The 58,682-nt window shown below is 41.6% G+C and overlaps 1 protein-coding gene across 5 annotated transcripts; it reads left to right on the top strand.

Annotated features, from left to right (window-relative positions):
* Positions 1–6,360: 6,360 nt before the first annotated feature.
* On the top strand, positions 6,361–47,335 carry LOC124268199 (cationic amino acid transporter 3-like). 5 transcript variants are annotated; one of them, XM_046703227.1, is made up of 7 exons: positions 6,361–6,429; positions 26,989–27,319; positions 28,304–28,534; positions 29,039–29,248; positions 30,513–30,868; positions 32,444–32,568; positions 33,534–33,641. In XM_046703227.1, exons 2-6 carry the CDS (start codon positions 27,049–27,051, stop codon positions 32,552–32,554), a joined length of 1,179 nt encoding a protein of 392 aa, XP_046559183.1. In that variant the 5' UTR covers positions 6,361–6,429; positions 26,989–27,048; the 3' UTR covers positions 32,555–32,568; positions 33,534–33,641. The 5 variants fall into 5 exon arrangements, 4 of the variants coding, with proteins under 4 accessions (XP_046559183.1, XP_046559184.1, XP_046559182.1 ...); XM_046703228.1 differs by lacking the exon at positions 6,361–6,429 and adding an exon at positions 12,354–12,439; XM_046703226.1 differs by lacking the exon at positions 6,361–6,429 and adding an exon at positions 18,525–18,769.
* The last annotated feature ends 11,347 nt before the right edge of the window (positions 47,336–58,682 follow it).

Here is a 58,682-nt window from a genome sequence, read left to right on the forward strand (position 1 = left end):
CAAACGACCATATTGTCGTTAATCTTGTTAGTAGGTAATCAATTTCATCTTTGCAAATAGAATTAAGGCTGATTCTGCCATAAAATCAAATCATCTGCAAGATATCGGCAGTATTGTAGCCAGTTAATCTTTTCAGCAAGGTAAATAGTTGTTGTGAATATACACCATCACCACAGCAGGGGTGGAAATAACCCATTGCCCGACGTCCGAGTCCAGTGTTTTTTGCTGTCGGGCAAGCAATTTTGTATATCACGCTGTACCGGTGTCCAGTTGACTCTCCAATGTTAATAATGTTGTTTATTTTAAAAAATCAACAAGAAAACGGCCGGTATAGTGGAAAAATGATCAGGGCAAGTGATTTTACATGTGCCACTGTACCGGAGTACACTAGCAATTTTAAAGTTATTTCCACCCCTGCACAGTATCCTGATTCCACTTTGCTTCTTCATCACTTGAAATAACAATAGGTAAAATAAGTTCATTTTAACGCTCAGTATTAGTAATTATGGATTATGTTTCCCTTCACAATCACTCCCTCGGATATTCCGTTATATTCCTCTGTGTTTGCAGTGTGCCTGACGCCCTACTCTGACGCCTGCTGTTGTCACCACGGCAGCCACCACAGCCACCACAGCAGGCACGGCATCCCCATCCCCATCCCCTACCCCATGGGCGGCCACAGCGGCGGCAGCCACTCCGCCAACATCCCCTCATCATCACAACACCTGGAAAATAGAAACGTGTAAGTCAATCTGCAGTTCCGTTATATACTGACAGAATCAAGATACGTGAACACATGGCTTGCTGTCTTTTCAGGAATATGCAAGTAGTTTTTTAACGTTTCTTTTTCATTCGTGACTCAATCGTGTTATTCTTGGAGGTTACGGAAAGGGGCGAGTGGTGACGAATGGTTTTCATCTTTGTATGTGTCTTTAGGTTATAAGCATCTTTGAGGTTAGACCGCCTCCGTGGTGTAGTGGTTAGAGCGTCCGCCCGGAGAGCGGAAGGTCGCGGGTTCGATCCCCGACCGCGTCATACCAAAAGACGTTCAAATATGGTACTTGTTTGTCCCTGTCTGGCGCTCGGCATTAATGGGTACGACAAGGACTGGTCGGCTCGGAGTCAGTATAATGGGTCTGAGTGGGGTATTCATGCTTCACTGCGGCGTGGTATCTCAGTGGGCTAGCACTATAAAACCAGCTTCTGTCTGGGCTAGTACAAGCAGCCGCACATACACATACACACGCATGCACGTCGTCATATGCGCGAAATATTCTCAAGCACGACGTTAAACCCAATTTCACCTCACCTCACCTTTAGAAATGATTCAAGATTCTTCTTCTTCAAGATACATTGCACTCGTTTTGATATGCTACACACACGATTTTATTTCATATTTCACTGGATATCCCCTTGAAGCATGATTGACTGTGATCTTCAATTAATACTTCTTATAACAAAGGTATTGCATTCATCTGGCCTGCTTTCGACAAAAATATCAAGTAAATGCCATATTTTTGTTCCACTGTCGTTCAATATCATTCAAATATACAACCTCTATGCCGTGTGGACCCGTGAAGATCCGTGTTAGAATTGATCTTCAGTAACCCATGTTTGTCGTAAGAGGCGACTAACGGGATCGGTGGTCAGGCTCGCTGACTTGGTTGACACATGTCATCGGTTCCCAATTGCTAGATCGATGCTGATGATGTTGATCACTGGATTATCTGGTCCAGACTCGATTATGTACAGACCGCCACCATATAGCTGGAAAATTGCTGAGTGCGGCGTAAACTAAACTAAACTCACTCTGTTTGCTTCTCTATTCTGTGTGGGTTTGCTCATCTGACTAGTTCCAATAGAACCAGTCTTGGCGTTACGCTCATAGCGTTGGCAGGTCAGCACACCAATAGAACCAGTCTTGGCGTTACGCTCATAGCGTTGGCAGGTCAGCATACCAATAGAACCAGTCTTGGGTGAACTGGGATCCCACAATAAAAATGTTGATCTTGGGAAATAAAGACAAATGCCACATATCTCTTTCATGTTTGTGGTGTTTTTACAGGTGACGTGGCCAACCACGAGAGACGTGAGAATACAGGTTCGAGTCCTTTTCTTCCACCTCCAGAGACAACGACTACGATTATCACCTGTTAACCAGCCTATTTCCTTCTTCATAAAGATTTGCTACTAATGGAGTCCACTGTATGAATTCAACTGTATCATTAACACGTGAATCAGTGTCAAATAATATTCACGAATAGCTGAACGTATCATGCCCTACAATGCATCTTTATGAATAAATTCTTCATGCAAATCACCTTTTCTCAGTTTTGTGTGTGGGTGCAGGCACACGAGCGCGCGCATGTGTACACTCCCGAGGGATTTGATGCACCAACGTTTTATGGTGGGTATATACGAGCCAATCAAAATTGGTTATTCGATGGTGATGCAGCGATAAAAATGAATATCTTCAGTCCACTAGTCCTTATAATGATAACCATGAAGATCCGTGTTAGAATATTGATCTTCAGTAACCCATGCTTGTCGTAAGAGGCGACTAACGGGATCGGGTGGTCAGGCTCGCTGACTGGGTTGACACATGTCATCGTATCCCAATCACAATGTATTTGCTCATGCTGTTGATCACTGGATTTATCACTTGGTTGACAAATTGTCATCGTATCCTATTGCGTTGATGGATGCTCATGCTGTTGATCACTGGATTGTCTGGTCCTGACTCGATCATTTACAGACCGCCGCCATATAGCTGAATATTGCTGAGTGCGGCGTAAAACTAAACACACTCACTCACCTAATAATGATAACATATATCAAAAGTCGTAAAAATAGTACATTCCTACTTGTCCTTATGATACCATATCTACTGGACAGTTTGGGAAGGTCGACGGCACAAGTGCCATTTTCTATCACTGGTGATATATTTGATAGGGGTTTAAAAGATGTATTTTTGACCTGAAGATGCAGTGATTCGGAGACTGGTTACCCCTTTAAATGTAGTCATGACTTTGTGATGTCCTGATCATATCAAGTGTACCCTTCTTTTTGCCCCAGAGTTTTAGTTAGGGTGAGCATGGCGAGTCTCGCGACTTTTCAGGTGAATGTGATTGTAATACACCTTGGTTGAAACCTACATTGTAACATACCCGTGGCTGAAATCCTGATATTTAGCGGTTGAAAACCCATCAGCTATAATCTATAACTACACCAAAGCTGCGAACATTTTGGAGGCTCTTGAAATGCGCAATCAAAGAATTTAAGATCATCAGCTCTATGGAGATGAGAGACTAACAAGGGTTATCTCCCTTAGACCATAAAGCAAACGCAAGTGGCCCAAGCGAGACGCATGCTTGTCTCTCTTGCATGACCCAAGAGAATATAAATTACAATAAAAAGATCACCCCATTCGTTGTATTCCCCTTGTCAGCCCTAAAGGGTATTGTATATATTTATGTGGCACGTAGCCATTCCTGGCAAGGAACCCGTGAAGGTCCGGGTTAGAATATTGATCTTCACTAACCCATGCTTGTCGTCAGAGGCGACTAACGGGATCGGGTGGTCAGACTCTCTGACTAGGTTGACATATGTCATCGGTTCCCAATTGCGCAGATCGATGCTCATGCTGTTGATCACTGGATTGTCTGGTCCAGACTCGATTATTTACAGACCGCCGCCATATAGCTGGAAAATTGCTGAGTGTGGCGTAAAAACTAAACTCACTCACTCCTGGCAAGGAGATTCGCAGCAACATAATATGAATGTCGCTGTAAGATGCGTCTGAATGAATCGGGAGTCGGTGGCGCGGAGGTCCGAGGTTGCATGTCATAAATCCCGATCATCGCACGGATTGATGCTCATGGTGTCACTCACTGGATTGTGTGTTCCAGGCTTGGTTGTGTACATGTTGCTATCATACAGATATATTGCTTGAACATTCGTCTTCAACAAACTAGAAAAAACTACTTAACCTTCATTCCAGAGACTATATTTTAATGTATAGATTGGTTGGCTGCTTGGTGTTAAACGAGGCACAATGAGGCGGTCTGTAAATAGTCGAGTCTGGACCAGACAATCTAGTGATCAACAGCATGAGCCTTGGTGTGCGCAGTTGGGATGACACGTGTTAACCAAATCAGCGAGTCTGACCACCCGATCCCGTTAGTCGCCTCTTACGACAAGCATGGGTTACTGAAGAACATTTAAAGAAGCATGAGCAGAAAGGTGTGTTCTTGTGTTCACCACAATCAATGCATCTTAAACGAGAACTTGTAGTCGAATCATTTGTAGCATATTTTTCTAAGTGCACTAATTTCTCATATAAATTAAGGGGCGGTGGGGTAGCCTAGTGGTTAAAGCGTGTTCGATTCCCCACATTGGTACAATAAGTGAAGCCCATTTCTGGTGTCCCGCCGTGATATTGCTGGAATATTGATAAAAGCGGCGTAAAACCAAACTCACTCACTCATATAAATTAAACAAACGGACCAACATAACCTATAGTTAAGGGCTCTTGTCCAGTGGGAAGACCCAGGTTCGATTCCCTACATGGATACAATGTGTGAAGCCCAATTATGGTGTCCACGGCCTTGATATTGCTGGAATATTGATAAAAGCGGAGTAAAACTATACTGACTCACCTCTCCCTAAGATTTGATCGATGTCACTCGCAGCAGAACCAACGTACGCTTACTCTCAAATAATCTTTTTATCCATCTGGTCAAGAAACACAAAATGCTTTGTTTGAAATACCTTAGGTACTCTCTATACCTATGCTCGCGTGTGTCATTAATTTAAGGAGCGGTGGGGTAGTCTTTCGGTTAATTCATTCGCCCTTGACAAGACTCGGGTTGAATTCCCCACATGGGTACAATGTGTGAAGCCCATTTCTGGTGTCCCGTCTTGATACTGGTAGAATATTGCTAGGCTAAAGCTCGGCTAAAGCTCGGCTAAGATAAAGCTCAAGGCTGCGTAAGCCCGTCTCTCAATTTTCTAACATGGCGTAACATGGAGACACGTCAGGTTCGACACGAAGACAGACAAAGTCTTGACAAGTTTCTCTTGTGATGTGTCATCAGAGATATAGAGATGACAATACATGCAATTAAACACCTCAAGCAGTGTGTGTATCTGCAGTGAAGATCTCTATTTGACACTGCGGCAGACAAATGATCGCAGAACAAGTCCAAACATTACCGCCTCGTGCAAATTGCATGCAACCTCGCCTCATTATAACGCAGTTCCTTAAACCGCTGAGTGAGCTGGGTTTTCCACTGCTTTTATCTACATTCTAGTAATGAGTGAGTGAGTGAGTATGGTATAACGACGCTGTTTGCAATATTCCAGCAATATCACGGCCGTGGACACCAGAAATGGGCTTCACACATTGTACCCATGTGGGGAATCAAATCCGGGTCTTCGGCGTGACGAGCGAACGCTTTAATTACAAGGCTACCCCACCGCCCCTGAACATTCACGACGCAAGCAGCTAACAGTAAACGAAGTAATTTATTGATGCTGTGACGCGTGAAGAAACGAGGAGAATCGAACCCGGGCCTTTTAAAATAATATTAGTCATGGTCCGTAGTGTTTCTGACCAACCGATCACCATTTGAACAACACCGTGGGCTTATACGTACAATGTATTATATCATTTGGTTTTTTTGCCGCTGTTTCAAATATTATCCCAGTATATTCCACAAATGCTAAAAGCTCGACATTAAAATGCTGTTTCTTTAAGTACAACCACATTTATGAAAACTAGATTTATAAATTATAAGACGAAATATTATGGATGTCAACTTCTTCTTTAACGTATACACAACGTTTCTGGGCTTTTCCTTGCCTCGTCGTCAGGTGAATGATTCGTCAGATATATAAAGACTTTATCTGCCCTTTTCGTGTTAAATGAGTAATTTCCACAACTCAGATAACACGATAATGTCCTCTAAAGATCCGTTTCATTTCAATGAGCCACGTTTGGTTTATACTAAGTTTCATTGAGGACAGTTAGTTAGTAATTGGCTGGCATTTTCTCTCACAAGTCAAAATATTAGTTACGAAAATAACTCGTCTTGATATTTTACTTTCACTGTTTATTTCCTGTGTTTCGCTTGATCTTTGACTAAGGGCGGGACGGCCCTGGGTATGTTTTGTATTTGGATAGGTAGTCATCACCGAAACAGTTGCCTCCCTTTTCATAACCACGGCCTCACTGTGAGAAATATTTGTTATTACATTCGCCCTGATTTATACAGGCTAAAGAAAATCGCCCTGCGGTTATGTCCCTTTCAGTGAAAATGTACTTTATGTTAGTGACTTATTCAGACCTTCGCGCCGAGTCATGAATCGGAATTCATTCGGAACAGGACGCCAAAGGGAGACGTTGTATTTCGATAGAGTTCATTTGAGGTAAGACGTGTTTACAAGTCTGTACAAACTTGACAACTATCACACATTTCTTCTTAACCATAACGGTAAGGTTACATACTAGAAATATCGACTGTGAACGGTGAATGTGTATTCATATGTACCTTATACCTATCTCGGGGTAAACGTGTTTTATATGTTACAACTGACAATAGTCCCACCACGTCACGACTGACTGCCAGCCGCTGTGTACACCTATCAGCTGATCACCACTGCACACCGGGCGGCTTTTGTTGCTTTTAATCAATTTGTCGTGGGAAAAATGTATTACTGTGCAAGTTGGTGAGTTTTCTTTCAGGTCAATGTACTGAAGAACGACCTCTGTGATATTTCACCTCATAGATCACGCACTGTGTTTTGTTATGTGGGGGCATTACTTTGCAATATTGATAATAATTGGCCACCTATATAGCGCTGAACTCCACGTGGCTGGGACATGCTCGGAGCGCATACAGCATGATGGACATTAATACCCCGGATAACCCAAGCTGCCTGTGAGGCGCTGGAAGGTTATTAGTCATATGACTCATCCCACCGGGTACCCATTTTCTGCTGTGTGGACAGAGGCAATTTTGAACAAACACACTTGCCTAAGGTGTGACCACGTGTGTGTTTCGGTGTGGGGCAGGACAGAAGTCCTAGAAACTCAGGAGTCAAGCAGCCAAACACGGTTACCCATCCAATGACTCTTCGCTCTCAACGTTGCTTAGCTTCAACTAATTTGCCTCCCTTAGTTGTGGCATGATCCGATGATCGCCCTCATTATGATCCCTTGGTTATAATGACAGATTCGCTTACCTTCTAAATTAGGCCCACAGAATGTGGTATGACTGAAAAACTGGCCATATCTGGCCACGTAAACGCACTTCTCAAATTTAAGTATTGTATTTGTTTGTTGTTTAACGCCACACTCAGCAATATTCCAGATATATGGTAGCGGGTTTGTAAATAATTGAGTCTGAGATCAGACAATCCAGAGATCAACAGCATGAGCATCTATACGCAATTTGGATACGATGACATGTGGCAATCAAATCAGCGAGCCTAAGCACCCGATCCCGTTAGTCGCCTATTATGACAAGCATGGAATACTGAAGTCTAACCCGGATCTTCACGGGTCTCACTTAGTTGGTTTATTCAATAAAGGGGCCACAGGCCCATTATACAGTTACATGAGTCATATCATGAAAGTGGAAATCTGGAGCGCCATAACACTGTACAAGGTCAATGAACATACACTTAATGGGTTGTACAAGTTTTGTTAAGGCAATTGTTACGTTGTTTGAATGCAAGGAACAAAAACTTCGCTAAACGATTTAAAATACCTGAATCGTGTGATGTGCAAAGTAATACAAGTTTATCATAAGAAGGATGAGTACAATAGAACTCAGGCAAAATTGTATGTCTGAGATTATAGTAAAAAGGACATTCCAAACACATGTGATATTCTGTCTCAATTACAGGTATAACACAAAATGGACATACTCTAGAATTTCTTGTCAGACCAAATTTTCTTCCAGACTCTATCATTAACTGATGGCCTGAACAGCGAAATATACTCAGAGCCTTACGATAAGCTGGTACATCCAGAGAAGTTAAATACACGTACCTCTCTCTCAAAGAAAGTTTAATGTCACAATATAAATTCAGTTTAGGATAGGAATGAATACGTGTAAACCAAGTTTGTGTATCTATATCAATACATCTATTTCTAAAGGTTCCTATAAAAGATGAAAAGTCTAAGTCTACTTGTTTTTCCATAAATATACAAAACCATACTTGTCTAATAGCTGTTTTACTTGTAACGCCCAACAAGGTATTCCAATTTCTGCTAGTATATATTGATAAAGATAAGCATTTGATAGGATTATATTGTCATTCTGTTGAATCAACCGTACCCAAAAACTGATAATTCTTACAAATTGATTTACTTTCACTGAATAACGACCTAATTCACCACGAGCTAAAATATTTGGAACTCCTCTTGGAAGATGCAATATTTCCTTTAAGAATTTGTACATTAAGAATATCTTGAGAAGGATCGAACCCCAAATTTCCGTAGCATACATCAATATAGGTAATATCTTAACATCGAAAAGTTTTAATAGCACATCTAATGGCAAATTAGTAAACATATGGATTCCACTTTTTAAAGAAAACAAAGCTTTCAAAGCTTGCTGCGACAAAATCTTTTGGGTTACAAACCAGCTTCCAGATGATGACAAATGAATACCAAGATATTTATAAGTGGGTACAATGTCAAGAGGTGAACCATCTAAACTGAAACGTTCATATTTGCGAAGTCGCCCGGCCTTCCTGAACACAATTATCTTACTTTTGTCAGTGTTTATTTTAAGTTTCCATCTATTACAATATAAAAGTAGTTTATCTAGACGTTTCTGTAACCCGGTGACAGTCATATCGAATAGAGCGATATCATCCGCAAAAAGCAAAATAAACAACTCTATGACACCTAAGTTGACACATCGCTGACCATCTGAACCCATGAAATCGACAATATCGTTAATAAAAAAAGAAAACAGAAAGGGAGACAACTGCCAGCCTTGGCGAACACCTGATGAACACTCAAAGAATGGAGTATACCCAGCATTAAGAGAAATACAAGCTTTGACATCTTCATACATATTCTTTAGAATCCTAAATATTCTACCTTTAACGTCCCTTGTCCAAAGTTTGAACAAGAGACTATTTCGACACATCGAGTCGAATGCTGACTTTAAGTCTATAAATGCACAGTAAAAGCGGGATTTGTGTAATAAAAGATATGTTTCAATCAAGACATTTATAATATATATGTTATCACTTGTACGCAAACCCTTCCGAAATCCAGCTTGTTCAGGTGATAGGAACTGTTCTTCCGATGTCCAATCATTTAACCTTCTACACAATATTTTGGAAAAAATCTTACCAGAAACCTCTAATAGAGATATAGGTCAGTAGTTAGTAGGATCAGCTGCACTACCCTTTTTGTAAACTGGAATAATTACTCCCAAAGTCCATTCTTTCGGGTAAAAACCAGTAGACAGGATCAAATTAAATAAAGTACATAGTAAATGAAGACACTTTTGTGGTGCATTCTTAAAAAATTCAATCGGCATTCCAGAGTATCCTGGAGATTTGCCACACTGCATATCATTAATTGCATAACATATTTCCTGTAGCGTAATATCACTGTCTAGGTTATTGTATACATCAATCGTTTCATGTATCAGACGATCAGTTAATGTCTTTACAAAGTTCTCTACATAATCGTAAATATCCTTCTCATCAGGTGTTTGATATGTACTACTAAACAGTTTTAAAATGAGTGGTCCATACTGGAGTGTCAATTGTAGTGGTCAAACGTGGGCGTTGTTTCTGACAATATTCCAAAAACTTCGCATGTTCTTATTTAAGATGGCACTCGATAGTTTATGGCTAAATGCATCAAACGATTGTGTCGCTTTAATTGCACATAACTGTTTATAACACTTCCAGGCAACAACGTAATTTTGTTGATCCCTATCAGAGTTCGAAGCATGAAATGCACGGAGATAACGTCTCGCTACTGCCCGTGCATGCCAACACTCTACATCATACCAGTTATGTCCCTTAGAATAGGGCACAGTTTGACTGTCAATCAAACGTCTCTTACACGAGCTGGCACATGTTTCAAGTCCTCTTGAACCCACGGTAACCTTGTTGCACGTCTCCCCTCTCCATTGGATCCATCGTATCAGCAATATTTACTTGGTTCCAACAATCTAAATATTTTTGACGATAGTTCTCATCCCAAACATATCTCGTTTTGGGTGATAACTGAACGTTGTATTCTGTGACGTCGCTTAGGTTAATGAACTTTTTTATCGAAAATGTAACTGGAAAATGTGATGATTCAGTTTCCGAGAGAATATCAAAGTTTGTTATTAAATGGAATGTTGAATCATGGCACAAAACATAATCAACGACACTTTTCCCCTCGTTCGCTGTACATGTAATTTTTCCAACATTCTTGTCACAGTGACACCTTCCATTGTTGTAAGAGCGTGCTGCATGAGTGGAACATAGGAAGTCGGAAAAAGACTCGTAGGAATACATATAAGGAGCAATTGTTTAAAGATTCTAGCGTCTTACAGAAATATCTAACCATGACCATAATAATGACGATGGGGAGGGTCGCGATGACAATGGCAACAATAAATAAATAACAATAAACATCATCATCACATCACTACTACTTCTGCTAGTAGCATCGTCGTTAACATCATCAGCATCACCATCATCATCGTGGTCATCGCCCAACATACAATACTAGACAGTCAGGCTTCTGTTATAACTGATGTATTGAGACGACACCTGTTTCGCGTATACTCTCAAACACCTACCCTTCGTTCGGAGTAGAATAGAGAAACAGAACTACGTGGCACTGACAATGGCGCTCTCACTGAGAGTTGATGACACTTGGTCATAAGCCTTCTGTCTGTGCATCAACAGAAGGGCTCAGCCCTTGCTCATGTTACACTCTTTCGCACCCCACCCCTTTCCCCCACACCAACACACTCATCACTCACCATGTCATCTGCTCAGCACACACACACGCGCCCGCCCGCACATATATGTATAATTTCTGTGAATTGGTGCGAAACTACGCCCACCGCAGTGTGCACGTATACTTAATAGACCCTTCTACAGAGACGATTCCTGTAGATGTTTCTTATCGATCAACTGCAGCTGTCGCGATTCTTGTTGCTTCTCGGCAAACATGGATGCCACGTTATAATCGACTTGCACTGAATCTCCACCTATATACCTATATATAATATTATCCGGAGGGATTTTTCTGAAATGTTTTAGAACAATTTGTTGTGGAAATAATATGACATCTTGAGAAAAAGGAAGCAGTATTCATATATTTTTATCTGTGTGCGTGTGTGCGTGCGTGCGTGCGTGTAACAGTTTAGGGACCTTCGTGCTGCTCTTGCGAACGTCCAAATTTGTGTGATAATAATGAACAATATTTATTGTTTGATGGTGCTTTGTTAATATATATTTTATTGGACCCAGCTTGAAAAATACATATATTGTATTCAAAATAACGTACCCCAACTAACTAACCATACGAGTACCTGTGAAGATCCGGGCTAGAATTGATATATCAGTAGCCCATGTTTGTCGTAAGAGGCGACTAACGGCATCGGGATGTCAAGCTCGTTGACACATGTCATCGTATCCCAATTGCGTAGATCGATGTTAATGCTGTTGATCAGTGGATTGTCTGGTCCAGACTTCATGATTTACAGACCGCCGCCATATAGCTGTAATATTGCTGGGTGCGGCGTAAACTAAACTCAATCAATCAGTCAATAATATGGATGCCCCTAAGCAATTACTGTAACAATTTTGGCATTGATCAGCTAAAGTTATCCTGACACTCTCTATAATTGTTGATAGTGCTACAGCAACGATACGACTACTCTGCACTTCATGTCCCGTTTGCAAATATTAAATTTCAATTCGCATGGTATATTGTAATCGAGATAGCCCTAGCTATTAAATCCCATTACCAACCGTAGAGACTATGAATATACGAGACTAATTATCGCATAAACTAACAAGATGTTGCACATGTAATTTGCATAGATCATATGTCTGCAGGGCTTGGTCACGTGATATGTAAAACATAGGGCTGAAGGGTTATTTAGTAACATATTTGCGTTCAGTTTAATTGACCTGCATTAATACAAGGAATACATTGTACTGCATTAATACAAGGAATACATTGTACTGCATTAATACAAGGAATACATTGTACTGCATTAATACAAGGAATACATTGTACTGCATTAATACAAGGAATACATTGTACTGCATTAATACAAGGAATACATTGTACTGCATTAATACAAGGAATACATGGTGTGAATCAAACCTGGACCTACGGAACCAGTTCAGATTGAATCCATTCGGAAAAGGGAAAATACACAATTATGAGGTGAGTGAGTGAGTGAGTGAGTCCAGCAATATTACGGGGAGGAACGCCAGAAATGGGCTTCACACATTGTAGCTGAGTGCGGCGTAAAACTAAACTCCCTCACACATTGTACCATGTGGGGAATCAAACCCGGGTATTCGGCGGGACGAGCGAACGCTTTAAACCCCAGGCTACACCATTGCCCCCACATTACATCAAGACTAGCAGTCTGAGAAGTTCGTTATTTCACGAGTAGTGAGTGAGTGAGGGAGCGTGCGTGCGTGCGTGCGTGTGCTCTGGACCAATTCCGGTTTCATTGTCCCCGTTACAGCCGTCGGAGACCCCACTAAGTTACAATATACCGACTCCGAACCTATTAGTCCTGGTTTAATAACAAGGGTAATTACAAGTACAATCTTTAACGTCTTTTAGTATGACGCAACCAGTCACAAATCGGAGAGCAAAATGGCCGACAGCAGCCTCAGTCACCTTGCCTTATACGCTTGAGTGAGTGAGTTTAGTTTTACGCTGCTTTAGCAATATTCCAGCAATATTACGGCGGGGGACACCAGAAATGGGCTTGACACATTATACCCATGTGGGGAATCGAACCCGGGTCTTCGGCGTGACGAGCGAACGATTTAACCACTAGGCCACTCCACCGCCCACTTACGCTTGAAGGTATCTGAGCGGACAACAGCTAGTTTTAGTGATATAGCGAGGGGGCGATCTGTAACATAATATTTTGTGAGATGGGTGTCGAGATAAATATTGGGTATTAAATCCTCCGAAAACTTACATGCTTGTACACGAATGTTTGTAACGCACACGCTGGCAATGTTTTTATGAATACTGTATTTTGCAAACGCAATATCTAACACAAAGTTTGAGCACTCCCCCTTGTAAAAGTAGAGGGAATCTTTAATAATATTTTACTTCATTTCTCATTTTAAATTTTTGTACTCCATGTCCTCTTTTCTTCACAATTTATACTGACACTTTGAGCTCTCAATTCTCCTAGGTGAACAGACCGTATCAAAATGTACTTAAAACATAACTTATATAATCTCATCATCGTTTACTGCATCTAGTCTCTGAATTACTGGGCGGTGGGGTAGCCTAGTGGTTAAAGCGTTGGCTCGTCAAGCCGAAGACCCGGGTTCGAATCCCCACATGGGTACAATGTGTGAAGCCCATTTCTGGTGTCCCCCGCCGTGATCTTGCTGGAATATTGCTAAAAGCGGCGTAAAACCAAACTCAGTCAGTCAGTCTCTGAATTACTCATATTTTACTGAGCTCAGAGACTTTTTTCATTTTCAAACTGTGGTAATCTTGAGTTGCCACTTGCATGGTCTGTAAGGGGTATATTTGTTTCAGGGTATGTATAACAGACTATATCACTGTGTAAAAATATGTAACTAATTATGTTAATAACCATGAAATTGCTCTGTTATTTAGAAATACGTGTTTGAAATGAGTACGACAATGCAAAGAGATTCTTGCGTCACTTTTCACACAACGACGTTAAAAACAGCACATCCGGGTACCTGGGTCGTAACTTATGTAATACTTTTCCCCACTGACAGAACATGCCTCAGTTTAACGTTGAGACGCCTCTCAGACACAGTGTTCTGACCCCAAACTGACTGACTGTCTGACTGAGTTTGGTTTTACACCGCTTTTAGCAATATTCCAGCAATATCACGGCGGGGGACACCAGAAATGGGCTTCACAAATTGTGCCCATATGGGGAATCGAACCCGGGTCTTAGGCGTGACGAGCCAACGCTTTAACCACTAGGCTACCCCACCGCCCCTGACCCCAAACTGATGTCCCCAATCTTTACGTGCACAAGTCAAACTTGTACTTGGACTGACCAAAGCCGTTTTCTTTTCCATATAGAGCTTGCCCACTGAGATATACCCATGGTCTAAACGAATAAAGGAACACATAAAAGTACAAGTGTTCCTTTATTCATTCCCACACTTTCACCCACAGTGCAATACATACCTTGTGAAGAAACCTGGAAAAGAATAAAGGAACACTTGTACTTTCATGTGTTCCCTTATTCGTTTCCATGAGTATATAATGTCGCGGTTTAACATAGAGACTCCTCTAGACACAGTTAGTTTGTCTCACAGTCCCCGAACCGCATTATGTTCCCTTCTGCCTTGCCCTTTCTGCAATACTAAATCTCTAAATGAGCGAGAGAACGGCATAGGAATCCAGGTGCACAATGTCACGCGAACATTAAAGCGTAGTTTGTTGTTCAAAAGATTAATTGAAGGTTTCTGAAGTTTCTTAGACGTAAGCTAAGATTTGTTGACAACAATACGTGCTTTAGCATAAAAGCTTACTGGGAACTAGATGACCTAACGCAGTCAGCATGAGTGATCAGGAGAAAATTATGTCACCGGGCTTGTGACGTAACGTATTACTCCGCACATATTTGTGACGTCATAGACATTCCACGAAGATTTCCCCAGGTTCTGAATCTCCCGTCTCACCGGGACACCTTTCAATGTAAAAAGAAATGTTTGTTTCTTATAAAAGTAGATGCATTCAGGGACTAAGCGTCAGTGTATACTGACCCCGAGTTGATGTCCCCAGTCTTCACGTGTACAAGTCAAGCTTGTACTTGGGCTGACTAAAGCCGTTTTCTTTTTCATAGTTCTAACCCATAGAGATATGTATATAATGTCGCAGTTTAACACAGAGACCCCTCAAGACACAGCACAGTATACAGACACCCAGCTGACCAGTCCATGTTTTACCCGCTTTATACCGTATTCAATAGGAATTAGACAATATTCACAGAGACTGATTAGGCTATTCCTATATTCTTAGGTTACTGATTTAAAGAACTCAGCAAGTTTATTGTATTTCTACATTCGATCTTCATGCCTGTATCTAATTTGTTAAGCTGTAGTACTCAGACCATATTTGTTATCAATTTTACATGCGCCTGAAGCCATGTTATTCTGTACTGACTCAGTAATTGATTTTCGGGAAGGCAATACACGACCTCCAGATTGAATATTCGCCTGCGGGAAAATTTATTGCACTAATATATAGGAAACCTCGACATGTTTGGCTGCGGAAACCTCGACATGTGGCAATTAGAAGCTGGAATGACGAAGAGGAACAATGTTATGGACAGACAACCTCTTTATTGTAATGGATGCGCTGATATAGACTAACGCTTAGTCCCTGCGTTTGAAATATATCTTTGGCACCAACTCGAGGAAATGGCTGTATAAGCTGAAATACCAACACAGATGCGCATTTGTTGAGTTAAGTTCGATCTTCTTTAAGTGGCAATTAGAAGCTGGAATGACGAAGAGGAACAATGTTATGGACAGACAACTTCGGTAGGTTTTATTGTGAAACGGATGCGACGCCCTTGGTGTAGATGCTAACGGTACTGTTCGTTATACCCTAGCCAGGTGATATACGAGGGGCATCTGCTACCGCAGACTAACGCTTATGTCCCTGAGAATATATATATACACCCGTGCATTAATTAAGCACCACCCTATTTTGAAAATAAGATGTGATGCTATCATGCTGTTAAATAGAAATGTTAGGGTATGTTCAATGAATCCCATCAATTTTATCAACCTGTAGTTAAAGTGAGCTTTCAACCTGTAGTTAAAGAAGCTTTATCCACTGACAGTTTTACAAATACCATAACCTTTTCTATTCATTATGAATGAATATATGTTGATGAAAATGTGATGGGACTGAATATTTACCCAAAATAACTATTCCTCTCCTGCTCAAACTACACAATTAATTTAGTTTTGACTAAAAATAACAATTCTGGTATATACCAAGGTGATATACATCAAGTAAGCTTTAATTATGCATAATCAGGAAGAACCCGAATGTCAAAGATCCAGACCTTTTTCCAACAATTCAGATTGCTAATTGCCAAAAACTGTAAAGGCCACATTGATAAGATTTTGGAATAAAGTTTTTATGATTTTGAGTTATTGTAATGAATAAACACTTCTCCTTGATGGATACTGATAATTACAGCTAAAATCTGTTTGTTTTGTTTGTAAAGCAAATTTACTGCATTTTAAATTATTTTTTTTAGTTTGACTGTAACTTTTCCTAAATCTTAGTTTACAAACTTTCATCCATTCACAATAAAAAAGAATTTATAGGCCACACAACAATCAATTATTACTTTCACTTTTCAAAATAAGGTAACTTGTTTTAGGACAGAAAAACACCTGTTTCAAATATAGGCAATTATCCTAATTAAAATACATGGTCATTTCAATGATGTTTTCGTTTTTGAAATGTTAAATGCTTGCTCTATCAAATTATGAAAGTTATTTTTTGGAAAGGGTTTAGAATTTCATTTCAGACAAAATTAATTGGTGCTTATTTTATGCACAGATGTATAGTTTTGCGAGTAACAAATACACCCATTTAAATGGAAAAAGAGCCCCAGTGAGTTGGGAGATTCAAGGGAAATCTAGAATTGTTTTTCATTTAAGGCTTTGGACATTGCAGGGAGGGCTAGGCAGTAGGGGAAAATAATGTGGTTCAGGGACTGTGAGACAGACTAGCAGGAAATCATCACTCTGTCCATACAAATGGTTCCTTCTCGTTAGTATCAGTATCTTACTGATGATTACATCTCAAGTCGGGATGGAAATATGCAGTCATATTTAGGTTCGTTTTGCATTATTAGCGTTTGTAAAGTTAAGACTTCAAAATACAATCTGACGTCATCAGCACCGTATCAGTGTTCTTGGGTTCATCAACATTAAGTGAGTGAGTGAGGTTTAAGTAGTTAAACACCGATTTTAGCAATATTCCAGGGATATCAAGGCGGGGGACACCAGAAACGGGCTTCACACATTGTACCCATGTAGGGAATCGAACTCGGGTCTTCGCCGAGCGAACGTTTTAACCGGTGGGGGTAGCCTAGTAGTTAAAGCCTTCGCTCGTCACGCCGAACACCCGGTTCAATTCCCGCATAGGTACATTGTGTGAAGTCCTTTTCTGGTGTCCTCCGCCGTGATATTGCTGGAATATTGCTAAAAGCGGCGTAAAACTATACTCATTCACTCACTCACCTTAACCATGCTACCCCACCGCCACTAAATAAATGACTTAATGGATCAAGTCTTTCGACATGTCTTCCGAGACATAACTGAAATGATGGCCAAAAAGTTGTTAAATCCAGCAACCTGGCTGTTTGTGAGTAATTGAGAGAGAGAACTGAGATTTACGACGTTTTGGACATATTTTAAATCCAACATTACTTATCACGGCGGAGACACCAGACATGGGCTCCGCATATTGTACTATCTGTACAGATGTCGGAAGTTAATTCAGGCGTTATGACAAGCGAACAATTTAACCACCCTATCACCCACCATTGATACCAGCCATCAAATACGCTTAAACGTTATCTCAGAGATTATTGTTTTCGCATCATTTTTATAATAAGTCAATTTTATCAATAATTTCGATCAGCCTTATTATCGATCTCGTTGTGAATGAGACATTTGTATAAAAATCCGTTTCAAACAGGACTATATTATGAAATATTATTCCGTGCAGCATGTTAGGTTGTATTATCTGTTATATTAATATATATTTAATGATTTCAAGCACGGGGCTGTTTAAGACCCATTGCGCGAACAGTGGACCCATGCTGAACCATTGCAACATCTGCTTACAAGCTTATCACAAAGTCAATATTACATATGTACACACGTGTGTTTGCGTTTTTGTACCGGACCTCCCAACGCCGTCCATAGCGGCGCGATGTTTGATATAAACCACTAGCAACTAACGAAACTACGCGAGTTTCCAACCCTTTAAACAAATCAGGCTCATCGCTAAGAACTAAAACGCAAGGACAACTATTCGGTATATGAGCACACAAAACCCTCATATGATTTTAAAATAACATATACTTGAATGTCCGTATTAAAGGTTATATCAAATATTCCATAAGAAATTAAAATCCGAGAAACTCAAATCCACGTGACTTTTACATGTGTAATCGTATACTTTTATCTAGCGTGTTATCGACCATTCCGCCATTTTGGGTTTCCAATCAATTCCCCTTGTAATCGATTAGTTTTGGATGTAGCCACAATATGTTTCGTCCAGCTGTTTCGAGAAGCAACCAGCTGATATGTTTGATCTATATCATGGCACACCTTCGGAGACCAGAACACTTCAGTTCTTGCTAGACTTGACAATCTCACAAAAACAGCGCGTGCTCGTCCGCCACGTCGCGAGTCGGATCACGGGTAGACGACATTCGTTGTCCGCCGCTTGCGGGTGGGTTTGGAGACTACCTCTCGGCTTGTCAAGGTAAGACGATTAAATGATCGTTTAATAGATGAATATATGTCTTCTGTCATTTTGCTATTTAAATGTAGGTTAGTTACCACTTACGTCAAGTGGTATTTGAGAGACAGGCATTGGTAAAATCGCCTATGGCGTGTTTACATCCCCCGTTATAACGCGTCTGTCGGTGGACACGTTGGCATGCCACTTCGCTACAACGTATCAGTTTTACTTAAATCATATGTGTTCAACACAGAGGTTGTATCTGAATTAAAGACTGTCAGAGTGACTTGCAGTGACGAATATGTGACATGTGATTGTTCGTTTAAACAGCTTGGAACGTGAGATATTAGTGATATAAGACTATTCCCTATGTCGTATTTTGAGCCAAGCAATGCGTTGGGTAGAAAGGGATGCGTTGAATGCCCGGATATGCGTTGCGTCCTTTGGTATGCTCTGTGTGTGCTCGAGTATGCGTTTATGTGCTTGTACACGCGTTTTGCATCAGTATGTCATGTGTACCTCGTAAGCGCTGTGTATAGGTATGCTAGTTAAACATGTGGGACATTTGCTGTACAATGCCTGTTTTTCTTTTTCTCTACAAATCGATAATGTGTTTTGTGTGGAATTCACGCTGTTCAATATTTCAAACATAACATTTTATATAACTAGTCGACAAGGAGGAAAGTAAACATTCATAATTGATGGAGCTCACTGTTGTTATATTTCCCTAATAAATCAAGACTATGAAGAAATAACATATGGTCGACGAAATACAATGAAAATATCAACATGTTTTACTGTCCTTCGTCGACAGGTTTTTATATTATACATATATTCGACTTCAAAATCAAATATGTTCTCGTCACGATATGGCTGAAATATTGCCGATGTGACGTTAAATAATAACTCACTCACTCAACATGTAATTACCGAGAACATCCGTCACGTCGAAACAGTAACCAGTGGTTGGGGTGTATTTTGGGTACATACTTGTCTAGCCTTGAAGATTTGAGTCAGAATTTGTCTTCGGCAACCCATGCTTGTCGTAAGAGGCGACTAACGGGATCGGGTGGTCAGACTGGCTGACTCATCGTATCCGCTGTTGATCACTGGATTGGCTGTCCAGACTTGATTATTTAACTGGAATATTGCTGAGTGCGGCGTTAAAAAACAACCAACCCGTGAAGGTCCGGGTTAGAATGAACCTTCAGGAACCCACGCTTGTCGTAATATTGCTGAGTGCGGCGAAAAACTAAACTCACTCACTCACTAAAAAACAACCAACACTCACGCACGCAAGCACGCTTCAGCAAAAAGAAAACAGAAAAATATATAAATTCCCATATCTAAATACATTAATCTTGAAGGCGACGTCATTCATTCTCGCAACCCACTGTTGTATTTCACCCATACTTCGTTTTACACAGGCCGCTTGGTAACTCTACTGACTCCTGCATAACACAAACTTTGCTCACTCACCTGATAAATGATATTTGATGTATGATAGTTTTGTTTAGAAAAAATGTACGTAGAGCCTGAAGCCAACCTTGTTTTTTTTAACCTTGCAGGTTCAATCGGTATGAAAGCAGCAAAACATAATTTTATTGATCGCACGCATGGCAATATTACTGAACCGCGGAGCGTGAGATTAGATTATGCATATATATTTACATATTCTAATCAACTTGTTCACCGTAACGAGCATGTTAATTGAACTTCAGAAGCACTTGCGGTAGAATAGACTAACTTGAAACTTCCACGTTCATATCATGATAGTTTTTATCTACATTCCATCATTCATACGTATAACAGAAATAATGTTGTTTTTCTAATTTCTACCAACTGAAATGGCTCGCGACACGCCTACCTAGTTAGTGTATACTTCCTCATAAACCAGGCCTACCAAAGAAAACTTTCCCACTGTGCAGAAAAACGCAGAAAAGCCCACATTAATCGTGGAAATAGCAACATAAACACATTACCTCGCTACTGAAACAGTAAAAACGGCAACGAAAAACCATGAAACTGCAACATTTTTTGTATCAGTGAACTTTGACCTCTACTGCGCATGCGCATTACGATCCGGGCGTCTTTCCAAATTCTGAGCAACCGTGAATCGCCTCGCATAGAAAAAGTATTAAATATGTCGAAATAATTGCTGTCAATCGTTTCATACGAATGAAACGTAAACTAAACAAGTGTGCACACAAGTATCATGATGATAAATGCCAAATAACACAACAGAAATACTTAAAAAAGTAATGTAACATTTGTCCAAGCTGGAAAATGTCAACATGCGGTCGAGACTTCCTCTTCCATGTGCGCATGCGCAAAATCGAAGTTGCGGGCTCCTCGTTTTATGATGCAGTGTTAGCGATTTAAAGTTGCCGTTTTTACTCTTTCAGTAGCGAGGTAATGTGTTTATGTTGCTATTTCCACGATTAATGTGGGCTTTTCTGCGTTTTTCTGCACAGTGGGAAAGTTTTCTTTGGTAGGCCTGAAAATGTTAGTAGGGGTGGTGTGGTAGCCTTGTGGTTAAAGCATTTGCTTATGCCGAAAACCCGGATTCGATTCCCCCCTTTGGTACAACCTGTGAGGCCCATTCCTGGTGTCCCCCACCTTGATATTGCTGTTATATTGCTAAAAGCGGCGTAAAACCAAATTTACTCACTCACTCAAAATGTTGCTCGGCTGAAAACAGACACCGAGACACTACATGCTTAAGGTCCAGTCACGACAGCAATACCCGCATCAAACACATAACCATCGAATAAATATTTCTTGTTAGTTTAATTTGTAGCCACCATCAAATGTGGGTGTATAATGTCTCCTCCCGCAGTTTATAAGCACCATCTCCCTATCTCCCGAAAACCGTGTTCAATATATCTTCCAGCTGACTAAGCTGTCTGATGTCATTGTTCACAAATTCTGTTGCATATTTACAGGTGAGTTGACTAACGAGTCATCGTATCCCATTTGCGTTGATAGATGATCATAACGTCAATCACTAGATTATCTAGTCCAGACTCGATGTTATGCAGACCGTCGTCATATAGCTGGCATATTGTTGAATGCAGCGCAATATTCCAGCAATATTACGACGGGGACACAAGAAGTAAAACGTAGGCCTTCGGCGTGACGAGCGAACGCTTTACCCACTAGGCTACTCTACCGTCCCCATAGAGAGACCAGAGAAAGCACAAACGTCCAACAACACGTTTACGTTTAGGTTTAAATGTCAACCAGGGTCTCGTGCAAGACCATGGAAGTAATTAATCATTAAGAGCAGAACGTACACAGTTTGTTTGTCTTTTCTTCTCAAATAACACATGTATTTCGTCGAATGTGCTGCAAAGTTGTCATTATCGCGAGTGACGCCGCCACCACGTAAAATGGCAAATTTGCAGGTCACGATCAACTAATATGTATTTCTTCTGACAAGCACATGGGTTAATTATTAGAGGGCGTATGGTACCTGAATAACTTTCATAATCGCTCATCAGCAATTAAATTGCCCCAACACCTGTCTACATGGTGTTCATAGCCGTAAAGATTCACCAATCGGAGCGTGGACAAATTGTGAATATGAGGGAGAATTCGATCACCAACTGCTGTCAAATATTTCAGTTTTGTCAAAGCTCGTCGGGTTGATATGGGAGGAAACCCTAAGTTTACACAGATCGTTTGCCTTAACTGTTCCCATGAGCAGATATAGCGCTGACAGATAAATTGACCAATGATTATCATAATCATTATTGAAAACAAATGTGGGGTTAGAACCTCCTATCAGTTTGGGGCGGTGGGGTAATTTGGTGGTTAAAGCGTTCGCTCGTCACACCGAAGACTCGGGTTCGATTCCCCACATGGGTACAATGAGTGAAGCCCGTGTCTGCTGTCCCCCCGCTGTTTTATAGCTGGAATACTGCTGAAAGCAGCGTAAAACCATACTCACTCATCTCTACCAGTGGCGTCTAAAAGCAGTGGGTCGCAATAACGAGGTGCAGCATGTGCGTATGTGTGTGCTTGTCTCTGTGGGAGTGACTGACTTGGAAGTGTTTTACATAAGAAAACGCACACACCGCAATGGTGTAAATTCTATGTTGTGTGGTAATAAAACTTAATTGTCTCCTGTATGTTGTTACGCTCGCTGAAAATGATCTTAAACAAATTACCACACCTTCATGTGGCTCCCGAGACAACCCATTCGTGAAAGTAACCTGTTGTTCCTGAAATAACGAGTAAACCATTGTCCCATCGATTCCCGGATGGGACTTAACGCTAAAAGTGCTAGAATCTGTGTTTTACTGAGAAAGTGAAATCCCAAAACGTAACATGTTACACTTTCTGAAAGACATGTGTGTTCATGTGTACGTTAAGTAGTTTTATTCGCACCTTCACCTGTGGCTAATGCCTTGGAGGAATTATTGACATATTTGTTTGGCATGTCAATCTGCTAATGATCCATGACAGATTTTATGATAATTGTTCTTCATATTGTTTACCTGAAGCACACCTCTTTTAGAAGATCAGAGCGCATTGAACGATTGATCATGTTCATCTATTACACAAATGTTTCTAAAAAGATTTCCTTTAAAAGACTGTTTTAAATACATGTTTAAACCTCAGCATCTGGTCAGAACTTCAGAGTGTTGAAAATAATGAAAATCTAGTACATTCTTACGAATTCATTCTAAACACAACTTTTAACGAGTTCGTATGTGTTTGCTGATTACATAAATATAGATATAACGGTCAGCTTGGTCAAAGAGTAAGTGAGTAGTTTTACGCCGCACCCAGCAATATGAGCAATTGAGATACAATGACATGTGTCAACCAAGTCAGCAAGGCTGACCACCCGATCCCATTGGTCGCCTCTAACGACAAGCATGGGTTACTGAAGATCAATTCTAACCCGGATCTTCACGGGTCCTTGGTCAAAGAGGACATGTGATGTGACTCTGTTCGGGCTAGCGTCTCCCAGCTACTCGCGGTATAGGTCGTCCACAGATACAGGTCAACGGAGTTTGAAAACAAATCGTTATCAACGTTAACATCAACGATAGCTTTGAGGCAGGTTTTGTTTCGTATGTTCGTGAGTGTTGATATCAGCAAGAGAAGTTTTCGTGACAGTGTACGATAAGGTAGAGATTTGGACTTGAAAGACGGAAAAGAATAAGACTATATATTCACTATATTTCCACATGGTAATAACAATATAAATTGGCTAACTTTCATTTTCCCGGCGAAGGAATTTAAAGTGAGATTTACATAGACGCATGATTATCGAAAAACATTCGGTTAGGCATTTTTTTTGTGTTAAGCAAGATTCATGCTGTTATTGCATCTGGGAGGTGGGTAGGCCATGCCATTTCTTGACTCACCTGGGGTGGTGGGGTAGTACAGTGGTTAAAGTGTTCCATCACTCCAAAGACCCGGGTTCTGTTCCCAACATAGGTACAAAGGGTAAAACCCATATTTATGATCTACAGATCGTGTACTCGAATCTAAGATGAGTCCCGGGGTATGGTCGTTTCATGTTGTGATTTACCTGTGAGTGAGTGAGTGATTGACAAAGCGTCACATCTAAATCCGGCCCAACGTTGGAGCCGTCCAGGAGTATTTTTGACACTTTATCTTTGCCAGGTGTCTCGGGACTGTCATGTGAGTCTTTAGACAGAAGGTTTAAGGTGTCCTCGTCAAAAGAATACCTCGTGATTAGAACACACACTGCGACTAAAACGTAGGCAAGGAGAGTACCTGGAGATCAGAACAAATATACATACAGAAAAGTTTAACTGAGTGAGTAAGTTTAGTTTTACGCCGCAATATTCCAGCAATATCACGGCGGACTCCAGAAATGGGCTTCACACTTGGGTACCCATGTGGGGAATCGAACCTGGGTCTTCATCATGACGAGACCACGCTATGACCACTGGACTTCCCCAACGTCCCCGTTTACCTTTGATGTCACCTGTGTAAGTTTCATAAGTTTTACGCACATGAATCTATATGTGCCATGGCTGTGTGATAGGTTTACCGTGCAGCAACGGGTGATAGTGATGTCGTCAAACTCTTCATAGTAAATTCTCATAAAGTGACAGTAAACTATATCACATTTTGAGAGTTCGCAAACAATAAACCCAAGTGGCCCTCCGCCAATGGACGACACGACAGATGTAATAATGTAATGTGTTGTGCCTTCCACGCAAAGCAGCTTGAATGACATCGAACAATAAAGTTAAATAATGTGAATATTAGGTAGTGGTATTAATATTAGTAGTGGTAGTAGTACGGGTGGTACTATCAGAAGATACTATCGCAGTAAACACTGTGAAAATGTGTCTAGAACTTTACACAATGTCATCCATTCTCCCATATTTTTTACATGCTCAGTATGTGAACACGTTAAGGGTAGTTAAATAGCAAACTGTAAGAAAGATCTGTATACCCCACTCGACATTCAGTACAGGTGAAAAGGGGGCTCATTCTTTACTGATTCAACTTTTAAAGGGGCTGGGTGGTAGTGTAATATAAAACAACAACTGAATATCTGCCTTAGTAATCAGACATACTTCCATTGTCTAATTCCGTTTCCTGGATGACTGACTGACTGAGTTTGGTTTTACGCCGCTTTTAGCAATATTCCAGCAATATCACGGCGGGGGACACCAGAAATGGGCTTCACTCATTGTACCCATGTGGGGATTCGAACCCGGGTCTGCGGCGTGACGAGCCAACGCTTTAACCACTAGACTACCCCACGTTTCCTGGGTGAGAGAAACGATGTTAGTAATAAAGAAACAACACATTTGAAACCCCTTTTTTTCGAACGGATAACTGTGCCTTTTGATTTGCTGTCATTCATGCCTCCACCTGTGTTTCGGAGACCGGTGTCGTCACACATGTAATAAACCAGCATCAGGTCGGTAGGTTTATTGCTTAACGCCGCACTCAGCAACATTCCAAAAATACCTGGCGCATACAAGCCAACATCATGAGTATCGATCAAGGCAAATGGGAACCGATGACATGTGTCAACAAGACAGCAAACCTGACCACCCGATCCCGTTAGTCGCCTCTTAATTACATAAGCCGTCATTAACTTAGCTATGTTTAGTTATACTTTTTATGTTAATATTGTACCAAGATTGTTGTAAACTCTGGTGGTAATTGTGTTTTGCAAGTGCCCGTAAATCTGATTTTCACATCCAAGTTTGCTGCATATTATTCAATCAATTAATGCCTTATTTACGCTATTTAATAAAATTAGTTATTATAAAAATGCTGAGATTATACAAGAAATTTTCTTGTAAAGATTTCAAATTATTTTAAACTTCAAACATATTTGAATTGTAAGTATTCTTAGAATTGGCATCAAACAATAATGGTAAGTAATGGAAAATTAATAGAAAACTCGTTCCCCACACGTCGCCACTTGATGACATTAAACCCTGACGTGAAATGTAACTGGTACTCTCACATCGTGACTTGACATTAAACAATTATTAAATTATTAAACAGTTCTCCCAGGAATTTGCATGGGTAGTTATTTTTCGCGTAAACATCAAATATTTACTTAGCCACAATATAAAGATACATTTAGATTCTGTACACTGAGTACTTGTAAAACTTCAAAATGTCTTACATGATTTTTCTATGTTCAAGTCTATGATACTGTTATAGTTAATTATAGTTAGAAGAACATGGCGCCATAAAACTGTTCAGTTTGTTCCATGTTTGTTTATTGTGTAACGCAATATTGGCGGTGGTCTGTAAATAATCGTGATGGACATCAGTGATTGACATCATGAGCATCGATGATATGTGTCAAACAAGTCAGCGAGCCTGACCACTTGATCCCGTTTGTCGCCTTTTACGACAAGCCTGGGTTGCTGAGGATCAATTCTAACCTGGATCTTCACGGTTTTAAAACTGTTTGGAGCATACTAGACATATTGTTATTGATATCAACTTCTTCATTGTTTGTGACGATGTTCTAAACTTAGGACACGTATTTCCTCCTGAGAGAGTACGTAAGTCCCAAAACTTAAATTTTAACTCACTCACTCACTAGGACACGTATTGCCGCTTAGTCAGTCATGACGCTTGATGAAAGGACAAATAACAGTAGGATGACAACTAACAAAGACCTTGATCTCCATGAACTATGTTCGTGCTGTAAATAATTTGCTTCAAACAGAATCGAAGTATGGATATACAATTCTCCTTTTGCTTTTCAGATTTGCCCGCCATGACCTAGATTCCAACAGTACCTGCGTCAGAACCACGTTTCGCTGATCATGGCGTATGTTAAGCCTTTCCTCCGTCGGGCGACAAGACGTCGTCCTATTGTTCAGGACGGAGGCGAAATTTCAAAATGCCACGACCAAGAAGATGGCCAACAAGGAGAAGGCTTCAAGAAATGCCTAACGACCTTTGACCTGGTTTCGCTCGGCGTAGGGAGCTGCTGCGGAGCTGGGATGTATCTGACCGTGGGCCTTGTTGCCAATGGCGCGGGGATGGGGGGTGCCTTGTCTTTCGTCATCGCAGGATTCGGATCGTTGTTATCAGGTGGGTTGAGTCTACAATGTAGACAATGTAGTAACAATATACGCGCATGTTATCGTCAAACAAAGAATGCAACTTATACCATTGTCAGGAGGGCAGCTCCTGTCAACATTTGATTAATACCCACTTACGGAGGTCCACTGATAAGTTCTGAACTACACATAAGACTGGCGTCTTGATTGGGCACCCGTCTATGGTGTGTTAGCAAAACATACACAATGCTTTTGGCTTTTAAGTAAAAATCGAAACTCTTTTTTTAAAAGAATCACCCCAAAACAGCGGGTGTATACTTTCATTTGTACGTCAGTTTAGAATGAATTAAGTGGACATTGTCATCGTACTTCTACAGTCAAAGCGCGTTCCTCACGTTTGTCACATTTACACAGTCACTGACCGCTGCTTAATTCAACGGTTTACTCTACTGATGTCTTAGAATATACGACCAATGGTTGGTAGTTAAAATAGACCAGTGGTCTAGATGTAATTATTTTCCGTTTCGTCTATCCATCTGCCAGGGTATTAGGTGTTTCACTGATCTTTTAAGCCATTTGTAAATTTTTAACGTTGCTCTTAGCTTCCAGAAATGTTATTCATTGGAATGAAAATCTGACTTCTATTTATTTTCTCACTATTTTATAGTCGTTTTCGTTTATATATGCGGGATTTAGAGAGATGTCAGATCGCATATTAATTGCGACCTTAGAAAGTTAAAACAGGGTAATTTTTTATATGGTTTAATCCAGCAAAAAGCAAATTTCATTATGGTGACTGAAGTTTTGCGTCAGCGTTCAGACATGGAACTATTAACAGTTTATAGAACCGCCATAAGGGCCATTGGTATGATGACGTGAACAAATTCAAGTCAGTGCAGTTTCCGGTCACAGAGCGAACTAGTGGTACGTGACCAACCTAACGACCTAAAAACGTATGCTTTACTATCATTATTGCCACGTGGATATTATACATTTGTGTGTTTTTGTTCACAAGGACTGTGCTATGCAGAGTTAGCTGCCCTTTGTCCACGGACTTCCGGTTCTGCGTACATGTACAGCTACGTGACTGTTGGTGAGCTGGTTGCGTTCGTGATTGGCTGGGGACTCTTGGTGGAGTATGCTATAGGGACAGCAGCGAGCGCGGTGGCACTCAGCGCCGCCGTAGACACAATGAGCAACTACTCCTACGGAAAAGTGATGACAACGTACATGGGTGCATTTCTTGGTAAGTATTTAAAAATATTGTATCTCACAATTGAGTTCAATATTTGTTTTCGTTTCATGAGGTGTTAAACTGAAAAAATCCATGTTCACACTTTACATAAATTCGCTACACTCATGCACACCGGCGGTTTATGTTTTTACCTCAATAAACGCCTCATTACTTTTCAGTGCGTCAACAATAATAGCCTAAAATACTGCTAACGAAATAACCAAATTACACCCCCTCCACCCCCCACCCAAAAACATAGGAACAAAAACAAAACTAACAAACAAAATTAAAACAAAACAACAACCCCCCAAAAAAAAAAAAAATCAAAACAACAACCAAAAAAACCACAAAAAAACAAAAAAAACCTGCCAACATTACGTATGGACCACATCGTCAGCGCAATGCAACATAATTCCGTCCATCCGAATAAATAGCCTTTCTTTAGCCAATCAAATGTCTTGAAATCAATTGTAATACATTTGTATAGACTTTAACCATTCTCCAATGGTGTTTCAGGTCGACCTTACTTTGACGTGATCGCTGTACTCGTGTGTCTCACGTTAACCTTGGTGCTGACATCGGGTGTGAAGCTGTCAGCGACTTTTAACAACATCCTCAACCTCGTCAACTTCATCGTCTTTCTCATCTTCTGCGGCTGCTCCATCATCCTCATCCGACCGATGCTCATTGTGGACAATGGCTTTTTTTCCAACCGGAATATCTGGGGTGTGTAATTTTGTTTTGTTTGTTTGCTTGGTGTTTTACCCCGCACTCAGCAATATTCCGACTAAATGGCGCCGGACTTAAATAATCGAGTCTGGACCAGACAATCTAGTGATCAACATCATGAACCGATCTTTGGGAAATTGGGATAGGATGACATGTGTCAACCAAGCTAGCGAGCCTGACCACCCAATCCCCGACCGTCGCCTCTTACGACAAGCATGACTTGCGAAAGAACAGTTCTCATCGGGATATTCACGGGTCAGCGACTAAATGGATCGGATATAGACTAACGCTTAATCTCTGATCTGATAGAAACCCGGGTTGTTGGAGACCAACTGTAACCCGGATCTTCACGGGATGTACATTTTGTCTGGTGCTGAGGGTAGCGTGCGGTAGGATGGAGGATTGGAGAACCAACGACCTTATGACCAGAGTTGTGTTCCCCATGGGTGTCAGTTAGTGAGTGAGTTTAGCTTTACGCCGCACTAAGCGATATTCCAGCTATATGGGATACTCGAGTCTGGACCAGACAATCCAGTGATCAACAGCATGAGCATCGACCTACGCACTTGTGATACGATGACATGTGTCAACCAAGTCAGCGAGCCTGACCACCCGATCCCGTTAGTCGCCTTCTACGACAAGTCATAGGTTGCTGAAGATCAATTCTAACCCGGATCTTCACGGGTTCTTATTGGTGTCAGGTAGTTTGGACGCTGCAGAAAATTTCATTTATTCTGTTTGTATCGGGGGCGGTGGGGTAGCCTTGTCATTAAGGCTAAAACTAAAACTAAAACTCACCCACTCACTGTTTGTATCACGGCTTATCGCGGTGTTAGTTTTGTTGAAGGCAGCCAAAGGTGCCTACAGTCTTAGCCAAAAGCTTGAGATAAACGATCATGGTCTTGTGCTTACATACTGCAGGGGCGGTGGGTTAGCCTAGTGTTTAAAGCGTTCGCTTCACGCCAATGGCCCGGGTTCGATTCCCCACATGGGTTCAATGATTGAAGCCATTTCTGATATCCCCTTACATGGTATTGCTGGAATATTGCTAAAAGCGGCGTTAAACTAAACTCACTCACATACAGCAGATCGTGGCGGACTGAATCTGGTATTCGAACCTACGATCACCGGATCCTGTTGGGGATTAAGAATTGTGCTTCTATATTACACCATTCGTGCCACATGGAACGTCGTATACCAAGAAAGATACTCCACATTTTGTAGAACATACTTTTACGTGACACTTTTTATTCTTCTTCAGACCTTGTCCCAAATTCCTACAGCGTACTTCGCCTTTATCGGTTTCGACATCGTGGCGTCGACAGGGGAGGAGGCGATGAACCCAAGCAAATCCATCCCCCGGTCCATCTGGATCTCCGTCTTCATCAACACCATCGTATACGTAGCCGTTATAATCTTCCTCAACCTGGCCATACCTTTCTTTGCAATGACGTCAAACTCAGCCATGATAGACGTGTTCGCAACCAGGCAGTGGACGTACGTTACGTACATCATCTCCACGGGCGCGGTTTGTGCCTTGTTCGCCGCCACCTTCGGCTCCCTGTTCCCCCTTCCCAGGGTCCTCTACGCCATGGCAAAAGATGGCCTCATAAGCAGGTAAGTTGACCTAAAACATAAACTTATATATAACCCCACTCGTTACTCAACACGATTTCCAGGAGTGGTGGAGTAGCCTAGTGGGTAAAGCGTTTGCTCGTCACGCCGAAGACCCGGGTTTGATTTCCCACATGGGTACAATGTGTGAAGCCCATTTCTGGTGTCCCCCGCCGTGATATTGCTGGATTATTGCTAACAGCAGCGTAAAACCATACTCACTCACTCACTCAAAAGTAAAGTACAAGGTTAAACCTGATAAGAGTTGTGTCACCAATTTATGACGATACTTCTTTTCCCCTCCGACCTTGCTAGTATTTGACCGTCAAGTGACGTAAACAGCCACGGGGTTTGGGTTTGAGTTCAGAATTTATAAGTGTTTCTATTTGCAGTCGCCTTGTTGGAAAAGGAGATGAATGCGAGTAAATTTAGAACATATTTAGATTAAAAACCTTCTTGATAAATAACAACGTACAATGTACAATGTGTGAAGCCCATTTCTGGTGTCCCCCGCCGTGATATTGCTGGAATATTGGTAAGAGCGTTGTAAATCAAAACTCACTCACCCTTCGTAGACCGAACTGGTTCTGTACGTTCTCTCACAAGACACCAGTAGGTATTTTGATAAATAGGCATATTGTTTGAATTTTGTATAAAATTTGAGCAAAAGAAACAGCTAGGATTTCGACAGAAGTTTCCGTAAGTTATTTTTCACTCTCTAAACGTCTATTTTGAAAGGCAACGTCAATCTCGTAGTGCCATGGTAGACAGGTGAGAGGTATTCGATGACAGTATTAAGAGTTGTCCCCCTTGTGTTTACCCTGGTGCTCGTCGTTCCCAAATGAGAAGTTGATGAAAATCGCCTTTCACTTTTCCTCACATTCTGATCTGAGACTGAAGTACCAGTAAAATCAGCTATAAGCACGAAACATTCGACTACAATGTGGATAAACGTTGTTTAAGAGGTAAAAACGATGTTTTTTCAACCATCTGATCAACATTACTCATGCTTTCTTGTTTGAAAATAAAGGGATACGATTTGAAAGTGACTTTGGAAATGCATTTACATTCTAACTGACATAGATCTGAGTGTGTGTAAATCAATGAATTTGTGAAAATGTACAGATTATACGCCACATCGATCAATTTTGAACCGACTTCGCGCTTTGGTGTTCAAGGGAGATAACGTATTGAGATAATTGAACGCAAATTGTCTTTCTCTCTTGCTTCTGCTGCAGTCTGTTAGCTTTTCATTGTATAGACTCTGTCCATCTGAGAAAGGCTATCTTAGACGTCCCTTATTGTATACCCCAATTTGATGAGTGGATTTGAAATACAGATCAAAACGTCGTTAACTACAGCTCGCGTATTTACTTTGAGCATGTCTAATATTCTTTAGGGCAGTGGAGTAGCCAAGTGGTTAAAGCGTCCGCTCGTCACGCTGAGGACCCGGGTTCAATTATCCACATGGGTACAATGTGTGAAGCCCATTTCTGGTGTCCCCGACGTCGTATTGTTGAAAAGTGACGTAAAACCATACTCACTCACTTATATCACTTATATTCTTTACATCTGCAGCCATTTTGGATACCTTTGTCCGACACGGAAGACCCCGAAGTTGGCGACAGCTGTGTCGGGGTGTATTGCAGCCGTGGTCGCAGCCTCTGTGGAACTCCGCCTTCTCATTGAGGTGGTCCTGATAGGTAAGTGTCCACAATACCTCATGATCGGCACATAGAATGAAAACCGAGACCCTCAATATGTTCCTTTATTCTCTGTTACAATATGGGACACGTGAGCCCTTGACCGCCACCGTGGTGTAGTGGTTAGAGCGTCCGCCCGGAGAGCGGAAGGTCGCGGGTTCGATCCCCGACCGCGTCATACCAAAAGACGTATAAATATGGTACTTGTTGGTCCCTGTCTGGCGCTCGGCATTAATGGGTACAACAAGGACTGGTCGGCTCGGAGACAGTATAATGTGTCTGAGTGGGGTATTCATGCTTCACTGCGGCATGGTACCTCAGTGGGCTAGCACTATAAAACCAGCTTCAGTCTGGGCTAGTACAAGCAGCCGCACATACACATACACACGCATGCACGTCGTCATATGAGCGAAATATTCTCAAGCACGACGTTAAACCCAATTTCATCTCACCTCACGTGAGCCCTTGACTGCTAAGGCGGAGTTGCGTCCCTTGAGCACGCCTGATACCTGTGATCCTGGGTTTGAATCCCGGTTCATCCCATAATGTTTCTAGGTTTGTCAGCATCAGACCTTAAAAATCTCAGCCCAGTCACTTTATGTACACTGCCCGTGAAGATCCGGGTTGGAGTTGGTCTTCAGTAACCCATGCTTGTCGTAAAAGGTGACTAACGGGATCGGGTGACCAGACTCGCTGACGTTGTTGACACATGTCATCGTGTCCCAGTTGTGAAGATCGATGCTCATGCTGTCAATCACTGGACGGTCTGGGTCAGGCCGCCGTCATATAGCTGGAATATTACTGAATGCAGTGTTAAATATTGAACACAAAATGTAAACTCGTTGCGTTGTGATTTCATAAACAATCACTGGTCTTTAAGTTTATTGGTATCCTCGATTATCGAATATGTTGGTCTCCAGTACTCGGGTAAACTATACTGTATATATATTTGTTCTGTTCTCCAGGTACTCTCCTTGCCTACGTTTTAGTCGCAGTGTGTGTTCTAATCACGAGGTATTCTTTTGACGAGGACACCTTAAACCTTCCGTCCAAAGACTCACATGACAGTCCCGAGACAACTGGCAAAGATAAGGTGTCAGAAATACTCCTGAACGGCTCCAAAGTTGGGCCGGATTTAGATGTGACGCTGTCCAAGAAACTTTGGAAACTGTTCAGCCGCGCCCCCACCCCCGGGGAAACTCTGACCAGCGGGGAACTTGCTGTGATATTAGTGATAATGCTGGGTGCAGAGACATTAGCTAGCCTCGTTCTGGTCACATTCGGTGACGCCATTTTAAAAGGGAATATATTTGTATGCACGTGCCTGTCGCCTTTCATTCTCGTCGTCCTGATTGTGATAGTGATTTTGTGTCGTCTGCCGCAAAACACGTGAGTATTTTGACCTTTTCCTCTAAGGTCACAAATTCGAGATAATTTTACTTTGTGGTAAAAAAAATATTTTTCTGATTTTTACTTTGAAATTATCAATACACAATGCCATTTACAAAGTGGTAAGCTGTAACACGTGTTGTATTTGGGATTACACTTTCTTTGTAAAGTACAGATTCTAGTACTTTTGTTTGGTTGAGTCCCATCCGCGATTCGAACCCACACCCTCAGAGTCAGGCACCTAATCGCCAGCACACAAAGTCAGCCACCTAACCAGCTCAGCCACCGCAGCTTCCACATTCCTTGAAATTATTGTTTGAAACGACTCACCCAAATATTTAGCTGTCAGAATTATAACGTTTATCGCCCTTACTGACCAGGAACTCTGATTGCCAAAATCCCCCGAACAACATGTTTGAAATCTGTTTTACCTGGAAAAAAAATTTCCTCCACCTTTTAGTGTGAAATGTTAATTTAATATACTGAACGAAATATCCCAGCAGGGTGTATAGATACAGACATGTTATAATATCAAGATAATACACTCAAGTAACATCGTCCAAAACAGTATATATCAGGAAATCTGAACAGAGTTATGTCCCTTAATCGTGTCACTATGATCTGCATTGATTATGGCCCAACGTAAAACAACTCCTACGTGTATGTGTAATTCTCAGGAAGGACGGACAGATCAGTGAAAAAGTTAAATGATGCATGTATGAAATGTAAGCAAGTTCAGTGAGGAAATGAAAATGGTTATTGCAGTACAGTATATGATTTATTTCTCCAGTCGAACTTCCGGTTTCCGCGTGCCTCTGGTTCCACTGCTTCCGGTTGCCGTCACATTCTTCAATGTCTACCTGATGATGTCATTACGATGGGTCACCTGGTGCATATTTGGTGTGTGGATGATCATAGGTAAGTTGGGAGCATCAAAACATACCATGAAAAAAGAAACACTTTGTTTTCAACTTAATTTTCATTGCCTTTTATAAAGAAGAAATCGGGGATGAATTTGACCAATCGTGATACAGCTGCTGACTCACTCTCTCAACTCACTCACCCATGGCCACTCACCGACTCACCCACGCAGCCAATTACATACCGGCTCACCCACCCACTCACTTTAATGTTTAATGTTCCATGCATGCACGTGAAGCTCTCTTTGTTTAGATGGAGGCCAGTGCCCCCAAGTGTGTATTTTATTACCTGATCTGTTTACACAATTTTAGCACCTCACCACCTACCCCACGGGCGAACACCTTTACATGGTAAAATATTCAAAAACTAGTTACACCAGGATATCCCACGGATAGACCCCACAGGGAACTTCCGTGTATAATTTTCCCGACAAAACACTCCTACGTTGTAAACCACGAGTCGATAAAAGATCAAAGTTGAAAGATGCGTAGGGTAGTCTAGTGCTGTAAGTGTCCGGGAAGATCCTGGTCTTCAGTAACCCATGCTTGTCGTAAGAGGCGATTTACGGTATCGTGGTCAGGCTCACTGGTTGACACATGTCATCGTATCCCAACTGCGTAGATCGATGCTAATGCTCTTTATAACTGGATTGTCTGGTCCAAACTCGACTATTTACAAACCGCCGTCATATAGCTGGAACATTGCCGACTGCGGCAAAGAAATCAAACCAAAAAGTGGTTAAAGCCTTCGCTCCTCGCGCCGAAAGCCCGGGTTTGATTCCCGACATGGGTACAATTTGTGTGCCCATTTCTGGTGTCCCCGCGCTGACATTGCTGGAATATTGCTAAAAGCGGCGTGAAACTAAACTCACTCACTCAGAGTTAAAGGGAGACATGTTCTTATACTGGCTTATTGTCTAGACTTTGCAAGTAATATCCCCTATGAAACTGATGAGGGTCATCATTGATGTTAGGTTGGTGTAAATTGTGTTGTCTACTTCCGCAGACAACCGAAATATGTCAGCACATCGCGATTCAAACTTGTCACAGAAACTACAGATGGTGTTGGCCTAATATGTCATTTCCTCGGCGTTTTTTCTGGAGTCGATGGAGACTGACTTTGGGTAGTGAGTGAGTGTGTGAATGAGAATGGTTTTTGGCGACTTTTATGCACCTTCCATTGAATATAACGACGAGTGACACCAAGGTCACAGGGACGTAGCGCTAAATACTAGCATCAAGGGCAGTAGTCAATTACGGGGTATTAGCACTATTTTAAAGACTAAGTACGTATATACCTTGGTGCTAGTATTTTGCATTACAAGCCCCTGTGACCAGGGTTTCACACTCTTATGCAGTTATATGTAATCTGAAGGGGTCCTTTGCACCAGGGCTCATATTGTCAATAGGGCCCGTAAGTAGATCACGTAAGTAGAACACAGCCTTTCGCGAGACCTTGTACTTCCGGTGACAACGTTTCATACCTTTTCGAATGGTCTCATGGTACCGATCTAACCATCCCCACTGTCAACAGCTGTGACAGTCACGCATGGTTGTACACTTGGTCCGATCTAGTAAAGTCTATTGGCGGTGGCGCAATTTGGAACCAGAACTGAACTTAAATATACCCTTGTCACCGGAAATCTGGTCAAGTTAGCTGGGCCCCGTCTCGCATATCGCAAACTGGCTTGCGCAAAGGGAGCGGAGAACCAGCTTAGTACCAGAAGTAGCGTCTCGCGAGACTTACGGGCCCAATAGCGGGGTATAAGCACTATATAAAAGGCCCTGTCAGTGACAGTATTTACCTTGATGCCAGTTGTCTTTTGTTGTTACATGTCCCCGGTTTCACACACTGTAATGTTGGCATATAACCTGCATGGGTTCCACTGAGATGCACGGTGTTTGTTTCAGGCTTTCTTGTGTACCTGTATTACTCCCAGCGAGATGGAGCATCACCGGTCTCATCTACAGATGAAGATAAGCGCCCCCTACTGGAAGCCAAAGACACCAACCAAGATGGCGATTAATGAGGGTCATGTGCACAAATTAATAGCGCCATAGTAACGAATGCCTTCAAGATGAATGTTACATGGCTTCAATACCAAGTCAGTGTGGTAAACGTCATCGTGAATACACATGAAGGAAAATGTGTGAAAATATCCAATTTCTGGACATTTAATGTTTTCAAATTTCTTAAAAAATATGTGATAAAATTATGCAAATTTGGACTGTCACAGCTCTAAAGATCCTCATTTGACCTTTTTGTGCAAGTGGAGACAAATATACTGGACAAAAACAGTTAGGGATATATGTAAATTTTGAAATTATGAATAATGATCTATATATTCATTGACAATCTGATAAAATATCAATCATAAAAATACCAATGTCCCTTACTTATTTTGTCCAGTATATGTTAAGAAATGCGAGGGAGAAGGGTGTAGAGGGGCGGGGTGTGGGGGCGATATAGGGGTGTAAGTTAAAACGGTCTTGTCTCATTATTCAGGTCATTCGTGACCAACTCGTGTTATTCCGGGACAAGCCGATTGCAGGTTACGGAAAGGGGCGAGTGGTGACGAATGTATTCACAAACTGTTACAGCTTTTGCAATATCTTTGGAGTAATTGCCTGTCCAGCGAAACCCTACCTCCACGCAGCCTACCAAACGTCTGTGTTCAATGAAGGAGGCGAGTCGACAGAATACTGCGTTTTCTTCGCTTTGCATTATTTCCACGTAGAGCACGTGCATATTACACAACACAGCTACGCGCGTCATAAAAACTGATTGACTTGTCAGTGTGCCGTCTTTGGAAAATATAACTGTGGCGCACGATTGGCACTTTCTTTAAAAGGTAAAGAATATTATTTGCTATGATGTACTATATCAGGCAACAAACGTTTATTGAACACTGACAGCGCGACTGTCAGGTGAATTAAATAAATCATTAAACACAAATACGCCTCTGAAAACTGAGGATGAGTTGTATCGGGATCTGTGATACGTGATTACTTCTTTCATACTTTAGTAGGTCCAATAATGCCTTGATAAAAAATATACTGTGAGACATGTTGTTAGTGAAATCTCGCAAATTGTTATATTTTGAATTTATACTACATGTTTTTAATCGCCACGTCATCACATGAGCTTCCTTATGTCTGCAATCTGTGTATTATACTGTTTATCACTCTGTATAGAGTTACTGTGATACGGATGTGTTGGCTTGGACCGAGGGAAAGTGATGTATAAAGGGAGGTAATCATGCATGTCTTAACACACGGGTTGTTTAAGAAATAGAATCTCGCAGTTTGTATGCACTTACTTGAGGTATATTGATTTATTTCAACAGAAAACATATTCATGTTTGAAGAAACTAACATTGGTTAATATATATTTTATTTTGTTTCTGTGGTCTATTTTTCATGACTTATTTGCTGGAAAATGTCAAGTGATTTCTTGAGATATTTGAGGGACAATCGGCACATCTAATACGTGATTATCTAGTCTCAGATTATTAATGCATTAGTTCATTATCAGAGTTCAAATGGGACTTCCAGATAAGCAATAGACAGCATACTTATGTTTCTTGTGTCGTACTCTGCCCATTGGTGCACTTTAGAAAATGTTTTGTATATTGTATTGTACTTTATTGTAACTTTTTGAGCAAGTTCTAGTTTATTTGCGTGTCTTGGAACGTATATTTTTTGTAGAAATAATAAGCCCCCAAATAAGGATAATCAGAAATCCATGCATATAGTGAAAAGATCTTGACGTCGTGTTTTAACATTTTAAAAGAATTTCGCCTTCAAATCATTTTGATATTTTAACTTAAATAGCCCACGAACAAAGGAGATATGCCAGAGAACGTTTGATAGGGACGTACAGTTATATCGGGTATATTTAAATATATACATGTGAGACCGCCGCCATATAGCTGGAATATTGCTGAGTGCGGCGTAAAACTAAACTCACTCACTCACTCATATACATGTGATAATATTATATCATGTGAATCAGTTTTGTGTATCACGGAGATATATCAAATATGAACACTAGAGTGATATATATGTACTGTGACACTGTGGAGTGCTGGAGCATGTGCCATGGAAGTGCCTTGTGCCGTACGTGTAATTGTGGGTGGGCGTCGCGTGTGTGATATTCTGAGGTAATGTTAGAGTGTTGATGTTGCGATTTGCTGACAAATGTACGTTTGGGGTAAGGGGTGGGGGAGAGGAATACATCTCTAGAACCATGTTTTCGTTGGGTTAGAGAGGCGGTGGGTAGCCTAGTGGTTAAAGTGTTCGCTCGTCACACCGTAGACCCGGTTGGATTCCCCACATGGGTACAATATGTGAAGCCCATTTCTGGTGTCCACCGCCGTGATATTGCTGGAATATTGCAAAAAGCGGCGTAAAACCATACTCACTCACTGGTTAGGTTAGACCGGGTGGTTACGATACTTTGCGGTTTATTGGGTGTCTTCGTACTGTGTGTTCATGATGTCTCCCACAGGTTTTCCGTCCTAGACACGATTATTTTACAACCTAATTCATGTTTGCTTACAGTGGCCAATGATACTGGCATCGGTCGTACCAGCTGTTTAAAAACGACTGTTATAAATAGTTATCGGACCGTTCATTTAAATGTCGACCCTGTCCGTATTGAAGTGAGGAGATTTGAGGTGGGTGTTTAACAGTTTGACATGTTGTGGAAATTCTCTCAAACAACGTGACAGTTCTCCCTATTTGTGGTTCTTCATTTCAGAGACACACCTTTAGAATTCACCTGGATGGTTTAGTTTACTTCAAACACCGTTGTTGCCTGCATTCCCCCAGATTATCCTGCAATGTCGCAATTCAATACTGTTAAAAGCGCAGTTCAGGTTTTCTCACTCACTCTTTATAAGCATTGTGTCAACTATCTATCCGTCGCCAATCTTCTGCCAGGTTTTAAATGTCAGTGCCTGAAAATAACCAGTCTAGATTTACTTCCGAAACAGATTCCACTGGGCGTAAAAGGGATTCACTAGAATTCGCTGACACCGGTAAGGATGTCCTGGACCCAAGGTTGCACCAGCCACTAGCTCGCAAAGAAACGTGATTTAATTTATGTTTTGTTTGTTGTTTAAATTTTAAATTTATACTAGGCACAAAAAATAAGGGAACCCCCAAGTGGAATTTATAGTTGAAACAATTCTACATAAAAGTTGCAAGCTGACTGCATTCGAAACCAGATCGGAAATCACTTACGGCTGACACGACAGTCAGCACCATATTACCTTTACATGATACATGTGCATCATGCACCACACGTGCATTCTAGCCTATAAAGCTGACACTATCTCTTGTGACAATGCCACGTCGACAGTACCAGACAAACGCACAGAAATGGCAGGCCATTGGCATGATAGAGGGTGGACATTCTCAGAATAGTCTTGCCCGGTTCTTCAGGAAGTCCAAAAGCGTTATTTCCCGTCTCATCAACCTTTGCCGTCGAACAGGGGGCGTTAAATTAAGGACCTGTCGAGGATAACACCCTAAAACCGCCCCCAGACAAGACAACTTCCTGAGAACTAGAGCTCTGAGGAATCGATTTGTCACAGCTCCGGATTTGAAGATGGAATCCTTCAGAGCCACAGGAACACGGATTTCGAACTCTACTGTACGAAACAGGCTCCGTAGCAGAGGCCTTATGCCAAAACGTCCATTCAAAGGCGTGACGATGACAGCTAACCACAGACATCTTCGTAATCAGTGGGCTCAGCAACGTCAGAGGTGGGGGAACCGTCACTGGCGACATGTGATGTTTAGTGATGAATCCCGCTTTCGTTTGCGATTTACGGATGGACGATTGCGTGTGTGGCGACGCCAAGGAGCGCGTTATGTGAGACCCACAGTACAGGAACACGATTCTTAGGGGAGCAGCTCTATCATGGTCTGAGGAGGAATTTCTTTCAAAAGGAGGACTGATTTGATTCTTGTACGGGGTAATTTGACAGGCCAGCGGTATATGGACGAGATCTTACGGCCACATGTGGTTCCAATGGCTCACAGGGCAGGTCGAAGTTTTGTGTTTCAGGACGATAATGCAAGTCTTCACAGAGCTTGTGTTGCGCTGAACATCTTGCAACAACAAGGTGTTACAACTTTACCCTGGCCGGCTAAAACACCAGATCTATCCCCTATCAAACATCTGCGGGATGTGTTAGGGTGTCAAGTGCTTCTCAGGGAGCCTGCACCAGCAAATCTTGCTAGGTAGAGCACTGCAGCAAGAGTGGCACTTGATTCCAAGGGCGACAATTCAGCGGTTGGTGTCCAGCATGCCTGCAAGGTGTCGTGCATGTATTGCTGCTCATGGTGGACACACTCGTTATTAAGTATATCTGACATACTTACCGTACGGTTGTGCTGATTAAATTATGCATGCTTCACAAAAACAAGGGGTTCCTCTATTTTTTGTGCCTAGTATATATTCTGTCAGACTAAAGACGGTGAGCTACAGTACATTATTGCTGGTCAGATATTCCGTGCAGGGCATTCTTAACGCTACGACTGTCGTATCTCCTATACAGTAACGTACGCTTCCGACAGTCGTAGCGCTGCGATAGCTTTGTTAAACGGGACCCTGATTTTTAGGCTTGGTTTTGAATGGAAGCAGAAAGAGAAAATGTTAGGTATTTTATTGCCTTTGCACAACATATATATATTTTACCTCATATCAGTTTATATTTATCATATCAAAGCTTGTGTGTTCATCACACGTTCACCATCAACAGCGCCAAATTATGTTTTAATTAATCATGAATTAAGCTTTTGTAGCCTGTATTTCGATTTACGTGTTTAAATCGACTGGCGTTTTAAGAATCTCTGCTGAAGTTTTACATTTGTTATTAACTATTTAAAGTGCAAAGTGTTATTGTGTTGTTGTAAACATGTGATGGTTGTTGAGATATTTATTTATTGCGGGTTACATGTATCCTGGTTTGTTATGAAATACTAAAATAAATATTGGAAGTTAATATGTGTTTCCTTATATGTAGAGTAACGTCCCTCGTTTTGTCAGAACAATGTTAACGACACCAGTGTTAGTGGCTTTCAACAAAAATGGTATAAAAGATTACGAAATATTGCCCACAAATACTAATCACTTCTTTTGCTTTATTGATACCAAATGTATGACATAGAGCGGTTCTATTTTCAACGTGTATTTCGTATCTTCAGTCAAATTACAATACAATGTGTCACCGACTTACCGTATAATAGACGGATTTCAAGCAATTAATTTAATAATAATCGGATCGAAATTTTAAGCTTCAAAAGTCATACCTCAACGTGATGCTTAAAAAATCAGATCCAATTCCAAGTGCCACATATCACGTGAAACCTGACCTCTTTTGGACCCATGGTTAGATCATTCTGGTCGAAGGCGGCGGCCAGACAGATGGGTAGTCAGTGTTATTAATGGCTCATAATATCGATCACTGGATAGTCTTGGTCGAAATCGAATATTTTCAGCCGCTTTCATACAGCTGTGACAAATGTTTAGATAACACGCAGGGCGGTGGGGTGGCCAAGTGGTTAAAGCGTTCGCTCGTCACGCCAAAGGCTAGGGTTCGATTCCACGCATGGGCACAATGTGTGAAGCCCATTTCTGGTGTCCCCCACCGTGATATTGCTGGAATATTGCTAAAAGCGGCGTAAAACCATACTCACTCACTCTCTCATTATTAGAACTTTGTTCAGTTGTCTGTAATCGGATATGGCTGACAGCCTGGCCGTGGCCACGATATCTATGCTCATGCTGTTGATCACTGGATTGATCACATGGTTGACATGTGTTATCGTATCCCATTTGCGTTGATCGATGCTCATGCTGTTGGTCACTGGATTGTCTGGTCCTGACTCGATTATTTACAGACCGACCGGATTATTGCTGAGTGCGGCGTAAAAATATACTCACTCACTTGTTGCCGTGCCTGGCGCTGGATATAACTAGTACCTGCTCGGTCAGTGTCGGTATACTGTGTGTGGTATCTGCGCGTTAAACTGCAGCATTGTATCTTGCTGGACCTACGCCATAAACCCAGGACCTTGTACGAAGTCCCGACTAGTGCAAGCAAGTACAAACACGTGCATGAGCCTCTCTGTTCTGCAAGCACAGTAGTCTTGAACACCACGTTAAGTTATATTACCCAACCTAGGCCAAGCTCAATCTAAATTCTCTTGGCGAGGTCGGGTATCCGTAGCAGAGTGGTTAAAGTGTCCACTCGCCGGGCCGAAGACCCGGGTTTGATTCCCAACACGGGTTCTATCTGTGAAGCCTTTTCCCGATGTTTCCCGCCGCCATATTGCGTGAACATTTTGTGCAGTTGAGCCTTTTATTTATAAAAACGCTTACAACCTCCAATGTCTTCCAAACTGAGAGTTACAACTTTTTTTCCGGCGGCATGCCCACCTCGCATACGGGTAAAGAAAATGTAGTAGGTCTCCCTTTACCATGCTTAAACATATTTTGTACTTATTACCATATTTCATAATTTCAAAAGCGGGTAAAACCTCAATCACTCTCCCAAACCCACCCACTCACTCACTCACTCTTAGTTACCTGTAAAGTGCAACCTGTATAGCCTGTCGTTATTTTATTTTCTCTAAGTGCGGCAGAGATTTTGATAGCGAGATATTCAACGTAATTATGGCATATCCTCAAGGCACATGACATCGAACTTTGGAAACATCCGCTCAGACCCGGAGAGCCGAGGGGAAGGCGATATCTGCCCTCCATCTTGCTCCCTGAGGAAATGTTTCACCATCCCGAATGGAATATCGTCATCACTTCCAGATCTTCTGTCTGTCCTCCTTGGGGCTGTGTTATTCAAGTTTATCTTAATTGTGGGCTGTGAGACGACCAATCCCAAAGCAGTGATTACCATCAGCGTGTTTTTCTCTGTTGTAAACGTCTTAACTTAGATTATGGTGTTAGTTTTTCTTTGTGAATTTCGAAACAAGAATGTTATCTTGGATTATGTCTGAAGAATATTCTCCATGTGTGGGATATAGACTCGTAATAACAAAGAATAAAATGCCTCATGCTGTTGATCACTGGATTGCCTGGTCCAGACACGATTATTAACAGACCGCAGTTATTTACAGAACTGAAATATGGGGTTGGATCCCGCGACCAGCAATTGAAAAAGTGGTTGCAATATTCTGCTTGTATTTCTTTCAAGTTGATTGCAGATCTGTCATGCTAAATTGTTGTCCTTCGTGGTATAGTGGATAGCCCTCAGCGATAGTTCGATCCCGGGCCTAGTCAAACCGAAAGACATGACAAGATTTTATCATGTGTGCTACTCCTCTCTTTGAAAGAAAACGACTTGAAATCCTCACACTGTGCCTCAGTGAGACATCTATGTTAAACTGCAGAATGTCATTTCAGTGAACAAACACCATCAGCTGGGTTTCGCCCGAGCTAGTATGAGCAGTCACATGCACGGACGCTTGCACGCACGAGTGCGTGAGTTCAGTTTTATGCCGCTTTCGGCAATATTCCAGCAATATCACGGCGGGGGACAGGAGAAATGGGCTTCACACATTGTACCTATATGGGGAATAGAACCCGGGTCTTCGGCGCTTGCACGCACGACCGCACACGTGCGTGTATGCACAAAGCTGTATAAGTACAATAACCGTTAGCCCGCGACGGTAAACCCAGTTTATCATCGCCCCAGCCCAATTTTATGTGTAGCACAGTATTTGGTTCACCTACGGTTCGTGTAATAAGAAAGGCATGACTTTTGTTTTGTTGTTTTAAATGTTGTGCATGACTGATCAGCTGAATGTTCCCGGTAGAATTTTAATAAATAACCTTTTTTGTCGTTCGAACGTATGACCATGGTCATGTGGTGTCTGTGCGTCCTATTTACGAAACAAGAATAACATGCATGCACAACGCCTTAAGCCGAATTGTTACGGCATCCGGCGATATCTGGCGAGAAGTGCGGGATGTCTCAAAGGTGAAGCCTTGACCCACCATAATTCGGATGTAGATTTTCATACTTATCCTTCAAAATTGAGTCCTGGAACCTTCAGCATTATCGTGACAACAGGCGATATCTGCCGAGGATGGCGAAATGTCGTAATGACAAACATGACCTAACTTCAATCGGATGTACATTTTCGCTTGGAACTGTCCTAAATGAGTTTAAGAACCTTTCAGCATGACAGTCGTCATCAGAAAAACAAAACACGAAACGTGTTACGAGATGAGATCATAAAACTGGACTCAAGTTGAAAGATTCATATTTATCTAAGAAAAGATAAAATAGTCCTCGAAGGAAATAGCACCTAAAATACATGTCATATCTGTTCCCGGAGGCTGTTCACATAAATCTGATAGTTGTTATAAATGGTACATCATCCGTATAATATGTAGGCTATATCAGGAAATAAAAAAGCAATACAGAACCGAAGCGGATCTCGACTATGATGTAGACTAATTTCGTGAACATGATATTGTTCAAGGTGTCTCTAATTAAACATTTCAGTGAAACGTCATGAAATAATATCCCTGTTTCATTTTGAGTATCATTCTAGTTGAGTCTTGCTTGAAGACCATTGTTCGACTGTAGCTGCCTCTGTTTAGGATAATAATCCTATTTCGTTTTTGTATGACACAAATGTTTCATAGAATGTTGGGAACGGGTATTATGGTGAATCGTTGATTTTCCCGGATTTCACTCTTGAAGGAAAATGATGTCATGATGAGTATATAATAATATATTGTATATATCTACCCCAACGTTCAATCTCTTGCTGAAAATGGCAAACATCCACTGGACAAAGAGCTGTCAATCCTTAAGTTAACCAAACTTTGTTTGCAATTTTTATGAAGACATTTGGTGCCAGATCCTTCAAACACCCTGCTCCTGTGCTATGGAACTCTCTTCCCCTTCGCCTCAAATAAGCCCCTTCCTTGACTACCTTTAAATCTGGCATACAAACCCATCTGTTTAATAATCACTGACAATTGTTCATCTTTATATTTCTATGCGCTTAGGTTACGACCTGTGCGACGTCGAGTTCAGCGCCATTAAAGTGTCCCTAATATCATTAGCACATATATAAGTACTCAAATCGATCCGCTATAACAATTCTGAGCCAGGAAGGGTAAGGTATACGATTTTGTGATAATTCAGTATTCTTATGACGTAGGAATGACAACTTTCTTCCCAGTGTATTTGCTGCATTTGAGGGTGGGTCATATCATTATATATTCATTTTGATTCACAAGGTTAATCAGTCATCATGTTGACGATGAGATCCGCACTCTGTGTATTCAGTCGCGAGATGCAGCGTCTGAAGAAGGCAAACGAGGTGCCATTGATGATCTCATCAGATGTCAGTCCCTGCACGTGTCTCAAGATGGCGCCGTCAGCAGCCACGTGGTCAATTTCCGACATGCCGTCTTCAATATAAGTGGCCTCGACCATCATGAATGGGTAGTGGTCTGGAGACAACTTGTAGGCGACATCCCTTGCATGTAAAATGGTTTCGTCCACTCCGGGAGTCAGCTCCAACTTGACAAAGCCGCCATCGGGAAATGTGACGTCGAAGTCCAACGCACCGACGTTGATGTCGATATGTTTGATTGGTGAGTGAGGTCTCCTGTGATTTGAATCAGGGCCACCGATCACTGCATGAGAGCCGAAAGGAACCCTTTCCCTTTCTTGACCTTCGAGGGGAAGTGGTGCAAGCTGAACCCTGCCATCTTGATAAATGATGAAAACCTCGACTTTCTTCGATCCGGGTTCGAGAATGGGAGTAGCTTTCACTCGAATGTAGTCGAAAACTCGAGTATAGGAGGTGTTCGTGAACCAGCTGACGGTCATATAGGATGGGGAAAACCACCAGAAGTCGTACTTTACTCCCTCTATCGTATAGTATTCGTTGGACCAAATCTCGGTCAGTTTCTCACCCGCCTCCTCACGTTTGCGCATCTCAAAACTTTCGACCTTGACCCCAGTTGGAATCGTGACCTTTACCATGTTACCCTTTCCTTCGCTCCAGCTGAAATCAGGTATGACCCACATCCCATCGGGCAAATCAGAGGTCAAGGTCACAGTAAAACCTTCAGTCCATTTAGCTGCTTGTCCATTCTTGAACATAAATGGGATTTGCAATTCACCGGTAACATTGGTGGCTTTCAGATACAGTTTCGACCCGATATTTGAAGCATACTGCCCTGTACTTGGACCCTCGAGATGAAAGGTGACTTCCAAAATGTAGGATCCCGATCCAGTGTCCTTCACCTGTAGGTCTGCGGCACCTGATACCGGTCTCAAAGAGCTGCCGATAAGACTGGAGTTCACTGTGAAGTCCGTGTATCGCCATATTGACGGCGAAGCGTGCTGGCAATGACTCAGGTCCTCTACGCTCTCCCTCAGGGAGGTCCTGAAACAAAATGAATGAATGAATAAATAACGCTCAGACTGTGCTTTGTTAGAATATAATGAACATCATTTATATCTTATTTTAGCTTTTTGTTACTGATCACTAAGGAAGAGCTTTATTGACATCTTGTACTTAAACAGAACAGTTTTTTTACCAAGTTTCAATTTTGTATTCGCATCCTACTGGTGACATGTTTTTAACACTGAATTAAATTAGTAGCACAGGCAACGCTAGACTAACGTTTAGTCCCTAAATACATATAATTTTGAGAGTAGCAAATGAACCCATTTAAATTGAAAAGGAGTCCCAGTGAGACCAGAGATTCAGGAACCTGGGGAAATCTAGACTTGCTTCATTTAGGGCGTTAGCATTGCAGGGAGGGCTAAGCATTGGGGAAATAATATGGTTCAGAGACTGTGAGACAGACTAAGGCAACGCAAGTACATTATAATCACATTCGTCCCGTTAGGTCCTGCTGCGTTTCATATTGTAGTTGCAGTTATAGGTTTAGCAATAACAGGATTTGTTGTTCCTGGGTTTCTGTGGGACTGTGGATATATATTATGTAAATGGTCGACGAAATACAATGAAAATATCAACCCGTAATTACCGATAACATCCGTCACGTCCAAACCAGTAGCCAGTGGTTGGGATGCATTTTGGGTACATACTTGTCTTGCAGTGAAGATTTGGGTCAGAATTTGTCCTATGTTTGTCGTAAGAGGCGACTGGTCAGGCTCACTAGCTTGGTTGACAGATGTCATCGTATCCCAATCGCGTAGATCTATGTTCATGCTGTTGATCACTGGATAGTCTGGTCCAGACTCGATTATTTAGAGACCGTTGCCATAAAGCTAGAATATTGCTTAGTGCGGCGTAAAACAACAAACAAACAAACAAATGTTTGTTGTTAGATATGTTTCGGATTATTGCTGCGGTCATACTGGTTCGCGATAAGCCCATTAGAAATAGTTAAAACGACACTAAACAAAGAATGAATTGTTTATATTTATAATTTTATATTGTATAATTATACTTTGAGTAAATTTGAGAAAGGGAAGTAGGTACGTCATGAAAATCAAAACAGACTTGCCTTGAGTTGGGCAGTTTTTTTCAGACTTTCACCCCAGGAAAGGAACAGAATGATAAACTGACCTAATTCATATCGCACGTGAAGATCCGGGATAGAATAGTTCTTCAGCAACCCATGCTTGGTACAAAAGGCGACTATGCTTGTTCTAAGAGGCGACTAACGGGATCGGGTGGTCAGGCTCACTGACTTGGTTGACACATGTCATTTGTTCCCAATTGCGCAGATCGATGCTCATGCTGTTGATCACTGGATTATCTAGTCCAGACTCGATTATTTACAGACCGCCGCCATATAGCTGGAATATTGCTGAGTGCGGTGTAAAGCTAAACTCACTCACTCAACTCACTCACTCACTCACTCACTCACCCCATTCAGGTTGACTGAGGGGCGGTGGGTTAGTCTATTGGTTAAAGCGTTAAAGTCCTAAACTAAACTCACTTACTCACTCAGGTTAACTGAAGTGGTCCTTTTCAACGACTCAGATTGATGTCGTGCTCGAGGCTGTAACGGAAACAGCTGTGATGGATATTACCATGACGTTACTTTGCCTTGGGAGCCTGACTCGTTAACGATATTGCATTTTTATGTCCATTTGATCTGACACTTATCTTCCTTGTTCAAGAGAATAGTACGAAATGTCTCTATACGTTTTGCTCATGGAAGGATTTGAAGACGATCCAGGGCACCAAAGCAACGTAAGCGATTGAGTCGGCGAGGAATTTTCACGCCACTTTTAATGGTGTTTTTACTCTGATTGAGTTCTCCTGTTTTGATATTTTTCATCTTCAATGGTTTTAATAGTACTATTACTTTTAACTGTTTGGCTTCTCGCCAGTAGCCAGAAGAATGGTAAAATCCAGCGGGAAGTAGCATGCAGGTAGCAGAAGTACCGTAAGCTCCCATGGGATCTGGTGTGGTGACCGAACTTTGGCTGCTGGCGATCTATATAGCCCAAGTTTAGAATATATTGTTTTGAACCGCCGCATTTGAATGATTACGTACTGATCATATACCTATATCTGTGGTCTTCTAATTACTGTCCTTTGTTGACAGGTGTTTGGTTTAATAATTTTTATTAATGTATTTAATCACGATATGGCTGCAATACTGCCAATGTGACTTTAAATATTAACTCACTCTATATTGGTATTCAGGTAATTGACTTGCCTTTGCACGTGTTTTTGAAGAGAACAACGGATGGGACAGGACACGTTTGCCTGTTATCATCACTATCTGATAGCGAATCATAAACACGAGAGTATGATATAGTTGTACAATAGACGCTGCTTTCACTGATTTCTTATAATTATGGAAATGCTTTTGCACCAGTTTAATGTGTGAGGAAATCCCAAAGTGGTGCGAGTGAAACACATTCACCTCATTGGTGAAAATACCCGTAAAGGTCCGGGTTAGAACATTGAACTTCAGTAACTCATGCTTGTCGTAAGAGGCGACTAACGGGATCGGTTGGTTAGGCTCGCTAACTTTGTTGACACATGTCATCGGTTCCCAATTGCGCAGATCGATGCTCATGCTGCTGATTACTGGATTGTCTGATCCACGCAGTGTAATTCAAGGATAGAATTCTATGTTTATTATTAAATATAACCTCGGTGTACCACGCGAGTGAAATAGCAATTTTATATATCCTTTGAAATAACACCTCATACCAGAATAACTTTCAATCTGCCTCAGTAATTCTATGGTTCTTAGAGAAAGATCATAAAAATCAGTTTAAGAAATGCATAATATAGACAGCATCTGGCGTTATTTGACCTCACAAAATCAAACTAGTCCCCAAGTGCAACTTGGGAATTATCGCTTTTGGAGGTCACTCGATGAAGTAAACATTTGGGCTGGACATTGTCCTGATTCTCATATTGCGATATATTGCAATAATTTAAGAGATATTACAATATATATTGTGATATACTGACTGGAAGGTTTCTGCCCAAGTGCGTACATCATAAATTCATAATAGCTCTCGGTGTGCGACAGCATCTTCTTAGTTGTTACTCCATACTTTCAGGCTCCAAGTCCTCATTGTGTATGGCTGTATGCCAATGGTTTACAGATAAATATAATGATATAGAACCTTAATGTGGAATGTTTAATTGAGGTATTGCAACAAAGGTTTGAGAACATAATGATAAAGTATAGTAATAGTTTAACATAAGTTACATGGTCAGTGCTTCAACAGAATGCACTTCAATGCAGTATGTAATTATTGTTACTGTTTGTCAGTGTTTAATTCAGATTCAACTCCAGTACAAACATGTGGTAACATAATAAACTATTGCAAAATGAAACAAAAACACGATTTAGGTGAACTACTTGAGCTTAAACATGTCATGTGACCTCCAATAACTAAGATCCTTGACTAGGATGTCATTATAGACCCAATTGCGCAGATCGATGCTCATGCTGTTGATCACTGGATTGTCTGGTCCAGACTCGATTATTTACAGACCGACGCCATATAGCTGGAATATTGCTGAGTGCGGCGTAAAACTAAGCACTCACTCACTCACTCACTCACTCACTCACTCACTCACTCACTCACTCATCGTATCTCACCCACCCCCACCCACCACCACTCACTCACTCACAATCAACCAAGTCGCATAGCCTGAACACCCGGATCATTTGATCACCTCTTACACCCAGCATAGGTTTCAAGGGACCAATTTTAACCCGACATCCCAACGTGAGCGGATGAAGTAGCCATGGTCGATGCGATTCAAAATAAACTGTGATTTCCAGAACAGACTATATGCATGCCACGTTGCATGCCACGAACAGATAAATGTGATAGACTGATTTGACAATATTTACATATCATAAAAATTAATAAACAGATGCGCAACGATAACAACTGGCGCACGAGTGACTGAGTATTGTTTTACGCCGCTTTTAGCAATACCAAAGCGATAGTGGTGCCCGAAGAAAACAAACATAATCATTTTCGGTGCTAGCTGCCGACGTATATAAATGCAAATTTTCATAAATCTCGTAGACATACATTGAGGAGACTTAACCTTACGTGCAAAATATGATCTTTTGAATGCAAATCCACATGGGATTACGATTGCAATATGTGCTTATCTATTTTCAACGCGTTGGAATACAGCTTGTTCATAATTCTGTTTATAGCGGCGGTCACATCTTACGGACACGCACGTAGTTGACCGTAGTAGGGGATGAGCGTAGTAGACCGTAGTAGACCGTATTTGACCTTAGTTAAACGTAGTTAGACGTATTTAAGCGTAGTTCAACGTAGATCACCGTAGTTATGACCGTACTTTGAACCCAGCAAACCCATGATTTGGTCATGGTTAGATCAAAATAATTTCAGTATGATTAAAATGTCTCTACAGTTTGCTTGAATTCAAGACCCTACTGTTATCGTAGTTTGGACGTGGTTGACCCTAGCTCTCCCTAAAGGCCGTAACTGATCCTACTGCACCGTGGTGTTGACCGCAGGACACCGTGGTGTTGACCGCAGGACACCGTGGTGTTGACCGTAGTACACCGTGGTGTTGACCGTAGTACACCGTGGTGTTGACCGTAGTACACCGTGGTGTTGACCGTAGTACACCGTGGTGTAGACCGTAGTACACCGTAGTGTTGACCGTAGTACACCGTGGTGTTGACCGTAGTACACCGTGGTGTAGACCGTAGTACACCGTGGTGTTGACCGTGGTACACGTGGTGTTGACAGTAGTACACCGTGGTGTAGACCGTAGTACACCGTGGTGTTGACCGTGAGTACACCGTGGTGTTGACCGTAGTACACCGTGGTGTTGACCGTAGTACACCGTGGTGTTGACCGTAGTACACCGTGGTGTTGACCGTAGTACACGTGGTGTTGACCGTAGTACACGTGGTGTTGACCGTAGTACACCGTGGTGTAGACCGTAGTACACCGTGGTGTAGACCGTAGTACACCGTGGTGTTGACCGTAGTACACCGTGGTAACATGGCACTACGAACAAACTACGGTGTACTACGGCAATCACCACGGTCCAGTAGAAGAACGTCCATGGCTGTAAGATGTGACTGCGCCTTAAGTGAGTGAGTGAGTTGAGTTTTACGCCGCTTTTAGCAATATTCCAGCAATATCACGGCGGGGGACACCAGAAATGGGCTTCACACATTGTGCCCTTGTGGGGAATCGAACCCGGGTCTTCGGCGTGACAAGCGAACGCTTTATCCACTAGGCTACCCCACCGCCCCCTGCGCCTTAAGTCTTTTGGTTACATCGGAAATGTTTTTTACGGTGTTTTTCACTTAAAACAAAACTATCAACGTGAATCCAGCGGTAAACGTTTTTGTACTACTCAAAAGATGTTAGGGATCTTGAAGGCTCAACTGTAGTAATGCGAAAGAATCGGGTTCTCGTGAACTTCTTTTAAATAACATTTTCAGACAACTTACAAACCCGCACCTTATTCGCCATGGAGAACGGACTAACTACTGGGCGACCTCCAATCTCTGTAGTCTGTCTCACAGTCATTTAATAATTCTCCTTTCTGTCCAAACCTTACTGTAATGATCAGGGTTTTACCTCGTTCCACAAACATTGGGGTCGACTCACAAACATTGGGGTCGACTCACAAACATTGGGGTCGGGGTCGACTCACAAACATTGGGGTCGGCTCACGACTCTCAAACATTGGGGTCGGCTCACAAACATTGGGGTCGACTCACAAACATTGGGGTCGACTCACAAACATTGGGGTCGACTCTCAAACATTGGGGTCGACTCACAAACATTGGGGTCGACTCACAAACATTGGGGTCGACTCACAAACATTGGGGTCGACTCTCAAACATTGGGGTCGACTCACAAACATTGGGGTCGACTCGCAAACATTGGGGGTCGACTCTCAAACATTGGGGTCGACTCACAAACATTGGGGTTTTGTGGGTACAATCAATAATATTATGCGTCTCTGTGGACACAGTGAATTTTTTCTGCATCCATTCGCTACATTTGTACGTACTTGACGCACATTTGCACGTCGTGTTAAACCCTGAATGATGCCTAAATGAAGCAAGACTAGGGTTTCCCCACAGGCGCCGAGGAGACACTCACTTGGGCTCCGTTTCAATTTAAATATATTTGTTTCTATTGACAATATTTTCAGAGATTAAGCAGGTGTCTGTAATCCCCTTTGCAGTATGTATTTGTATTTTGCTATTCGCAATTCTAGAAGCTATTTACGGCTATTTATTTATTATCAGCAAACAATAACAACTTTTTTAACAGTGAAACATTACAGTACCTGTAGTTTGGATGAACACCTTTGAGAACAAAGGAAGACGCAAAGTTGTGGTAGAACTTCACTCGGACGTTGTTGTCAAGAGGACAGTGTGTGTCTTCGACTTGGACGGTAATTCCTGCCTTGCGAATGGCGGTGTTAGTAGGGAGGGACTGATAGCTCCTCTTCTCCCCATCCACACACACTGCTTTGCAACGGAAGTCGTCGGGGTCAAAATCGGGGTCAGAAATCTCCACCGTTATCTCATCAAACTCCATGCCATACTTATCACACTCTCTGACTATGACCTTGAAAGTGTGAACTCCAGCTTCAATATGGAGAACCTTGTCGAAAGGTCCCGTGCTCTTGAAGTCGTTCCAAACATGACCGTAATTTGTGTCCGGTTGGGTGTACTTCATCCCGCAGGACTGACCGTCGATCAACACTTCAAACAGATCCTTTGTATGGCCGTCATTGGAGTAGCGAACGTCCAGAATCGAAAAATTGGCCGATTTCTTCAAACAAAATGTCTGCTGAAGCGCTCCCTTGTCGAACTCCCCTCTGAGAAGAGTTTTGTAGTTCGACGCTTTCGATCTCAACATCACGTTACCTTGAGCTGGTCCAAGAGCGATATCTTCTGCTTCTATCTTAAACACAACAGCTCCGACATAAAACAAAGCTTGTGATAAGAAAAATGCAGTTTTAACCACATTGTGTGTGGTACGACCCGCCATCTCGGACTCTCAAATCTGCGTCCGGGCGCAACCGCGATATCCGTGCAACTGGCCTCCTTCAGCAAACAATCACAATTACATATCCCTTCCCTATGGAAACACCTGAGGTAAAGTAATGACTCGCTTGATAAAAATGTTAGTCGTTCATTCCCTTACCCTTCCCACGGTTTTATTTGTCGTTATCAGATCACTGATCACTTTTGTAGATGCAGAATATATTTATTAATCTTACCGTAATCAGCCTCAAGGTGATACTACCCCGTGTTGTATGTGTAAAGTATTTATGAATATTCAAAACTTCCCCCATCTAGTTTGTGTTACAAATTATGCTGTCCTTGTTTAGATTGATGGTAAATAGGACGCCTTTTTGTACTCAGTTTGTAAAAAGACGTTAACAAACAATAAAAATCTCCCGTTATGTTCGCCAAGAGCTATTGACGTGATGTCCTTCACTTTATTGATAGCAGTAAAACCAACTTCAAAGCCATTGGGGTTTAATATAGGTTTTCCTAACACATTAGGGTTTAAATATGATCACCAAAGCTTTTCTTTATGTTGCCGAGTCGCAGGGAATGAGGCAATTAATTTCGTATTGTTGACCGTTAATGCCAACTAGTTGTTCACAGACGCAAATTTCAGAGAGCACGACTGACTGAGTATGGTTTTACGCCGTTTTTAGCAATATTCCAGCAATATCACGGCGGGGGACACCAGAAATGGGCTTCACAAATTGTACCCATGTTGGGAATCGAACTCGGGCCTTCGGCGTGACGAGCGAACGCTTTAACCACTAGGCTACCCCACCGCCCCTCAGAGAGCACGAAGAAGTTACGTGAAAACAAATTAAATACTGTTAGGTGGTGTGGCTAATTCCTTCAAAGTAACAAAATGTTTCTCGTTTCCAACAGTTTCACCTGTAGCGTCAGGTCAGTATTGAGTGAGTGAAGGTGATTTTAAGATGATATTTGCAATACCTAGCAATAGAACGCCGGGTACACCAGGAATGGGTTTCAGACATTGCACCCATTGGATAAATTGAACTCAGTTCTTTGGCGTTATCTGCGAACGCTTCCACCACTATGCTACCACACCTTCCCTGGGCTATCATTGACTGATTTGTTTATTTATTTACGATTTGTTTGAACTATTTGGCAGCCTATAAATAAAACTGATCTTGAACAGACAAACCAGTGACTGGTGTTAAAATGTGTATGTTATTCCACCCCTCAGTCAGTATTCCAACCATATGGAGGCGGATAAATCAGTGGTTGATAGAGTGAGCAAGAGTTACCTGCCTTTGCCCACACTTAGTTTGTCTGGGAACAGCTGGTTCTGTGTGCACAGTGATTGGCGTTGAGAGATCCACAAAGTACTTATCAGGAATCGTTGTAACATTAATCTGTTTATTAGTGTGAGTTAAACCATTATTGGATAAGTGCCTGTTGCATTTGTTTTTGAGAGGTAGATTTGAAGATGTCGGCATCACCTTTGTTTTCAAGTGAATCTCCACAGACGAATTATTTCCTTTCGTTAGGTGTACTGAGTAAAAACGAATATATACTACTCACACTTTGCTAAGGATCACCAAAAATTCGCAACTTTACGTAAACGTAGATTTATTATTTGAAATTGTATCCATTTAAAACTGGATAAATAATGATATGGTAACACATCTTTAGGAAAACAGCCACTTTAAGCTATCCGTATGCACTTGATACATGAGTAACCATAAAAATGGTTTTCATGGAACAACACAACCATTTTGCAAATCATGGCACGGGTCATTGATAAGTACACAACTCCTGTCAATAGCAGGTATGGGGGTCCACAAGATCAAATGACATACTGAAAACTTGGATCCATGCTTAGATATCTAAACCAAATGTGACCCCACATCATAGTTTCTGTTGAATCAATGATTTGATCCTTAGCAAAGTGTGAATAGTATATATTGTCAACAGGTATAGAAATACACATGCATTCTCCTGGATATATATATATGGATTGAAATAATAAAAGGATTTGAGCATTGAATCAATCGTATTTGTGTTCACTGAACACAGATTTATGTGTAATATTGTTTTCTATCTGTACACTGGCAACGTTTTAACACAGGTCTGAAAAATTAGGAGATGCCTAAAATCAAAATACACAGCATTTCAATAGGACAGTGCTAGTTTTAGTGTTTTCTTCGGTTATAACAACTTTAGTGGTTCTTCAGCTTATACTGAAAGAGAAGAGCGAGCCAGAACAAAACTTTAAAACTATTTAAATCTAAAAGGCTAAATCCACGACATAAATTCAATGGGCAATATTATTCTAAATTCATGCATGATGGCATGACATTTGACTATATTTTTGAACATACTGACTCAAAAACATATATAAATGATACATAAGCTACTTTTCTAGAGCACCTGTAGCTTGGCATTTTAGAAGAGAACAAAGTTTGCTGAACTTTCGCAGTACAGCGATTTGTTTTTAAGTTTAAATAGAATAGTAGGCTTTAACACATTTGGGTGAAAATACAAGTATGTTGGCAACATTCTTTTTCTGTATTCCCTGGAGTAACCACAACACAGAAATGCATCGTATACATTGCGAACAAAGTTATTCTGACACAGGTTACGGCTTCGTTCCATCAAGGGTATATTCTTCCATCTGCCTTGTTCAACTGGTCACCTGTGACATGATGTGCGACATTGAATAAGTGGATAACACTGGTTGTTAGGGAGCTGACTAAAATACAGTTCTGACGAGAACTCGGAATTCAGGATTCTGGATGTAGAAGCCTTGCTATGGTTATAACCTTGTGAGGAACAGGTTTGGACAAGTCTTTCAATCACCATTTTCATGCAAAGTATGAAAAAATGAGTTAACAATTGAGATTGCCAAAAGTACATAAGACCGGGTTTTCTAAAGATAGATTCTAATAAAGAAATCCACTTATTCAAGTCTTGTGACAGGTATTTATCTTCAATAAGCAACAACAAGTATGAAACTTAAGATGTCTGTCCTGATAAAATGCCATCCCACTATGTAACCATACGTGTAAACACTCGTATTTTCAATGGTATTTTTCCAAGTTCCATCTTGGAAGATGCACCCGTCTGGACCGAGCCAGGAGGGCAAAACTGAACGAATTGGATTTGAATATTTCAGAAAATGCAACGTGAAAAGTGTTTGTGTACGTGTGCAGAATATTTGCATAGAAAAGAATATGTCTGAATACCTGGTGGTAATACATTGCATATAGAATGAGTAAAGAAGTGTGTGGATGTGAAAGTTATGTTAGTATGTATATGCCCCTTTCTTATCGCTGTACCTTCTCCAACGATGTATAGATCAGGTTCTGCTTCTCTAAAGTTGGAAACAGGCAGATATTCGATATAAATGTAAATGAAAGTGTGTTTTCAGTGAAATCAAAGTATTTAAGATAAACTACATATGTCATTTATATACTAAGCAGCAAAAGAAACGTCAGTTTGGAATTTTTCTTCGCAGAAACGGATAACTGTAAACTCATTTAATGTTTTGATTGTATATTTTGACATCATCTCCAACTTTACCTAAGCAAAAAACATTCCTTCCCAAACTCAGAATTGAACCCAGGAAATGGTCTCAAAAACGCAACCTGACCTCGGAGATGGTACGGTGTTCTCCATGTTTTTCATGCAACTCATGCTGCACGTGCTGTTCACAAGAACCAGCCCTATAAAATGAACCCCCAAACCTGGTTGAAACATTCACATTACAACGTCAGCAGGATGCCGCGACTCACGACAGCTCAGAGGAACCAGGCGCTAGGAAGACTTGAAGCTGGCCACACTGCACAAGCCGTTGCCAATCACTTCCAGGTCAATGTTCGGACCATCTACAGGCTGCAGCAACGTTTCCGGGCCACCAACACCACAAATGATCGCCCCCGTACTGGCAGACCAAGGGTGACCACAAGACGACAAGACCGCCATGTTGTGCGACAGCATGTACAGAATCCCTTCATGCAGGCATCCGAAACAGCACGCCAGACAGTGGGAACACACGGAAGACCAATCAGTACTGATACAGTACGCCGACGTCTTAACAGCGGGAACCTCCATTGCCGTAGACCTTACCGTGGACATATCCTCACCCCTCGTCATCGGCGTGAACGTCTAGAGTTTGCCCTACATTACCAAAACTGGCGATACAGGCAATGGAGAACTGTTCTGTTCACAGATGAGAGTCGGTACTGCGTTTCAACTGCAGATGGCAGAACAAGAATATG

This window comes from Haliotis rubra, unplaced genomic scaffold, assembly GCF_003918875.1.
Source record: "Haliotis rubra isolate DU_JTF1 unplaced genomic scaffold, ASM391887v1 Scf137, whole genome shotgun sequence".
In the NCBI taxonomy this organism is placed as follows: domain Eukaryota; kingdom Metazoa; phylum Mollusca; class Gastropoda; order Lepetellida; family Haliotidae; genus Haliotis; species Haliotis rubra.

Bases quoted from the DNA above. Each gene is read 5' to 3' on its own strand.
- LOC124268199 (XM_046703227.1), top strand. From the start codon at position 27,049: ATGGCGTATGTTAAGCCTTTCCTCCGTCGGGCGACAAGACGTCGTCCT. The intron at 29,249-30,512 runs GTGTGTAATTTT...ATTCTTCTTCAG, and splicing joins TTCCAACCGGAATATCTGGG to ACCTTGTCCCAAATTCCTAC. The intron at 30,869-32,443 runs GTAAGTTGACCT...TTACATCTGCAG, and splicing joins AAAGATGGCCTCATAAGCAG to CCATTTTGGATACCTTTGTC.